General features: G+C 40.3%; 3 protein-coding genes across 6 annotated transcripts; 2 read left to right on the forward strand and 1 right to left on the reverse strand.

Annotated features, from left to right (window-relative positions):
• The first annotated feature begins 281 nt into the window (after window positions 1-281).
• Window positions 282-19,921, forward strand: gpcpd1 (glycerophosphocholine phosphodiesterase 1). 3 transcript variants are annotated; one of them, XM_034162656.1, is made up of 20 exons: window positions 282-580; window positions 1,990-2,079; window positions 2,561-2,651; window positions 2,779-2,863; window positions 7,506-7,581; window positions 8,409-8,450; window positions 8,544-8,667; window positions 8,885-9,119; window positions 9,212-9,374; window positions 10,199-10,328; window positions 11,388-11,442; window positions 11,552-11,644; window positions 11,765-11,842; window positions 12,045-12,084; window positions 12,877-12,935; window positions 13,344-13,409; window positions 13,498-13,634; window positions 14,232-14,367; window positions 14,499-14,659; window positions 18,334-18,532. In XM_034162656.1, the coding sequence occupies exons 2-20, from the start codon at window positions 2,031-2,033 to the stop codon at window positions 18,530-18,532; spliced, it is 2,019 nt and encodes a 672-aa protein (XP_034018547.1). In that variant the 5' UTR covers window positions 282-580; window positions 1,990-2,030. The 3 variants fall into 3 exon arrangements, with proteins under 3 accessions (XP_034018547.1, XP_034018548.1, XP_034018549.1); XM_034162657.1 differs by lacking the exon at window positions 282-580 and having other exon boundaries at window positions 2,031-2,079; window positions 18,334-19,921; XM_034162658.1 differs by lacking the exons at window positions 282-580; window positions 1,990-2,079; window positions 2,561-2,651 and having other exon boundaries at window positions 7,353-7,581; window positions 18,334-19,506.
• A 1,872-nt stretch (window positions 19,922-21,793) lies between these two features.
• Window positions 21,794-27,844, forward strand: napbb (N-ethylmaleimide-sensitive factor attachment protein, beta b). The gene is made up of 11 exons (XM_034162659.1): window positions 21,794-22,000; window positions 23,308-23,387; window positions 23,580-23,696; window positions 25,249-25,295; window positions 25,565-25,642; window positions 25,742-25,797; window positions 26,504-26,588; window positions 26,679-26,783; window positions 26,860-26,928; window positions 27,030-27,080; window positions 27,738-27,844. Exons 1-11 carry the CDS (start codon window positions 21,900-21,902, stop codon window positions 27,837-27,839), a joined length of 891 nt encoding a protein of 296 aa, XP_034018550.1. The 5' UTR covers window positions 21,794-21,899; the 3' UTR covers window positions 27,840-27,844.
• Window positions 27,845-28,349: 505 nt separating this feature from the next.
• On the reverse strand, window positions 28,350-35,481 carry gzf1 (GDNF-inducible zinc finger protein 1). 2 transcript variants are annotated; one of them, XM_034162655.1, is made up of 9 exons: window positions 35,410-35,451; window positions 34,534-34,661; window positions 33,436-34,403; window positions 32,751-32,934; window positions 32,454-32,623; window positions 31,370-31,464; window positions 31,109-31,276; window positions 30,846-31,003; window positions 28,350-30,754 (listed from the first exon to the last, which is right to left on the reverse strand). In XM_034162655.1, the coding sequence occupies exons 3-9, from the start codon at window positions 34,389-34,391 to the stop codon at window positions 30,023-30,025; spliced, it is 2,463 nt and encodes an 820-aa protein (XP_034018546.1). In that variant the 5' UTR covers window positions 34,392-34,403; window positions 34,534-34,661; window positions 35,410-35,451; the 3' UTR covers window positions 28,350-30,022. The 2 variants fall into 2 exon arrangements, with proteins under 2 accessions (XP_034018546.1, XP_034018545.1); XM_034162654.1 differs by lacking the exon at window positions 34,534-34,661 and having other exon boundaries at window positions 35,410-35,481.
• Window positions 35,482-71,711: the final 36,230 nt, after the last annotated feature.

Below are 71,711 nucleotides of genomic sequence, written 5' to 3' on the forward strand. Positions count from 1 at the left end.
TTTATATTTTTAATTTAATCTATGATATTTTTGTATTTTATGATAATACGATGGAGCTTGCTTTTTAGTTTTATTTTGTCACCAGATATCTGTGCATACTAAAAGTTTGAAATAAAGAATATTTATCCTGTGTGATTTGGCACACGTTTTGCGCTGGGTGCCCTTGACAGTCACGAGAAGTTACAAGCTTTTCGCAAATATGTTTAATTTTGAAGCGTTACACCGGAAGTCGCATCTTTATATCGTTTAATTTCACACTCCTTTCTGTTGGTTTCAAAAGCCGGTGAACTTCGGCCAACATTAGTCTGTTTATATCTGTGTTGGCTTCGAAGAAATGTTCTGAGACGTTAAAGCTATTCATCCTTGAGCGTTTTGGTTTTTTTTTTTTTTTTTATAGTATTTTTTGTTTTCTTACCGGTTTTTGATAAAGGGTTATTTTTGATTCCAGGTTAGCGATGCTTAGCAGACGGTATAACGGTGGGGCTTTTGCTTTCACCCCGAGTTTTGCCTCTCATGTGGTTAATATCACGAATTAGTTTGTTTTTTGTTTTCCAGGTTGCCAAAACATCACCAAATTAAGGTAAAATGTAGCAGCTGTTTACCGTTTTTACGTATCTGATTCTACTACTGTAAAACTTTCCTTAGAGCACAAACATGAATTTTAACTACTACTTGTGATAAATGTTTCCAAACGTTATTTAAAAATGCATTATTTGAGCTTCATTACAGGGCCAGTGGACATAAACGGTGTTGCTGTTTGTAAAATTAAACATTAATTAATTGACAGCTGTTTTGATAATCCGTTTGATACTTTTATTATTAGTATTTTAAATTAATCCTCCGATTTCAGCTTCATAAATGTGAATATTTCTGGTTTATTTTGCTAGTTTCTACACAAAACAAGATATTTTAAGGCATCTTGGGGTCTGGAAAACATCGATCTTCCCATTTTGTGGACTTGGCAACTAATCTATTAATTAAAAAAGATGTATTTAAAAATTGTCATTAGTTATAACCATAGACTGTGTAGATTTAGTTATAACCCTAATTTAAATTTGTGTTGTTTTTTTTTTTTACTTTGAAATTAGCTTCGTTATAACAAACCTGGAAAAAATAGCAATCTCATAAAAATGTTAGAATTAGTGATGTTAAAATTACTTAGTATATTTTGAAAAATTAAGATGTATTTTAGTGATACAGAGGGAAATCTCACTATGCTGTACAAGTATAATGGCAAGAAGAATATGTTTACATCAGAAGTTTGCAGATTTATTTATAGAACTCCCCAGATCTTTTTCCTAAAAGCTGCCTATCTTGCCAATATCAAGTTTCTAAAATGTACTGATCTTGAATGAAGAAGTTTACAGGAATATGTCTGTTTTGTGCCGTATGCACACCAAGACAAACATACTTTGTTTCCATTCCTGGAACTGTGTGCCATTTCTGGAAGGGTGCTATGTTTCCAGTGTCATAAGGAGGCTTTGCTCTGGGTATCAGCTACCAACAACCAGCAATCTTGTAGGTTACTTTATCTTCAGTGGTTTCGGGTTAGGGTTGATATAAGGTGTTTGTGTTTCATTTAAATTTTTGTTGAAATACATAAGAACTTTGGAATCTGATCAATATCTCCACTTCTGGCACACCTTTTCACACTCCTTCATGTTTTTCCCTGGATCAAAATTCCGAGTAGAATTTCCAGTGCTAAAAAAAACACCCCCAAAACATTAATAATTAAATAAATGAAACCAATATATAACTGATAAACTAAACAAAATTTAAAAGGTAAAAACGACATATCAGTATTCAGTCAACACCAATGTTTTTTCTTCCATTTAAACTGCACTTCCCTTTCTGGAGCAATTATATTTCTATCCACACCCACAATAAATCAAAGCAGCTCTCATTGTCAAATGTCTGTAGCTGTTTGTCTTTAAGGTTTGTGCTCATTTTAGCTTGAAATGTTCTTATAAGACTGTTGTTGTGTTTCAGCTCGCGTTTGCCACCAAACATTTTCTCTGCTCGTGTCAGCCATGGAGACCACTCAGGTGAATTTGACCATCAGAGGAGAAACCTCTCCAGGTATGAAAAATGCACACACAAACATGGAAAGAGTGACAGGGATTCAGAACTGTGACTTTGTTGTTGGGCTTTTTATTTATTTGGGGTGGGCAGGGTATGATTTAAGAGAACTTTATTCGTCATTCAGAGGCAGTTTGTTGCCACATCTGGCAGGTTGCCATCTTTCATTTGTGCATCAAGGTGAGACTTGGTAAACAAGATCGCCTCACTCAGACCTCAGACCAGTGTGACATTGCGAGCATTTTGTTTCTAATTTGGGCAACCAGGGGTCCAAGTGTCTGAAACCTTCTGTACATGGTACCTTATGTACACAAGGGCTTGATGGATTGCGATGAATCTTACTACTGTAGATCATGTCTTACTTAGACCTTCCACAAGTTCTAGGTTGGGCTCTGCGATGCAGGTTCGGGTAAATATTGCTGTTGTCCTTCCAGTTAATTGTTTGAGTTCCTCAGTAATGGTGTAATTTGAACATTTCTAGGTGAGGTGATTGCAGTTGTTGGTAGCTGTGAAGCTTTAGGCAGCTGGTGCCATCAGAGAGCAGTGGTTTTACGTTCTCTTGGCGATGATGCGTAAGTTGAACATCGTTCTTAAAGGCTGACTAACGAATATGTAACCGGGTACAAGCTTATTTAATTTTTCTTCTGTAGTTTTCCGTATTTAAAAAAAATCTCAGTTCTTGTTTAATTTCCGTTATAGGGCTACGTGGACCATCTCGGTCACTGTACCTAGAGGAGTTGTTACCAAGTATCGCTACTTCAGAGGCTTCTTTCTTGAACCAAAGGTGAGCTGAGAGTCTGCTGTCTGTCCAGCAGTGTCATTTCACAGAGTACAAATGAACAGAACGTGCTTTCATTGGAAAGCTGTACTGGCTGAAAAACACTGTTACGTTTTACTGACCAAAGTGTTTGCTTTTGCTAAAGCTACTGTTACATGTCATTTTTGATTTGGAATATTTGTTCTGCCAACTTTTCACATTTGTTAGTATCTTAGCTCACAGAATTACTGTCAAAAGCAGCACATGTGGCGAGAGTACTGCCAAAATTATGTCCATTTTACTGTATGACAACCTTATGATGTAGCCTCAGGGTCATGTTGTTGAATATGTTATTGGGAAAACTTTATCTCAGAATGTTAGCTTTTTCCAGAACCTTTGCTACACTACCTTTTGTTCACATAATTTTACCAGGGATCCATTTTTCCTTGGGGGGGGGGGGGGAAAGGGCAAAAAATACAGCAAACTCTTATTTTGCTTCACAAGATGTTGTGCAACATCCAGCTCTCTTACATCTACACCTTCTAATGACCTACCAGAGCATAATCGAGGCAAATCAACAACTTGGATTTGACTCATACTCCTTGTAAATTATGTCAGTGTACCTACCAAATGGTGCGCAAAATTTTTGGCTTGTGTCATCTTTACTTTTTGAGATACGGTGCGCCTGGAAAGTATTCACAGCGCTTCACTTTTTCCACATTTTGTTATGTTACAGCCTTACAGATTGGGGAAAAGCACACACCTGTCTTCATATAAGGCCCCGCAGTTGACGGTGCTTGTTAGAGCACAAACCAAGCTTGAAGTCAAAGGAACTGTCTAGGGCTGCACCTAACGGTTATTTTTTTTTTTATCAATTAATTTAATTATTTTTTAATTAGTTGATTAATTTATCAATTATTCTAATTATTTCTAATTACATGATTACTGACAATGAATTTACCCAAAATAAAAAGCAAAAGCATGTCATCTTAATATTTCAAGATTTTGTTCAAACACACATCTATTGAAAAACAAAACCTTTGTTACAAAAGTCACAAGATTAAATATGCAAAAAAAAAAAGCCCAGTCTTCACTGGTAATCTGGTTTAGCAACATAAATCTCTCTAAAGTAAAGTTACAGCAAGGGCTTGCTCAAGTCAAGTAAGAAGACATTGCACAACCTATGGAATTTAAGTAACACAACAGTCAATTCTTATTCTTTTTAAGTAACACACACACACACACCGAAGCACATACACTCTCTCTCATCCTCTCCTTTCTCTCCCTCCCCCTTGGCTGAGCAGCCATCTTGAGTGTGCAGAAATTCAGGTTCTTTTTGTGATAAAAGTCCTCCACACTGCTTTGCCTCACCCCGGAAAAAGACACATGAAGCACATTAGAATAAAGATATATAAAGCAGTTAAAATAAACAGAACATAGAAAATGGCAGAATAACAGCATTATATGACCCATGGTGTAATGTTACGTTAAAAAACAGCACCAGTGAACCACTGAAGGTGGTACTTTTACTATCAGGGCCATTAATGAATATTCAGACTAACTTTACTGCTAACAGAAACACGTTTCATGTGCTGGTAATCCTAACATGCTTTGATTGGGACAAAAAGTAAACAGGACTCGCAGTTGTACTGCTGTAATAAGCCATTTCTGTCTTGCAGAGCCGACATATCACAGCATGGTTGGGTCTTTGGTTGAAACATTCCCACACTTTAGATAAGCGTGGCTGTTTTTTTAAGCCGCAGCTTCTCCTCCATCCATGTTGTTTTTACTGCAAGCAGCCATTTTACTTCCGCACATACTCCCACTATTATGCGACTGCAATGCATCGACACGTCTTACGCGTCGATGTATTTGCGTAATCAATTATGTTGACGAATCATCCCACCCCTACAATTGTCTGTAGACCTCTGAGACACAATTGTCTTGAGACAGAAATCTGAGGAAGGGTACAGAAATGTTTCTGCTGTTTTGAAGGTCCCAATGAGCACAGTGGCCTCCAACATCCTTAAAAGGAAGTTCAGATCCACCAGGGGTCTTCCTAGAGCTGGCTGCTCATCTAAACTGAGCGATTGATGGAGCAGGTGACCAAGAACCCGATAGTCACTCTGTCAGAGCCCCAGAGGAGAACTTTCCAGAAGGACAACCATCTCTGCAGTAATCCACCAATCAGGCCTGTATGGTAGAGTGGCCAGACAGAAGCCACTCCTTAGTAAAAGGCACATGGCAGACCATCTGGAGTTTGCCAAAAGGCACCTGAAGGACTCTCAGACTATGAGAAAAAAAAATTCTCTGGTCTGATGAGGCAAAGATTGAACTCTTTGGTGTGAATACCAGGTGTCATGTTTGGAGGAAACCAGACACCATCCCTACAGTGAAGCATGGTAGTGGCAGCATCATGCTGTGGGGATGTTTTTGAGCAGCACGGACTGGGAGACTAGTCAGGATTGAGAGAAAGATGAATGCAAGAATGTACAGAGACATGCTGGATGAAAACCTGCTCCAGAGCGCTCTTGACTTCAAACTGGGATGACGGCTCATCTTTCAGCAGGACAATGACCCTGAGCACACAGCCAAGATATTAAAGGAGTGGCTTCAGGACAACTCTGTGAATGTCCTTGAGTGGCCCAGCCAGAGCCCAGACCTGAATCCGATTGAACATCTCTGGAGAGATCTGAAAATGGCTGTGCACCGACACTCCCCACCCAACCTGATGGAGCTTGAGAGGTGCTGCAAAGAGGAATGGGCCAAACTGCCCAAAGATAGGTGCACCAGGCTTGTGGCATCATATTCAAGAAGACTTGGGGCTGTAATTCTTGCCAAAGGTGCATCAACAAAGGATTGAGCAAAGGGTGTGAATACTTATGTACACGTGATTTCTTAGTTTTTTATTTTAATAAAAGATGCCAAAATTTCAAAAAAAAAAAAAAAATTTTATGTTGTCATTACGGGGTGTTCTGAGTAGAATATTTGAGGGAGAAAATGAATTTAATCCATTTTGGAATAAGACTGTAACATAACAATGTGGAAAAGTGAAGCACTGTGAATATTTCCTGGATGCGCTATATAGAGGTTTTAAGCGGGAGTAGTGGCCCAAACACATGAGTGTGGCTGAAACATTGCAAAGTTCAATAAGTCATTACTTTTGAACTATGCATGCTTCATGCTGGAATTTTGCAAGTATTGTTCTACACTATAAGATGTATTTAATGTTTGGCCTACAGTTGTATATTTGCCAAGTTGTGAGTTGCTGAAATTGTAATTGTAACCTTTTGCATACTAGTTACAAGTTAATGACATTGTTTACATGAAGTATGAATAAAACCCAAGGTGGTCAGTTGCAAACATATTCTTATACATGCTGATTTTTTTGTTTGTGTGTTTGTTGTTTCAAGAGAACATTCATGTAATTTCCATTACAGTGTCTTGCTTTCCACCGCAGGTGCAAAGTCAGGGACACTCTTCTGATCATTAGTGGTACCTTATTTGAATAACTAGCACCTCAGGCCGTAACATGTATGCATAATTAACAAGACAACAATACTAGTTTGAATTTGTCTGTTCGTGCATTTGTTGCTGGTTGTCTTTGCTGTTGCTTCCATCAAGGCAGGTTTCAAACTTGACTTGGGGCAGGGTTTTGAAGCAAGGCGCTCCATGGCTCCAGCTGGTGCCTCCATTTGTGGCACCCAGCTGCATGGATGCTTCTGTATGTTAGCTGACAAGCATGGGTGCAATAATTCCCAAGTGTAACTGCTGCAAGGCATGATGGGGAAAGGCTGAGGCACCACAAATTGCTAGTCCAACAGTGGCAGCTATGCCATGACTGCATTGTGCAAAACGCATGAATCACATTAATTGTATTACTAAATAATTGGTATTTGCTGCCAAGTTTGAAATCTGTCTGTCCATTGTGGTGATGGGAATGTTATTCCTAGGCTTTGGAAAAACTGAGGGTTGTACCCTGTAAAATGTGATGAGTGCAGTGAATAGATGGAAACCTGGATGAGTCCATCCCCTCCGCTTTGTTTACATGACACTAAAACAATGAGCAATAAATACTATAGTCTTGTAAATATTCAAATTAAAAAAGCATTTATGGAGTCTGATTAAACTTTGGTTAACTTTCATGCACCACATTGATCTGTTGGACATGTCTGGAATTGTTGTTGCAGAGAATAATCTTATCTTCGCATGCATGATGACAATTAGGAGCAAATGTTGGTTGAAGTTATATGTAGCTTGAAATCACTTTAATTTCCAAAGCCTAGGTCTGGTGGCTACCAGGGTTGCTGCTGGTTGTTGAACAAATGCACATATAATATCACTTATCATAAAATACTGTTAGTTCCTCCAGTTTCAGGCTGGCATAGTGTTGGCTACATTTTTAAAAAGTCAGAATGTGTTATTTCCATACTGTTGCTCTAAGGAGAAACTTACTGTGTAAGTAAATAAGTGTTTCCAAGATTTTTTATTTTCTTCATTAACATCCACTTTTCAGATTCAACCCATGGTGGCTGACCACCCCCACTTGGGGACTGGTGAATATACCAGCTCTAATACTTTTCTTTCACTCCAGTCCAAAGTTGGACTGAAACATAGTTCTGTATGTGATCTGAAATCCCTAACACTGTGCTAAACATTGGAATTGCAGAGTGCAGGTGATGGCAGTCAAGTGATAGTCAGTATGTGGGAGACCCATCATCACCTGCGCACGATGAGCCCCACAGGTATAGACCACCAGAAACAGTGTACATTATGATTAGGTTTGTTGAAGTGTGTTCTACCCAAAGCCTCCGTAAGCACTCTTATTTCCCACTTTAGCACTGTATGCAAAATCCCCCATCAGTCCCACACTTAGTTTTTTTGTTTGTTTGTTTTTTTGCTTATCCAATTGAAAAAGAAGTCAGGGATTGTCAATTTTGTCATTACAGGCCAGTTGTACCGGGCATTTTTGCATCTGACTGCAGTATTTCCTCTGCTCATAATTTCTCCCAGGCAGCCTGTAGAGCAACATGTGTTTGCACATACTTTTTTTTTTTTTTTGGGCAAATAATAATGGCGAGCATTCACTATAATATGCCTCACACAGAGGAAACACTGCAGTAGGTGGTGCTTGTTTTTGCTTCCCAAATGCCACTGTCTTTGTTTACTGCTAAGCTTATTCAGTTTGAGCTTCATGGAGAGAGAGAAAAAAAAACACTGCTGTGTCCACGCCCTGCTTGATGTCTTTTTTTTTTTCCCCCTACAATTCCTCACCTATTTATTTTTACTCTCGAATGCCACAAAAGATTTTTGTGTTAAAACTTGCGCCAAAATTTATTTTTTAGTATCTGTATTGTAATCAAGGCTTGAGTCTAAATAACTGAAACATCTTGCTAAAATGACTTTATCATCTTGTTTACACAGAGGCAAAACAGGTTCAGAGCAAACTATTGAATGTTCGGGATCTTGATTCGAAGGATGTCAGATTTTCAGATTTTGTTTTTGCGCTGGATTGATGTGTTCTTCATCTTCACAGCCTGGAATTCTTAACACCTTTTTTGCTTTGTTACAGAACCACACTTGAATATTGACAACGGGCAGTTTGGAATTCACAGTAAGTTGAATTTGGAAGAGTAAAGCTTATATATGCTGTAAAATTCCACATTAAGTGGTCTTTCCTGTTGCATTGTATCCACCCGTTGTGTAGATGGGATGAACTGCGTCGACTCTGGGTGGCTGACGTGCCAGACAGAGATTCGTCTCCGTCTGCACTATTCTAAGATGTCTCCAGTGTCCATCACCAAGAAGAAATTCAAGAAGTCTCGTTTCAGGTATTGGGGACGCATAGGTGGAATTTAACACCAATTAGAGAAAGTTGTAGCTGGAAGTGACATGACACGGCTCAAGTAGCCCATTACTTTAGTACTTGTACCTCAAATTAAAGTGCTGTAAGAGCAGCTGCAACTAAAACATACTTTAATTGAATATACATGATCCTCACTTTGTCTGTAACTCTTTTTTATGTATTGTTTTTAACTTGTTTTACAGGATCAAGCTGACTTTAGAGGGCATTGAGGAGGAAGAAGAAGAGGATGAGCTGAGCCCTTCCACATTACACAAAATGACCACCACCCTGGAGATCAGTATGATCAGTAGCAGCGGTTATAAGTCACGCCACACACAGCCTGAGTGCGGGTACGCCCTAGAGCCCTCACAGTGGACAGAGTACAGCATCCACACCATGGATCCAGACAACCTGGAGCTCACCTTTGAGTTCTTTGAGGTATATCTTTATTGTATTTTTAAAGATAAGAACATCCATCCATTAAAACAAGAAAGAACAAGTGAGACAGATCAAATGGTTGTTCCTTGCAGGAGGATCTGAGCGAGCATATGGTCAATGGTGATGTTCATCCAGGACACATGGGCACTGCCTGCCTCCTCTCCTCCTCTTTTTTGGAAAGCGGCAAGGACACCGGACTCATGACTCTCCCCATAATGGGACGGAATTCCAGACAGACCATTGGGAAAGTCAGGGGTAATGACTTGTGCCCACTTGCTGGTTAAAATGTTAATCATTTATCTGTTGCACACGATTTGATGAAATCACAGATTGTATGTGACGTGTACGCGATAGCATTTTAGGAGGCATCAGGGGGCATTAAGGTTAAGAGCTGTGTGTTTGTTTGGGTTGGGGGTGTGGGGGATTTAGGGATAGTGTGTGTGGGTTGCAGCGGTCACATGTTGCTAGGCAATAGGCCGGTCAAAAGTGGGCATACACATCCACATACTCTATTGACCTCCCAGCTATCTTTTTGTTTTGTCCTTTCTTTCAGTTGTGTCTGGTCAGGGTTTAAACAGTAAATAGAACTGTCTCCACCTCACACATTCTTTATGGAAGTCCATTAGATGAATTATAGTTTTGGGGACTGGGGACTGTATCAGTAGGTCTGTATCAAGTGCAGATTTGTCGTTTGAGTGTCCCTTTAGGTCTCAGCTTGTAATAACATGTATATAACACCATGCAATATGTGCCGTAGTGTAATACAAGTCACGCTGCAGATGTTTTGAACATGTTCAAACTGCTGTGATGCATTCTCATCTCACCAACACATCCAGTTATACCAGTTATTCCATACACGCTGCAGTATTTCTCTGCAATGCTCGGATAATGCTGCTTTGTATCACAACATCGTGGACTTTATGGCCGTGTTTGGGCTGTGGTGCAAGATAGGCATCTTCACGTGCTTACTTAAAACGCACAAGGCAGGGCCGCAAGCAATCTGCAGGGATAGTTGGCCTGGGTTTGCTTGCTGCTTTACATACACAAACAGACTCACTGACCTCGTTATTTTGTTTCAGTGGACTATCTGGTGATTCGACCAATCCAAGGTCTGCAATGTGATATGAGCTCTTCATTCAGCAAATACTGGAAGAAAAGAGGCGCTCTGGACGTGGGACACAGAGGAGCTGGCAGCACACATGCAGCCAAGTGAGTCATACAGCCAGCAAAAAATTAAATATTATAAAAGATAAATGGCTGCTGCAATGGTCACCATGTGAAATTCACTGTGAATTTATTTAGTGGAAATAGCAACATTTTCATGAATGTACTGACATTACTCAATAACTGTTTTGCACATCTTGGTTTCATGATTTAAAATCTTTACAAAAGTGGGGTGTTAATTTTGCACAACGTCATTGTTGGGGGAAAAATAAACAAATCAGTCTATAATATCTGAGAAATTCATTAAAGGGAAGATAATAGGTCACTTGACAGAAAATGAATGAAGAGCGAATGACTTAATCATTTAACAAAGTAGCTGTTGATTCATTTTCTGTCAGCTGACCTGCAAAGTCATTCAGCAGGAAGCAGGATTAAATATTCTGATTAGAGTTTCTCATACGCGGAAAATTATGCTGCTGTTTCTATATTTGCCAGTTTAATGTTTTTGGTTTTCTGACTGTTGACTGGTTCCAGGGTTTTAGAGACCAAATAATTACAATCATCATTTACAGTGCAAATCTTTTTATTCACTTCCAAACCTTTTTAAAGGTCTCTCCTAAACTTCTGTTTTGCATATATACGGTAATAAAAACCAAAAATTGGTCATTAAAATGCACAATTTTTTTTAGACTGGGAACCACAACATATTCTGAAATATAGTATTGAATTTGTTTTGCTTCTGATTTTGGTTGTTTGTTGACCTGTGCCACAGAGGTGATGTTTTCACCAGCATTTGTCTTACTTGTTTGTCAACAGGATAACTCAAAAATTAATGAACAGATTTCTGTTAAATTTTGTGAGCAGGTAGATAATGTAATGTTCTGGTAAATAGTTTTTTTTTTGTTTTTTTTTTATGGTGATTGGGTTTTGCAGGTGATCCAGATGAAATTTGGCATGCAGATGGATAGTGTAAGGGCTTTTATTTTGAATTTGACCCGAAGCTTCTTTGTTGGTTCTGTGATCCAGAAGTAGCTTTAAGTAATATGTGGCCTTGGTGGAGGTATGCGTTCTTGGAGTGGCATCTATTTTATATGTATTTTACAGGCATCACAGAATAAGAGAGAACACGATAGCCTCATTCAAAAGCGCTGCCAACCATGTAAGCTAACCAGATCACCCATGCAACTGTAAATTTTTGTTTGAAGGGTACTTGTATTTCATTTTCCTTTTTTTTTTTTTTTTTTTTTTTTTTTTTTTTATCCACACAGGGTGCTGCCTACGTTGAGTTTGACGTTCACCTCTCCAAGGACAAAGTTCCCATTGTATACCATGATCTGACCTGCTGCATATCAACAAAGAAGGTGAATTATAGCCCTGCTGTTGATGGGCGCATGATTGTGATTTTTAAATAATTGACATGGTTAATAGTTCTTGACAGAAACCTCAAAGAACAACAGTTCTGTTTGTCTCTGCTTTGGTAGAAAAATGACAAGACTTCTCTGGAGCTCATCGAGGTGCCGGTTAAAGATTTGACATTTGATCAGCTGCAGCTTCTGAAGGTAAACTGCAGCACCGGTTAAATTTGAATATGGAGATTATTTCTAGCCCAGTGCCTTTATAGTACACATTTGATGAATTTACACTATAACTAAATAAATACATATTTTTAATTTGTGAGTATATATTCTTTTGTCATTAGCAATAGCACAGTTTTGTCTTAATGTAATCGTTTAATATTGTATAAAATGTTTTCTTGTACAGTTGCTCCATGCCACTGCCATAAAAGAAAATGGACATAAAGGTAAAAACTTTTGGTTTTCTTTTATAGTACTCCGATTCTATCTAATAAGAATGCACATTAACTTATACAAGTATAATAAAGATTTCAGGTTTTGATGCAGACTATAGACTGAGATAGCAGTGAAAGGATGTCAGTTAATCAGTGGACAAGAAAGTTGTTGATTGCTATTTTTTGTCATTTAAATAATTCACTCTCTCACTCATTCATCTTCATCTGCTTATTCAGGATTGTAATTCACCAAATTAAAAGGACATATAATGAGGAACAAGCTCATTAACACACAGTGAACTTTGATGCACCAACTCAATCCAAATCGCAGTTTTGCTTTGCCTGTGTAATATTCTGTAGATGTGTCTGCCACCTGCTGGAAGGTTAGTGGATGCCAGCTTGATGATGGATTAGGAGCAGGTGTAGATGTCAGAGACAGACCGTTTCTGATTAGAAAAGTATTAAATCAGAAAAGTAATGTTACTTTCTGATTTGTTTCGCAGCGGTTACGTTTACAAACTCAAATAACACAATCGCAAGTAGAACACACAAGACCGTGGGAAGGGTTTGGTGTGAATGTAGCTAAAGCAAACACTTCCTCTAGCTCTCTCAACATATGTGTGGTTTTAAAGTTGTGTAGGTTAAAATGAGTTTTTCACTTTCATTCATTGATGTATCATAAAAATAGCGATTATGTTTATCAACTGTGAAAATAATTATTTGCAGACTGTTGGTCATAAAACTGTACACTTTACACGAGTTAAAAGAGAAGATTTTGTGACTTGATTTGTGTTTATTTCTCAGATATTTTGGATGATGAAGAGGAAATCGATGAGCATCAGCCGTTCCCTTCACTCTCACAGGTAAATCACTCCAATCATTGTTACGTGGCTCATTTGATGATCCCGAGTCTGTTTCTTTCAGCTTCGCAAATGTTTCATAAAACATTAAGCCAATGTTTTCTCCAGAAAACCATTTCGGGGGTGTGCAATGTGCCTTTTTCACTCTTTGGTGTACATAAGTGAAGGAGAATGGAAAATATTTAAGCTCCTACTGTGACATGTAGCGATGTAACTAGTCTACCAAGTTAATTTTCAATAGATTTCAAAACATTGGACACTGAAGTTAGGTGAGGTGGTGCGTGTCTTCTAGTAATGCCTGTTAAAACTACTGTGATTTGTTGTACCGGGAAATAGACTGTATGAATATAAAATAACCAATTATTTTTCATATCTCAGTACAATGAATAATCAGCATGGTTGCCTCTGTAGATCTTCCAAGCCGTACCTGAAGAGGTGGGCTTTAACATCGAGCTCAAATGGATCTACCAGATGAAGGTAACAACTCTGCATGAGTGGAACAAAATTGCATCGCAATAATTTGTTTTCACGTCAGTTTGTGGTCATTAATGTGTCGTGTTGACAGGATGGGTCGTGGGACGGCAACCTGTCAACCTACTTCAACATGAACACCTTCCTGGACATCATCCTGTCCTGTGTTCTGCAAAACAGCGGCAAAAGACGTGTCATATTCTCCTCCTTTGACCCTGATATCTGCACCATGTAAGCACAATTAGCTGCTGTGGGTAAAACATGCAGAGCGGTTCTGCAGTACTATTAAGCTGTAGAAAGTGCACACTGCATGAAGGTTGTATTCTAGTGTTGTAAATATTTTGGTTGTTCGCTAAAGGAAAAGCCAGATCTCCACACAGGACCAAAAGCAGCAGCAGCTTTGGCCACTGGCACAAAGCTACATATTTCAGCTTGATATATATTTATTTATTTATTTGGTAAATTTGTGGGGTTTTTTTGGTCTGAGGTCAAGAACCAAACAAATACTAATTTCCAGCAAAATATATCATCCGCCTACTAAACTTTGGGGTGTATATAGGATTGACCTGAACTGTCATCAACCAGTCGGCTAATGATTAGCAAATTCTTACTACTGAGAAAGAGTCACTCTTGGTATACTTATGTTCTCAAGTTGTTAAAGAGTTTTGACAAAAATCCTGTGGTCTTTTTTGCATTTGGTCAGACAGCACATGTTGGTGGTGACAAAACCAAAATGCTGTCAACATTTCTTGTGTTTTTGTCTGAAAAGTGAAATCTTTTCTTTGGCTCTCTGCAACATCTCACAACATGGTAACGTTTATCCTCCAGGGTGCGTCATAAGCAGAACAAGTACCCCATCCTCTTCCTGACTCAGGGAATCTCAGACAAGTACCCCGAGATGATGGACATCCGCTGTCAGACGACCGAAATTGCCATGAGCTTCGCCCAGAGCGAGAACATCCTGGTGAGCAGTAGCCACATAAATATTTAGACAGAGAGCGTGCAGAATTTTGTACAGTATTTTAGAGCTTCCGCAGGGTTTGCTGAAAGAGCAGAAAATGAGACTGTGTTGACTCTTTCCTTTCCTGCCTGTAGGGGATCAGTGCTCATAGTGAAGAACTGCTGCAGAACCTCAACCACATCAGAGCGGCGCAGTCTAAAGGTCTGGTGGTGTTCAGCTGGGGAGACGACAACAACAACCACGACATCAGGCAGAAACTGAGAGAGCACGGAATCGATGGACTCATTTATGACGGGTATTTTACACTCAACACCTCATTTTCTTGTAGACTACAACACGTGAGGTCTGTTACTCTTCTAAGGAATTGCTTAGTGTTTATATGTCATTGGTGTGTGTGTCTGTGCATTAAAAATGATGTAATTGCACATGTATTTTCCTTGAGTCTTGTACTTGACTGCTCTTGAAAGCACCTGTGATGGGAAGGAAAAAATACAGGGACAGAAACTTGCAAAGCTGCAAGAAAAGCTGTCAAGTCAACAGCTGGAACAGATACAAGCTTCTGACAGTCTGGTATCAACTGTCTCTTCTGCACATGTGCACGCATGCACGCACACACACACACACACAAAATGCTGGGAACTAGTTTTCTGTCTGGAGGAGATACTGAAAACATGAGTAAACATGTACTTGCTGAACTTTTCTGCATATTTTACACACATTGTGTGTTTTCTCCAGCAAAAACTATCAAAACCTGTTTTTGCAAGTATGGTTTTTCCAGTTTTCAACCAAGATGTGTCAAAAAATGTCCCAACCCTGCCATCGCCCAATGTCAGTGATCAAGTCAAACACATACGACTCTTTGAGAATTATATAGTTATTTGACACTGCTCAGATTGCAATGCTAAATTGATGGTCAGTTTTTAAATGACTATACCGGCTCAGTTACTTTGTGTGACACACTGAGGGTGTGGGCTTGTGTTTGCATGCAAACGCAGATACAAGCGCGCACCCAGTGTTAAACAGATCTCCAAAACAGTCATAACAGCATGCCCCGTCACATCACGGCACGTTTCCATCAACATGATGTAACAGGGTTTTCTTGATTACATAATACAATATTGGTAGGACTGTTTATCACTTGGTGTAGTTATCAGTCAGAATGATTATTTGTGGAATATTTTGCAAATGCAAGTGAAATTAACAGATGAGATGTGTGAGCGGTGTAATGTCTGAGTCGCCGGTTGGGAGAAAGAGTTCTTTTCCTTTGAAAGTCAGAGTTCATTGCCAGCAAGGAGCTGTTTGTTCTGCCGTCTGTTGTGTTTTTGGAGCACAACATGACCTTTGTATTACCGCTGTTTCAAATTTGGACTGACTAGCAGGAAACAGGCTAAAGGGCATGTGCCCTGCAAACTCCACATGGAGTTGGAGATATTCTTTCACAATTTTCTTTCTTTTTTTAAATACAGACTTTGCAAATGCTTTGACTCAAGTTCTGAATCCCATTAACGTCTCTCTGGACCTCAGCTGTGTTTTTGTTTCGGCTCCTGTTGGTCTGCTTTTTTTTTTTTTTTTTTGTTCTCTCCTCAAACTGCCTGAGATGTGTTGTGTTGTTAATTTGCAGTAGAAACAAAATATTTCTGAGTGTCAATGATGCAAGACTGTTGGCTTTTCAAATGTTCTACTGTCAAGTAGTGGTGGGCGGTACGTCGGTGCCATAGTTATCAGCAGTGTGATCATTTTATTCTGTTATATGGTCCAAGCTGTAGTCACTTTCTTTGCTATTATTCCTTTACTCATTCTTGTTCCAGTTCATGTGTAGTTTATGCCAGTACTGTGAGCCAGTGTAACTATACCTTATGTTGACGTACTTGGCCAGTAAAGCTGATTATGATTCTGATCAACGGTGTGATAATATAGCGCACACGTTGGGCCAAATTTTTGGAAAAAAAAACACAGCTGAATTAATGATGCATAATGCTAAATATCCATTAGTTTTGAGATCAGTAAATACTTTAACACAACCACAGACCTTTTAAAACATATAAAACTGCAAAAATGTTTGACTTTGAAAGAGTAGATTTGAAAATTTAACCAGTCCAGGTAAAATTTTTGCTCAAAAACAAAGACAACAACAACAAAAAAAAGAAATTATGGAAGAGGTCTTTTTAGTGTAAGCCATGATATAATACTGTCACTTCTGTAAAGTGAGAAATACAGCAATATTAATTTTACGTCATATCGCACGTCCCTGCTCTTGAGCATGACCGTTACGTGAGTTTGATGAAAATGATTATTTACTACTTGGATTATACTGAAGATGATTTGATTGGTCAACTGCCCTGTCTATCATTGAGGCTAATTTGCCTCAGAAAACAGGACAGAAGCTAGCACTGTTTCCAAATACTCATAATAGCTTACCATATATTTGGCAAAAAGCAGTCCTTCACAATCTTTAGAGTATCCGTATACTCAGTAGTAGTAGTCGAATGGTTAGTGGATGATGTACTGTCTCCATAGTGTGCATTTCATGAAGCAGCTGGATTCAGGTAACTGAAGAAGATGTCAGCACCTCCTAGGAAAATTCAAAGAAGATATCAGTCTTACATGAAATCAGTCGTGGCTTCCAAGGGGCCGTGGTGTTGCACAGATGTACACCAGAAACCATTTTTAAAGTCTGCCGTTGCAAAATATTTTCGTGACTTGCGTGGACATGCACATATGCATCATCTGTAAACATCTCGGTCAAAAGATAGGTACTGTGGCAGCGGTGTAGTATGTCTGAATTGTGTCCCAACTATTCGCTTACTGTACTATGTATTACAGTATGGTTAAGTCATAGGTTCCTAACTGACATTAGTATTGTGAGTATTCAGATGTAGGGATAAATCTCCTTTTCTATCAAAAATATACAAAATTTCCCCCAATAATGGCTGTCGACAATTCACCAGACCACATTGTTTCATTGTGTGTACAAGCAGGGTGTACATGCCTCATGAACCTGCTGAGGTGAGGTACGTCTTGAGAGTTGCACCGTATAAATGCCACAAATGGACTTGACTTCAGGCCAGGTTTTTTCTGGGGTGTGGTGCAACCACTTTCTGCTTCAACACGATGCAGTGCACCAGAGCTGCGCCTGCATGCAACACACAGATGACATTATACTCAGAAATTTGAATATGATGGCCCTCCTATGCAAAGCTTACTCACCTGATAAGCTACTCAAAGGCGGCACTTAATGGAAATATTTGCTACTTGGTGGCATGTGGTCAAAACCTTTTGCTTTGTCCTGTGATGCTATCCTCGAATATACTAGCACTTCATGACACAGCTTTGGAGTGTGCGAGTGTGGAATCTGAGCATCTCGTGGGTTGCATCAGGGTGCAGGTAAAGTGAGTTCTGGCAGTTTTTTTTGCCAAGGAATGCTGAGGTGGTGCTGCACCCTGTTTGTACACAAAAGGTCTATTCAAAGGTTAGTCTCATGATACAAAATTAACTTGATCAGAATATCTTTAAGGTTTGTTGACACAAAAGGTTTTGAATAACTGGTCTGCCAATCTATCAGGTTGCGTTGTCTCGGAATGTTCCACTCGGAGCAAACTGAGCATGATCCTGGCAGCATTTTGTCCCTGCTTAAGAATTCTGGTTGCATGTTTTTACATGAGTTTGTTTTCTGATTTTAACCCTGCACTCTTTCATTTAGAACAGACAAGAAAACACTTGTCATATTTTGCTTCAAAATAATTTTTTTTTTTATGGTGTTTATTTTTTACGGTGCATCTTCTATACAGAAACATACTAAAATTGCGGGGGGGTTTTTTTGCATGTTACTGCTGCCATGGCCTCCACTGAAGAACGTGGTGGTGTTTGGTTGTAGTTTGCTTGTGCTCACGTTTTGAACGACTTACCGACTTAAAGTCCTTGACCACACACCGGTTTGATTACTAACTCCTCCTCTTCTGCTTCTTATAGTGTCTGTGAGCATGAACCCGAGCAGAAAAACATCTTCCAGGTAGAGGGGCAACACTCCCTGCAGGAGGTCATCACAGAGGAGACCCTGAAGGGCTCCACCTGTTCCTGCTACTCCATCCCCTGCACCATGGTTCCATGTCTGACCTCCAGCGCTCATGCTGGCAGTGCCGAGTCAGATTCTGGCCTCGGCTCCTCATAAACATGTCAGATTTTCTACTTTGTCAAAGATGTACACTCAGGAGGACAAACCAGGAATGTTCTGACCCAACAATGTGTGTTCATAAAATCAAATTATGTAAAGCGCATGGCCACAACAATGTAAACCACTGAACCTGTCTATTCTTTGTTTACAGATTATTCCACATGCACATTCTTTTCCTCCAAAACTGGATATTTAAGATGTTTTCCTTTCTTTCTAAGAGAGGCCTGCATTATTATGAAATAGTGCCAAAGCTTCACAGTGTATAGTATTCCTTTTGCCATTATAGTCACCGTGCTCAAATGTGGTTTCCAGCTGCAATATTATAACCGGATTTGCAATATTCCCCCGCCAGTGCATGTAGCCATAGCCTCAAGTGTTACTGCCCTAAATCTGATGAATGAATTACAGCTCATTCTCTGGTATGAGAACTATAGAAACAAATACGTATGTAGCTCACCTGTCCAGCGCATCCAGCGTTGAGCTCAAAATGCAATATGACATGCAGACAAATGAACACGTATGTTGCCATTAATGAATTCACTTGGTGGAAAAAAAAAATCACTGCTGGACTTGCTGGATAAAAATAATGTCCTTTCAATAACATGGTAATGAAGTTCCTCTTAAATTAAAACTTTAAAGGGGAACTTAACTATTTTGTTCTTTCATTTTATTAATTTATATTTTGGGTTCAATCGATGCAGTACTGATTTTGCATGCAGTTACTATCACAGGCTAAGTGGCTACTTAATGTAATTGTTTGGGGGAATCTAGAAACACTTGCGGTGAACCTCTTGTTGTTGTCAGTGAAGAGGCAAAAATGGCATTAGAAGTGTGGTTGCATGGACAGGATCTCTATGGGGGGAAAATGTGCACGTTTACATCAATGTAAAAAAAAAAAAAAAAAAAAGTGGTTGTATAGTTGGCCACTTTATCCATTTACCCTCTGTTTTGGAGACCTGACTCTACGTGAAGTTACTATAAGTCAATTGCTGATGAAGGCCTTCTTCCTATACAATGAGCCCCCCCATCGGCAATCCACTTGTAATGACTCAATGGAGAGCATCACTACTGGAGGCTAAGGTAAGCGTCTAACTGTATAACAGGACTTTTTTTTTTTTTATTTTGCTTACATTTTGTGTACAGTCACCTCTGTAGGGATCCTTTCTGTGCTGCCTCATCTAATGACATTTTTCTTTGTCAGTGGCAACAAGAATTGTTTTACTGCGGGTGTTTTTAGCTTCGCCTGCAGAGTTATATTATACAGCCAGTTAATCCATGATGCTATTTGTGTTCTAAAGCAATACTGCACCAATTTATTTATTTATTTATTTATTTGTATCTGTTTCCAGTGAGAAGTTGAACCCCAAAAACATTTATAGAGCTCAGGTTGAAAAATGCTGGAGGTCCCCTTTAAAGTACCAAAATACTGCTTTCTGCGCCTTTTAAATCCTACTTCTGTCAGGATTAGGAATACGTAGGCATTTTAAGTTTATTCCATTTTTTTCTGTATGTTTGTTTAAATCTCTCTATCCAGCTGGTTTGGGAGAAAATGCTGATGAATGTTTTATTCATGACATCACTCCTTCCACAGCCTTAAGAGGGGAAAATACGGTCTTTTCCTCATTTGTTTATTGCCAGTACCTCACATATTACCAGTTACAATCAACTTGAACCTTTGTTGTCTGTACAGAATGAATAAACACATTTATGTTTAAATGAGGACACTTTCATTACTGTATGGTGCTTTGCCTGTTTTGCTTCAAGTTACATAAATTTGAAGTAATTATTGAAATGGCGTTTAAAAAAAAAAAATGCGTGGGCTGCATTTTGAATGCAGCCAAAAAAATGTACATGCTGTTGACCATGTTACCACAAATGCATTATGTTACCAAAATTATTGATTGAATTGTGCATGTGTACTGTGTCTTTGTTTAAAAAATTGTCGGGGAATCATGTGTGCAGGGAACACTGACTGCCACTTCAGTTGTAATGATAACGTGAATGAAATCAAATGTCTTATGTTTAAATGGTATTGTAAATAAAATGGTCTTATTTGCATGTTTTGATTTATTTTCTTATTTATGATCTTGGAGATTGTTTGGTATCTCATCAGCTTACCTAGGTTTTTTTTCACCAGTAGCTATGCCCCTTGTTAATGTAGTCCCAGTACTCCTGCACAGAATGCAAAATGAAGGGAAAGAGAAGTGGTTGGGCGAAGGGAAGGTGTTGGGATTGGGCCTTAGTGGACAGTGTGGCAGGTTACCATCGGTCATGTAACCAATAGAAAGGCATGACTTCATATTCGTGTTTAATATTAACCACACATGTATCTTAGTTTCTCTAACCATGCAAAATATCCACTATAAACTGGGCCTAAAGTTTGGCTTTGGCTTACTTTATTTGCCCATGCCTGCCCTCCAATCATTCTTCCAAGTCAAAATGCTGTCATGAGGATAACATGCACATGACAGAAAAATGCCTGCCGGTGTGTTAATTAATGCTTAACAAAGACAAGTAGACATCTACAAAGATTCTCATAAAATGAGCTTGTATTCTTACTCCTTGCGTGTAAATCATTTGAATATGCTTCAGTAATATCTTTTACTACTTTGTTACCGTCTCTGTTTTCCTGTGTTTAAGTCTCATGAGTAAGATACACAAAAGGAACAATCAAGGTAGTTTCAAAAGGTTATGTCATAGAAAATAGTTGTTGCACAACAACATACCATCTATTTCCTGTTTTAAATGCACTGAACCCTGAACAGCTCTATGCTTTGTATTCATAGGTTAAGTGTTTGCTAAAATGATGTCAAAATAAGCACACACACAGGAAAAAACATTATATACTGAGCATTTAGCATACTTAAATGTTTAAAACATGGTTTAATGATGTGTTGAAGAAGTTAGAAAAGTTATTTTAGAGTAATTTTTATTGACCGACTCAATTGAGTTGTTTTACTGCCATCTGCTGTCCATGAAAGAAACGTGCACTATATGTGTGCACCGTAATGATGATATTACAAGTTTGGGGATCGCTGGTCATATTAAAGTATTTTTTATTTTTGTGTAGTCTAAATCTGGTCTAAATGTTTCAAAATGATAAAGGTATTGAATTGCAAATTACAAACGAATTTCTACAAACTAAAGCTTATGACGGGGATGGGAATTGTAGTTTTTGTGGACTCTGATTCCTGCTGCGATTTACTGGTAAAGATACTCAAAATCCCAGCATGCCTCGGTAGTGCTGGTTCACGCCTCCGCTAAATCGTCGCCTGTAATCCTCAGTGTACAGGCGAATCTCTGCGGGCTTGTTTTATTTTATGCACAGAGAGGACAAGTTTTATCTTTTGACTCCCAAACGAAAATGGACAACTCTGGGAAAGAGAAGGAAGCGATTCAGTTAATGGCCGACGCGGACAAGAAAGTCAAGTCTTCTGGCTCTTTTTTGGGAGGAATGTTTGGAGGGTAAGAAAACACTGCACCAAAGAACAAGCTAGCAAAGTTGGCACGCAGCCGCAACACTTAATTCTGGGGAAAATAACCGAAAAAAATAGTAAATAAATCGTTTTAGCTATGAAACAACACACGAGAGAAAATACCTAACATTTACCTTTACGCTAGCGTGATTGTAAACAAAAATACAGCACTTCTGGAACCGTCTTTGGCCTGGAAGCGACTTCTCACTAGCTCATTTTATTTATTTATTTATTTATTTTTGCACCTTGTCTTTCAATAAAGCCAGATTATTTGTTTCTGTTATGTTTCATCTTTTTGTGTGAAATTGTGTGGTCACAGTGTCTTTTAACAAAAACTCCAAGTGTTCAGCTTTATTATTTAAGTACTTTTTCAAGCAAAAAATTCGAATATTTGGGTCCAGCTTCTGTGGTGAACGTTTTTATCCTGAAGAATGAAATTATTTTGAAGTATAAATTCCTCTTTATAAATTTTTAATAAATCATTTATGATTCTTCTGCAAGAGATCATTATTTGTGCCGATGGCAGTCGATGACTTTTCATGTTATCATGATATTCTTTTTTGTTGTTGTTGTTATAAATTAAGCCATTCAATACTGACGCCAAGATGCAATGATCAGGATATGCGATTTATAAGTCATCCCTAGTTGTTAATGTAAATGAAGTGTATACTGGTATGGAAGACTTCCCCGGTGCTGAAAGGTCAACTGGAGCAGATGTGGAAGATAAAGTCCAGTGTGGGCCGAGTGGTATTTGGATGTATAACCCCAGATTGGAAGAGTGGCTCCAGCAGATCCCAGGCACAAGATAACATATCTCTGTCCAGAAGAGTGCAGTCCTTGGAACAGATGAGATATTGCACAGAACGTCTAAACTACCAGGCCTCTGGTAGAGGAGCACGCATATCAAAATGTGATGCCACAATTTAAGCATGTGGTCTTCTCATTTTTCATGTCTGAACTGCAAAAGAATGACTTGAGTTTAAAGAAAACTAATAATTTCCCCGGAGCCTCGTCTGGGATAAGTGCTAGATCATCTGTGGCCTGAAATTCCCTGGTCAGAAACCTTTTGACAGACTTAGCATTTAGACTTCTGAGGCCGACTCAGCTAGGATGTAATCATCTGCAGTGGTTTAACTGCATCAGGAAGGTCCCAATGGTCTACTTCATATCATGCAGTGACAAAATCTGTGACGCCTAATGTTCTTGAGAATGGCAGAAGCTTGCACATTCTCATTAATGCGTACTCGTCTTTTCAGTTTTTGTTCACCTGTTCCCCCTCCCCCTTTCATTATCTAGAGGACATCATAAAGTGGAGGAGGCATGTGATATGTACTGCAGAGCCGCCAATATGTTCAAGATGGTGAAGAACTGGAGTGGTAAGATAATCCCTTACTCAGCTGTTTTAATTGAACAATTATGTGCTGTACTGGACACGCTGCTTTCCTCAAAATAATCACAAAGATGAGCACTTGTTGGTGTTGCCACGAGCAACACCATTGACTTATGTGCCTAAATGAAAGCTGAATATGAATTTTCTGTACTTATGTCCCACTTTCCTTTGTCAACAGCTGCTGGAAATGCATTTTGTAAAGCTGCACGTCTCCATATGCAGCTTCAGAATAAACACGACTCTGCTACCAGTTACATTGATGCAGGAAATGCATTCAAGAAGTCTGATCCGAACGGTAGGACTGCCTGTTGTGCTGCTGGAAACTATGTAACTTCAATGCATGTCTCACCTTCTAGGGGCATGAACGTCTTATCATTTTATTGTGTGTATTTAACCAAAGACTAACTTGCATTCAAGATGTTTACTACTACTGATGGCCATCAAAGCGGGCTGGGGGGGTGATCGTCCCTGTTTTTTCTGTGTGTGGTATCTCAAGCAGGGGACACGCTTCAGATATTTTCTATAAAGTTGGCTCTTTGGTCACGGATGAATTGATTATGTTTCGGTGATAATCTGGATCTGCCCCAGAATTTTTCCTTTATTACTTTAACATCCTTGGCTTATAATGTCACAAAAGTCTCAGAAAATTGAGGCTACTCCTTGATGAGGAATATTTTACGACCAAAACATTTGGTGTCTGTGATTATCTGGAGCAACTTAGTCACATTCATACAACAGATACAATCTACTGAGTTTAAAACAAGGTGCACTCAGTATTGCATACATGGACAAGGGAAGACTGTGGTTCATGGAAAATCTGATGTACTGCTTGGTTTTACAGGGGCTTAAAATGCTCTTATTTTTCTCAGTTGATTCATTTAATAGTTTCCAAAGTACAGCTGTACCGTCTGTCTTGAGTTGTTGCCAGTTCCTTCATGGTGGTTATGTTTTGGCTTGTGTTAATTGTCAAAGTCTAAAAAGGTTGGGTCTGGTCTCCAACAGAAACTATATCTATTTATGGTGGAATTTGGAAATTTAAACTCGAGCTAAATAGAAGACGTTAGCCAGTTTTCATGAAATGTAGTGAACATGCCACGACTGGAATATGTACCATTGCCCTTTGTGTTGCATAACTCTGCGTAAGCAGGGTTTGGTATTAACAATTGATTGTCCAGGATGTGTAGAAAAGGGACAACAGTGGTGCTCTGTTATGTAGTCTGAATCAGACAAGCACAAACCTATACTTGAAAGTGATCTATTTGTTTGTTGTCTCAACATGGTTCTTGACTGCTTTGACAATGCCATTGTACTGCTCAACTTTGCATCTCGGATAATATTGCTAATGTTTCATATTAGCAAACATGACACAACAAAAACATGGAGTAATTATGGCAAGATGAAGCCTTGTTGAAGGGTGAAGCCTGCCAGCCAATAACTTCATCAAAAGCTTTATGACTTAAAGCCTCATTGAACAGCTCATGTGATAGACTACTGACATCTACTGGTCAAATAATATAAATCAGTGTAGGACAAGTTTATTGAACAAGTAGATACCAGTAAAATTATGTGGATGCAAACCAACGTTACAGGCTTTTGTTAAGCAAGATGGTGCATTTTTTTTTTGCTTTAGCTGGATTACACACTGAATATAACCACCTGGTTTGTTTTATAGAAAGAAAGGTACAAAAATTGAAGGGTGTTGTAGTCCTCTGGTATATTTACCTTCCGTCACTGACCTTTTATTTTTCATACTTCTAAAAATAACTTGCAGACTGACTTGTGGTTAATTGAAAGGTTCCGTTTTACTGTCTAACTGTTCCCTCCTCTTCCCTTTATGCTGCCAAAAGAGGCAATCAAGTGCTTAAATGCTGCCATCGATATTTACACAGACATGGTAAGAAGATCATAGAAAGTGTCCCAGTTCTTCTGATCCACAACAGCAGATGTGGTGGGGGGGAAAAAATTCTTTTTTATGGCAGCGAGGTGTGTAGCGGTGCACTACACCTGGTTTTATTGTGAAACTTATATTTAAAAGCACACTGTTATGACTTCGGTGTGAAAGCAAGAGCTGCTGTTTGCCCTCATGCCTTTTCAGTGAGCTTAAAAATATCTTTTGATAAATGCAGATAGATTCTTATCCTCCTTTTCATCTTCCTCCACCAGGGAAGGTTCACCATCGCGGCCAAGCACCACATCAGCATCGCAGAGGTTTACGAGTCCGAGCTGGTGGATATTGAAAAGGTGCATGTAGTCGCATGTTTAATTTACGTGGAGTTAGTGAAATAACGCTACAAGTTATGATCAGTGTGTCTTTTGTTTGTTGGTTGTCCTTTTGTAAAGGCTACTGCACATTATGAACAGGCGGCAGACTACTACAAAGGAGAAGAGTCGACCAGGTATCATTTCATACCACCATAAAATACTGCATTTATTAGATATTTATTTGTGTAGCACTTTCAGGTCAGACAATGGTAAGTGCTTAAGAAAAATAAGCACAGCGATGCAACAAAAGACAAAAATGAAGATTAAGTCTTATCGCCAATATGTGTAATTTAAAGGTGGTGTCCCATTTAATTTTTCTCCATTTTCAGCAGGTTAAATGTAAAGTTTACAGAATAGAGTGAATACAGATTTATTTATTATTCATAAATACTCCTTGAATCAGTGTCAACCTACACAAACATTTTCTTTGACCTTGAATCATTGTCTAGGCCCGCATGGCCCCCAGAAGGGTAAAAAAAAAAAAAAAAAAAAAAAAAGCCATCTCCTGATTTTTCTCAAAAACTATTCAAAGAATTTTTCTGAAATTTTGGACAGACATTCCTTGGGTGACTATCTGGTCGCGGTAAGGTGGACTTTCCAACTGAATGGGAAATCGGCTTTACAGTGAAATGAGAGCAATCAAAATCAGTTTCTGTAATTATGGTTGTATATTAACCTGCAAAATTTCTAAAACGATAAACTTCATGTTTCAACAGTATATGACTTTTCCAACCCCAGCATATTATTGCTTTAAACTACTTCATTAACCTTAAAAATAAAAACAACAAATTACAGAGTTTGACTCTGCTGTGTGGTGACTTTACTATTATTTTAATATAGTTCTGCAAACAAATGTCTGCTGAAGGTGGGGGCTTACTGTGCTCAGCTGGAGCAGTACCAGAAGGCGATTGAGATCTACGAGCAGGTACGTTTCTGGACTTGTTTGTATTCTGTGGATGCTGACGAGGTCATTCTACCATTTTCAGTCCATTTTGTACGGTTTGCATGTTTCCAGGTTGGAGCCAACACCATGGACAACACACTGCTGAAATACAGCGCCAAAGAGTATTTCTTCAAAGCAGCCCTTTGTCACTTCATCGTGGATGAGCTGAACGCGAAGGCGAGTTACTGGTTTTGTGGTTTATACATGATTTCTGATTAGGGAGCTGACATTTTAACATTCCGTGTCTCCACAGATTGCTGTTGAGAAATATGAGGAGATGTTTCCGGCATTTTCAGACTCTCGAGAATGCAAACTGTTGAAGGTATGGCCGTGATGATGCATTTGATGCCTGGGTTTTTCTTGTGTTTTCTTCTCCTTCATGTGTCCAGATTCTCAATCTGGCCTACTTCTTGTTTTTAACAGAAACTTCTCGAGGCACACGAGGAACAGAACAGTGACGCTTTCACAGAGGCAGTAAGTCTTGTATTCCCGTTGAAAGCATTAGAGTTTTAGGAAGAGTCCCAGAACTCACTGTCTTTGATGCATCTATTGTTTATTCAGAAAGGCTGAAGTCATGCGTTTTTCTCCCCAGGAGTGTTTGTGAAACATTTAACACTCGTATTGATTCATAGCTCAAAATGCTAATTAACACCACTAAATCCAGGACACTGTAGCTTCAACCAGTCAAGTCCAATAATGATTAAATATCTGAACACATTTCCTTAAATTTAGCCATATTCTTGGGCATGGGGCTGGAAATTTGACCTTTCACCTTGATGGATCTTAACAAAAATCAAATCTTCCCATCCATAGACCCAGTATAACTGCCAAGTATGATCAAAATCTGCGTTTTAAAATTATATTGCTAAAAGTCATACAAATATAGTTACGAAGAGATGGTGATCCACCTTCAGCAGCATCGCTATCAAGAAAGATCTTTTCCAGCATTATTCTCCAGGTCAGCTTAAACTTCACCAAATTTCCTGAAAATTGGTTTATTGGATAGTTGTCAGAACAGCAATCAAACAAGTACACATCTGTGCAAAAAAGAAAAATCATATCGGTCGCCATTTATGCATTTAAAAACAATAAATAAAAGTTCTCCTGTGTGCCTCTTGCCTCTGCCTGCAGGTAAAGGAGTACGACTCGATCTCTCGCTTGGACCATTGGCACACAACCCTCCTGTTGCGCATTAAAAAAACCATCCAGGGTGACGAAGGGGATCTGAAGTGAAACGCTGCGGGTGGGGGGGATAAATACAGCATGGAAGGACAAATTCATCACGCATGCTTTCATACACGGGGACAAACACATACGTTTTCACATGCCTCACTGTGTATGGCGTCAGGAGTGGATTGTCCGCTGTTGATCCCCCCCCCCCCCCCCCAGTATTACACCACTGCTCATCGTTACACAGCTGGGATGCCTTCGCTTTCCTAACTAGCATATCTTAATCTGGTCAGAATGTATTTCCTGTTGCCTTTGCCTCTGTGTAGAGGATTGCTGCATACTTTCTATGCTGAAATCTGTCCCTGGGGATTATTGCGCCATCAACCATATTTATAACTAAGCATAGCATGTTTTGTACAGTTAGCTATGGCTTTCATCTCCTTTTTTTGCACTAGTCTATTAGAGAGTTATGTATTTAATGTCAGGTTTGTACTCGGGTTGAAAGTGCGTGCATGTAGATATTTATTGTCATCTCGGCCATATATAATGAGAGGCGAGGTAGGAGGGTTTTTTTCTTTGCTCTATGTATCACCAACAGTAAGATGCTTTTCTTGCTGAAGGGTAACGATATGCAACTGTAGTAGACTGTTAAAACATTTATGCCCAATCAGAAAGTTTTTCTGTTTGTAGGAAAGATTTCTTTTTTTTATTGTTTCTTACTTCTGTGTCTGATGTTGAGTTTATAAGTTTATTTTGCCTGTGAAAAATGTCTTTGAAACTCACCAACACAGTTGACTTTCTCCGAGCAGCAAGCTTCGGGGAATTGTGCCTCATAACTCGCTCATTCCGTGTTGCATTACGTTTTGGACTTTCGAACGGCCAGTTGCTTAGCATGTTGTCGTGCGTAGTTTGGTGTCAGCACATTCACAAGTGCGAGTAAGACCAAAGTTTTTACAAAAGGACCTGTCACCCTACGTATCTGGCTTCTTCCAGGTGGAATGATGGAGGACTGTGGGTGGGACCTGTATGCTTGTGTGAATGGACAATAATAAATCTTAAGGAACAAACGGCATTGTTATGGAAGTATCATCCGTTCTTTGAACATGTGATTCCTTCAGAAATCTTTTTACATTAAACTTGAGAGAGCAGCCATCTGTTGGATGGTTGATGGAAATTAGGAGCAGGTGTGACTGAAGTTGCAAATAGTTTGAAATGAGCTTGATGGTTTCTTTCATATGCCAAGTTTCAAATGTGGTGGCCAACGCTGCTTGTACCAAAAGTGAAACAGTACTTTGAGTATGTGCCTTAAAAAAATGCTTCTTTTTTTTTTAACCATTGTAACTAAGGCCCTGTTAGACTCATTGATGGAGATCTTCACCTTTACATTTCAAATTAGGTTCTAATAATATTACATTTATGCATCTAAATGTACATTACTTTCAAGTTTGTATTGTTTCAAGATGTGAAAGGAAAAAAAATATCAGTAATTTAGGGTTGTACAGTATATCATGGTGCTAAATTATGAGCCAACCATGAGTTCAATGGCAAATTTTGTATTTTAAGAACATAAATCTTGGTGGTGAAGGGGCGGATCCAGGAATTATGGCATTATTTTTATTTTTTTGTTTGCTATTTTCTTTAATATTGTGAGATGTGGCATTTTTCCACATATTGGGGGGTGTGATCTGCTTTTTTTCTACAAAATTAAACAACTGAATGAACATCCTCCGAGGACGGTGATTCCATAATTTTTGCCAGGGGTTGTATTATCTCTTGACAATTTCACAAAAATATTCAAAAATGCCCCATACGCTATTTGTTTCTTTCTTGGCCTGTAACCCATCCTCTCCAGTTACATGTAATTTAACACCAGCTTTAAGGGTTACTCACTTTTATTTTCAAATGGATCTGCATTCTTAAATTGCTGTAAATGGGCACTTCAGCCCAATAGTTCAGCTGTGATTGCATCTAAATATATGTTAAGAAGCCCATAAATCATCTCCAAAGATGTAAAATATATATTCACGTGTATAATTTACCACGACCCGGTCCCGGATAAGCGGTTGAAGATGAGTGAGTGAGTGTATAATTTATCCTCGCAAAGCCACATTCCTACGAGTATATTCATATTTACACACAATTACTATAAAGTTACCACCAGGGGGTTGGATCATATGTGATGACCCACTTCCTGGAGATGTCTCATAAAACAGTAGTTGGATTTTGGATGTCCAACATCTAATTTTCTACACAGTATCTTGATTTGAGACCTTATCCTCTGGAATGCCAACATTCATTTCTGTCTTTTGCTGTCCATCACTTGGCTCAGTGACTGTTTGGATTTTTCCACAAATCTCTTGATTGATGATCACTGTCCGAATATTAGGTTTTAGAGTCCCAGTCTCGGAAGCTGGCGCTAAAATAGTTTGTGACGCGGCGGCTTCCAGGACGGATGAAGTCGGGACAGTCTGTGTTTCTGAGGCTGAAGCTAGTGTGTCGTCAGAATTGGGAAGCGAAAGGGCAACAGGTATGGACAGAGAGGTGGAGGAAACTTCAGAGGATAGTGGGATGGGATGAGCCACGGTAACGGGGAGAGTAAAGGGGACAGAGATGGCTGCACCATCCAAGGAAATGATGCTGGTTCCTGTGCCATCTGTGGTTACGATTGGCTGTATCTGTGTCCCAGGTGCCACCTCTGTTTGGATGAGTGTGATCCCTCCTCCCATGGTGCTGTGACTGAGCAGGGTAATGGCTCCGTGACTGGTCCAGTCAGCTGGGACAGCAACTGGCTCAGCTGGCGCCACAATGCCATCAACCTTGAGTGCATTAGCACCGTCGTTACTTCCATCTCCGCTCTTTTCAGCAATAGTATCCTCTTTTGATTTCTTCCCCTTAGTGGGTGTTTTGGGTTTCTTATCCTCCACATTCCCCTCCAGTACCACCAAATAAGTCTTCCATGGGGCGTCTTTGTCATGAATCTGCGGGCAGAAAGAGCTCGTTATTTTCACAGCAGGCTAAAGCATTTCTCCGACATTTCCCGTAAAAGTTAGCCAGTGGAGTACCGCTCACCGACGTGTGCCTGCGAAGTGTGGACAGGTCTGTAAAGGTGCGTTTGCAAAGGGCGCACATGTACGGTTTCTCTCCTGTGTGAATCCGCTGGTGCCTCTGGAGGGCGTTGATCTGAGTGAACTGCTTATTGCAGAATTTACAGATGTAAGGACGCTCACCTGCCGCCAGAGGGGAGCCAAAATTAATCAGAGATGAAGATAACAGCAGCTGGAGTATGATTCCTGGAATAGCAACAGAGCGAAGTGTTGCAATATCTTATCTACCTGTGTGTATTTTTAAATGCTGATGCAGGGTGTTCCTCTGAGCGAATCCTCGCCCGCATTGCTTGCACTCGTACGGCTTGGATCCCGTGTGGATGTTGGAGTGGTTTTGGAGGTATTCTTTTGATGCAAAACTTTTCCCGCAGGCCTCGCACATGAATGGTTTCTCTCCTAGAAATGGCAGTTTGCACAAGCCGATTATAACGCCGCAAAACAGACTTAAAAAAAAAAATGTCTTAGCCGAGAGAGATTTTGCACATTTACCTGTGTGTGATCGCTTATGATAGGACAACATGTGCTTCTGGGTGAAGCGGGCATCGCATTGGTCACAAGCAAAGGGCTTCTCCCCTGTGTGAGTCCTACACGCATATAAATTGACAAACTTAGACATCAGCTAAGGTCTCTCCAATCCTGTTCCTGGAGGTCACCTGCCCACCCACTGCTAATTGGAAAACAAGTTATCTCCTTGAGCAAGGTTGGTGGTCCCAGGTTCATACGGTGAACTGCGTCACTGGTTGCTAAAAATGTAGCATGATTTAAAAACCTGTGGTTTTCATGGAGAAACCGATCAGGGAAGCAACCCAACAAGGAATAACTGGCATGAAGCTCGGGATCCACAATGAGGCAAAAATCCCCAGCGGGCGTTGGTAGCCTGGAGTCCGTTTGTTCAAGAAATCTTAATGGGGATTGTCTTGGATGAAGTTCTTCCGAAGTATAAAAGGTAAGAGTTTGCTACCAAGTAATGTTAAATATAATAGTGGAATTTTGTAACATGCTACCTATCTTAGCTGTAGCTATAAAAGCTAACCTGCAAGTAGTGTTGAGTTTACATGATAAACTCAGTACAAATCAGCAGGCTGTGATTCACGTTGGTCTTTTATCAAACAATACCAATACAATATTAATGTTAGTAGTAGCTTGCTAGCTTTTCTACACGGATTCAGTTTGTCAACATTTTCTCATCTCTAAGCGTACGTTGCATTTCATTGCTCTTATTTGTGGTACTTCTATATCCAACTGCATCCAGAGACACTACTTATTTTAAAGTTACTTATTTCATACTGTATCAAAAAGTAGCCTTTCCTTAAAGATGTGTGAATTATGTAAATCCAGATTTTTCAAATCGCAATTGAGACATCATCATGTTCATGCTAACATCACTGATTAATATGTCCGTTTTGGAAATTGTCACTTAATTTCTAAGATAAAAATGGCATGTCATCAGATTTACAGTACCTGTAAGAAAGTTTTAAGTGGATTTTCTTGACAGTAGTGTTTGCATGGATATGCACAAAGCCTCCAACCCCCTTTTAACGAACACGTGAACACCCATTATCAAGCTCAGTACCTGTGGTGCAGCTTCAGGGCAGAATTCTGGGTAAACCTGGCCCCACAGTCAGTGCACTCAAATGGTTTTGCACCTGTATGTATTCTTTCGTGCAGCACCAGTGCAGTTTTCGAGCTGAGAGCTTTTCCACATTCAGGGCAGATATGCACCACCATGCTGTGTTCATGAACCTGTGCAGCAGCAGGAACACGACAAAACAGCCACGTTAAAAAGCAAGCAAATCGTGCAAGAGAAAGTGATTCTTTAGAACAAATACTTCACAAGTTGATGAGCGCAAACTACTTCATGGAAGCTCACCTGTCGGTGGTGGCGGGTAACATCCTTCTTACGTTTGAAGGTTTTTGTACAAACTTGACAGGCAAAAAGCCTCTCATTACTGTGGACATGCTTTTCGTGGATCTTCAGGTTGCTGCGGTTAGCAAAGGTCTTTTCACACATCTCACAGCGATAGATGATGTCTGTTTTCACCCCGTGGTAAATACTGGTCAGGAAAACATTTTATTTGTTTGCTGTCTAGCGCAGCACATCAGAATCACAACATTGCAGATCTGTAGTTTTAAAATGGTCAAATTCATTATTTTCTCCGGATAGTGATCCGGGAGTTACTTGGCGTCTTAAACACCTCCTTGGAGAGTAGTGACATCTACAGGTCAAATAACATATAGCACTTTATAGCTGTTAGAAGCTGAAGGCCACGAACCACAATTTCTGTGGACAGGACACGACAAGTAACGATAGTCAATACTGGCCAGATGTAAATATAGATGACAGTAAGATTTTTGATATTAAATAAATTTGAATATTTTAATTAAAAATATATGTGGGTAATGAGCCATTGATGTTTGTTTTACTCACTACTGCTGGGCAAGTCCTTGATTCTACTGGACAAGTAAAAATGTTAAACGTTGAAACATGCTACCTTAACCTCATTAGTCCATATAAGTGACATTTTAATTTTATTTATTTAACCATCACATCCTACCTGATGTGTTTCAAGTAGCTTCGCTCATAGTGGAAGGTCCGCGGGCACTCATCGCACACGTATCGGGCAAAAGCTCTTTTTGAAGCCTCGAATTGTCCTGCGTCTTCCTTGTCAGAGTATTCATCCTGCATGTTGTTGTCGTGATCCCAATCATCCGCATCATGGGCCGGGTCTTCCAAAGGAGATTCTTCTCCTTTGGAAGACCGTCTTTCTGGTTGAGTTGCGATTTCTTCACTGTTTGCGTTTTCCTGTGTGTCTTCATCTGTGTGTTGGTCAGCGATATTTGAAGCCTTTCTTTCTCTTTTAGCAGGAAATTTCCTCTTCGGGGCTTTACCGCTGGCCAACTTCACTTTCAGCTGTCTACCTTTGCCCTTTTCAACCCTTTTTGGGACTTTTCCCTTCTGTACTTTTGAATGGACCTCTGTGTCTGAGCTCTGTGAAAAGTGTAATGTGTCTTCAGGCTGCTCCTTGTCTTTGGTCTTCCTTTTCTTTGCTTTATCTGTGCCATCTATGCCATCTTCTCTTGCATGTTTTGTTGCAGGCGTTGCCTTCGGAGGCTCCTGCAGTCCATGAGTGCTCATAGCCTGGCTGCAAACATCCAAAAGATCTACACAGTCAAAAAACTGTGCCATTGCCTGCACATCAGCAATCCTATTTCTGGCAACTTTAACTTTACCAGTGTAGACAAAATCCAAAAACTTGGCAAAATCCTTGGACTGTATATGTGAAAGTAATAATTTGTCTGGAGCAGCCTCATCAGACAGGAGCATCTTCTTGAAGTAGCCGCTGGATGCTGCGAGCATCACCTGGTGAGCACGAAACTCCTGCTTCTCTCCATGGTCGTCGACCTGAAATGTGATGTCAGTCAGCTGTTCTTGGAGCCACAGCTGGTGCAGAGAGGCTAGAATGTTTTTGTGGTGGTCCCTGGAGGAGAGCTGGACTGCTTTGATACCCATAATTCATTGGTGCTGATGAGAGAATCAAAATGAGAGAGTTGTAAGGCTGAACTTCCCAAATTCACATGTGCAGTCACTGAAGCAGAGCTGATGGGTAGTTTTAAAATCCATAAATGTCTGTAAGTGGGTACATGAAACTTACTGGGATTCAATTTTCTGTAGACTATAACTGCATTTACATCTTCACCTTACATTTGCTCTTGTTTTATTTGTGAGTGCGGCCGAAGCAGATGGTCACCCTACTGGGTCTGTTCTGCCTGAGGTTTCTTCCTGTAATGAACAAAAAAAAACACCTTTTCTTTAAACACTGTCACCAATGTGCTTGCTCATGGGACAAGTTGTTTTCTGAATTACTTGATAGTCAGGTCCAAGAACGAGAAATTTAAGTAATGCAGAAATGATTTCAGTGCATTGAATTGGTGACGGTCATTCTTCAACTTTTTAAAAATTTATTTATTCATGTTTACCTTTAACGCTAGTGTTCGATTGTTTCAGTTAAGTTTGGTGACGATTATAGTTGTCAGTGTCAGAAAAGCAATAATTTCAAGTTTACACAGACCATATTGTCAAATTACTAATATTATGGTGAAATATCGAAACACAATTTACAGTGACAAAGAACGGAGAAAATGTGCGCATCCACAAAAACGCGAAGCTGTAATTCAGAGGGGGGAGCAAAAGATTAAAAAAATAAAATACAAAAGGTAAGAGGGCCAGAAATAGTCTGAAATTTGTATTTTATGTAAAAACCTAAAGTTTCCAATCTGCAAACACAACAGTAAAACATTATTTAAATAATAATTATTCGTGCAGCAGCTTGAAATTTTATCAGTGTTCTGTACAAAGCTGCATTGTGTCCAGTTAGCACTGGAAGCTAATGGTAGCAGCACATACACAGTGAGCGACACGCCGGGCCGACATTAATTAACTGACTTGGGCTGGAAAAAAAATAAAAACTGCAAAAAATAAAAACTAGGTCTCAGTGTTCACCTGCACAACACCGAGCAGGTTTTCTTACCGTAAGCTCGCTACAACGACAACCCCGAAAAAGCTCTGCGGCGGACGGTAGGAAACAAGGTTGGTGGTGGACCGACATCCGGTGCTGCAGCGACTGATTTCAGATCAGTTTCATATTTTAACTCCCCGTTGAGAAACCCCGCTTACGCGGGAAAAATCGAGTTCCCGGATCAGTTTGGATTGACTAAACGGGCATAACGCCTGGAAAATCGGCGCCTCCGACATTAGAACTACAGCGCTTTTCACGTTAACTTTTCTGTCATCTGTTGTACTTTTCCAGTATACAATTAAAGCGTGGATGAACTAGCATTTCCGAGATTTTATTTCTGTTTAAAAGGTGTTTTTTTAAAGTCATTTTATTTATTTAACAGTCTAATAGCAGTTAGAAAATGTAATTTTTTTGCCTTGCTTAGACACACAAGTTCCACAATCCTATTTTTTATGTTTTTGAACAAATGGTTTCTGTGAATTTTAATTTTCAAAACCAAATATTAAAAAGAAAATGAAAAGAAGTATGAAATTTCACAACTGAAAGCCCTTGAACATTTAGACATATTTAAAATCACTATTAATTAAAAGCATATTTTTAATTTATTTTTGTTTTAAATGAACCTTTCAAAATAAAACGAGAAAACCCCTGTAGTACCGCACTGCTGCCGCTGAATGGCAGTAAAGAGCGGATGTTTTGAGTGCAAGTTGTGACACTGCAGCAGAGTAACACTTCCTGTGATAGTTATCAAAATAAAATGTAACGACGCCGAAATAAAGAATTAAAAAATAGTAGCTAAGTCTGCGTATATCCACCTGACGTCTCAAGAGAATAAGGCCACAGTGTCATTTTAGTTTGTATATAAAACTTTCTAATTATACCTGTCGGAGACATCACCGGATGTAGGCTCTAAAATGTCGATTAACTTACCTTTCAGTCTAAAATCTGTTTTGGTGTGTATTCTTCACCATTCCCGCAAGGTGGCACTATTTCACACAGACATAATAAAGCCTGCACGTGTACCTTTATTTTGAGCCTTTTCATCTTTGAAACTCTCACCTCATTACAGCGCCCTAAAAAAATATTTTGTCGAGCTGCATAAGACACAATCTTACTTGCATGAAAAAAAATATATATAAAAAACACACGCACACAACATCCTGAATGATTTACCAGCAAAAATCATGCTGCAGAATGCATGCTGTCATTCCAAAGGTGAATGGAAAGCTACTTGAGGATTCACTGGAAAGATGTTCAAGAACAGCCAGGGATTTTTTTTTCTCCCTCTTTCTCTCTCTCTCTTTCCCTCAGAGGAAATCCATATACCTTACATTTGTCTTGATGAATTCTGCAAGCTTAGCTCTGCTGTGTTCCGGTGACTCATGCTGCTGTGTGGTCCAGAGGCTGACCTGCACCGCCGCCTCGGCCTTCGCCTGTCTTTTAATACATTACCTCTCTGCCACATGCAGATCATTTTATAGATTACACATTTAATGCATCTGGTCCTTCATGATTCAGATGTAATGATCTGTAGCTGCATGCTCAAGAGAATCAAAGCTATTTGCACATATATTAATATGTTGGAAATTATTCAGTATCAGAAAAAATTAGACTGGAATTTAATGGAATACTGAATGACGTGCAAATTAATGAGACATGTCGTGGAAATTCATTCTGACTGTGTTTTTGTCATTAAACTTTAAAATAAATTGAAATTAGGAGGAAAAATAATGTGCATGCAATAAATTTTACAAATTATTATTCTTAATGAAGGATGTATGGTGGCTGGGAAGTGAAAACCAAATATGCATGTTAGAAAACATTTCAAAAAGTAAAAAAAAACAAAAAAACATTTGCATGTTAGAAAACAAATTCTGGTACGATAGAAAAACTTTATTGTCCACAATGTGGAAATTTGAATTTGGTTTCACCATAAAAACACGTTATAAAAATACCTTACGTCATCGCAGCAAACAACAATAACAATGTATCTGAATGAAAGTTTGTATATCCTCTATTCAAACCTATAAATAAGTGTAAAACTCACAGTGCACAACATCATCAGAGCAAACAACCATAAAAATATATCTAAATAAAAATTCATGCATCCTACTGAAACTCACAAACCTACACTAAACCCCTGTCACAGATCACGTTGACCTACTGCAAAACTAACAAAAATTTAAAACAAATGTATATGTTAGAAAATACATTGGCGAAAGTCGAAACAATTTTATATGTTAGACAACACACTTGTAAAAGTGAATACAAATTTACATTTAGGGAAAAAATAGATTTAGAAAACACATTTAGAAGTTGAGAAACACATTTACAAAAGTAAAAACAAATTCACGTTAGAATTTGTGAAAGTCAAAACAAATCTACATTTAGGAAAAAAATTAATTTAGAAAACATATTTGCAAGTTGAGAAACACTTTTACAAAAGTGAAAACAGATTTGCATTACATTAAATTTACCACCACCACCACCACCACCACCCCCCCCAAAAAAAAGTTTTTATTTTTGAAAATTTGGTTTCAAAAGTGTTAATTAGCTTTGCACTTCCCAGCCACTGTACATAATTATTCTTATGCAGACACATGAGAAGTACCTGATCTGGTTTAACTCAGATTTTGGGATTTGTGATGTCATCCCTGATTGACTAAAAGTGACATACATATGCCACATGACCGATCGAAGAAAAGGTCAAAGGGTCATTCTGGAAACATGGCGTGTTAATCATGATCTTGCACGACAGTTGGTGTGATGTTTTTAAATGTGCACAGAGAAAATGAGGATGAGAAGGGGGCCGTCCTGCAACAAGATGTGCACCGCCAAACTGTCAGCGAAGGCAATGAGAAGTGCCGTTTTTAGCAAACAAAATATGGCCGATGTCGAGGCCGTGTTTGCTTTGGTAGGAGTCATCTCCTCTCCTCTGCCGAAAATATCAGCGGTGATGTTCCACGGCACACAAACAACATAACAAAAATTTCCACTGTGTGAACCTTCGAAAAAGCAAAACCAAGGCCAGTTTTAATTTGAGGTTACGTAGGAATTTACTGCATGAGTTCGGTGGCGATGCTTGCGTCCAAACTCAGTTTGGAAGTCGTGCAGATAGTCAAATGGGAACACAGTCTGGGTTAAGCTGGTGTCCTGGCTGGACCTCTGCATGGATCCTGAACCCGGGTGACTCATAACGTGAACTGAGGCAGCGATGGCAGAACATTACATGGAAGTGCAGACAGCGGTGGTCCAAGAACATCCGCGGCATTCTCTCTTCACTTGCCCAGATAACCACACAGCCGACGCCAGACCGATCAAACCCCAGTCAGCATCGTGCGGCAAATTCCCCTTCGCCGAATGAACTCGCTTGATAGAAAACATGTTTCATGAATAAGATTATTCATGCTGTTCAGATTGTTTTTCCTCTGCCATAAATCCATTTGTCAATGGCGTGTTCCTGATTGATGTTATGCACATTTGCAGAGCGGTTTTAGTTGTTTTAAAGGACTTGACTCTCCACCCACGCTTGTGTAAGGAGAGTCAAATATTGTACGTGTTTGTGCAGCCCTGTCAAGGCCAAGGCGGCTCTGCCAGGATACACACAGCAGTCCAGACCTGTCTTTGGTAGCCGCTCTGCTCCCTTCCTGATTCCCCTCTCTGCTCCTTTTTTCAGTGGCCGGGTGCCACACCGCATTCGGCCCTTTCCAGAATGCAGCTGGAATCCCTCAAACCTCAAAGTAAGATCAGGATGCAGTGAAGCAATGACTCACAAAGGCTTCCAAGGAATAATCCAGAAATTCTTCTTGTGCCTGATGGCAGATTATGCGGCAGATCTTCACCCTTGTTCACCAGTCGTGCACATGAATTATAATCTACCAGCAGATTGACGTGTATGACACCTCAATGTCTCGACTTGAGAATCCACTTTGATGCATTTAAAGCTACACTGTGCATGATTTAGGGGTGTTTAATATCAGAAATGGAACATAGCATTCATAACCATCTGTTCATTCATGTGTGTATGTAGCTGGCCCCCTCCTGGAGGCCGCCATATTGGTACAGTAGCCCAAAAGGGGAGATACTCATCTTTTGCATTTTGCAGCCAAGAAAAAAAAAAGATTGGTGGTTGCTCCCCTAGATGCTGTCTACTGGTTGTTAGCATGGGCTAACAAGTTTGAGAACCCTCACTTTTGTGAAATGTTGATTCGTACATATTGCTAATCACGAGAGAAAACAGCAGAGCACAATTCACCATCACCAAAGAAGAAAACTGTGAAGGGAAACAAAATCATGACTGGTGATGGCATAATGATGCTTGCAGCCTCACCACTAGATGGCACTAAATCCTACATGCTGCAGCTTTAAATAATTCAAATAATTTGAAAAAAAAAATGGTACTGTATACTTAACCTGTCTGGAGTAGGCAGTTCTCAACAGTGCAAGAAGTGGACGAGCCAAAACATCCATTACAATTGTGAAGAAAGAATACATTTCTAGGATTTGGATTGGACAAATTGGGCATCGTGCAACTTTTTTTCTGTTGCACCAACTGTTTAACAGCTTCACGCTGTGCAAAAACAGAAAAAACAAAATTCTTATTCAGGAGACGTGAAATTTCAGCTACAGTTTACCAGATTGGAAATTCTAGCCTGGAGTTGATCTGTTTTCTCATATTAACCCTCAAGCGACCAAGCTATTTTAGCGACTAATATGGAAGGATAATTATAACATCACATATAGAAGAACCGGCGACTAAAAAATATGCCAGTACTTTAACACAAATCTCATTGAAATCATCAGTCATTCTATCAATCATGAGCTATTTTCATCCTCACTCTGGGCATCAAGAATCAGTCTCAATGCCTGTGCAGCTGTATCTTGCTGTTCTAGGTCTGTTGGCCATGCTTCCTGGCAAAACGATAAAATATAATGATTAAAGTTGGCAAATTACAATATCATCTGAAGCTATAATGTATAAAATCTCATATATCTTCCCGAGGGGTCATAAGTGACCCCACACAAGTTTGGATTATACTTGCCACACGGATCGGCCGATCCTCGCAAAATTCTATGAACAAATGCAGGACAAATATGTTGACAAATTCATGGCAGGAAACCTTTTTTCCGATTAAAATAAAAAAAAAATGGTGCACAAAAATATATGCCCGGGGTCATAAATGACCCCACTCAGTTGCTTGAGGGTTAAAGTCCTTTTCTGCACAACTCCACCGCCAAGTTGTAACAGTTTCTAGAGTCGCGTCCACAGACGTGTATAATGGTAAATGGACTGCATTTATATAGCGCTTTTCCATCTGCATCGGTCGCTCAAAGCGCTTTACAGTGATGCCTCACATTCACACAAACACACTGTCAAGGTGCTGCCATGCACAGTGCTCACTACACACCCGGAGCAATTTGGGGATTAAGGACCTTGTCCAGTCAGACTGGGGTTTGAACAGCCAGATTATTATTTATTTACAGCCGGATTATTCCGAGAACATAGTCAGTCATGTCCAAAAATGCGTGAGTGATGGCTGGACAAACTTTTTCTGAACTTCCTTGACAACGTGTAACTTCACTGATGTGATGCAGAGCGCAGAAAGGAGCGGTGGACACACCGTCCGCCTCCAAATCGGCTCCATTTGACCAAACAAAGATGGTTTTCTTCTCGCGCCCGCTTGGTTCGGAAAATACTTCACTTTCATTGATGAAAAGATATACTGCATTCAGAGATAAAATTACTTTCCAAATGGTCTCTGACTCACCATTTCTATTACCCCCCCCCCCCCCCCCCACCCCGGCCGGTCCTTCTGAATGTTCTCTCTATTGTAACTGTATACAGCACTTTAGCACTTCAGATGGCAGACAAACCAGCTCAAGGGCAGCCGCCCACTCTCACGATGTTCATAAATAGAACAATTTGTCGTGGCTTACCAATCACCTTACCCGCCGAGCCTGTGTGGGTGCTTGTGGACATTTTGCAGCTCGCACCGAAATAGATCAACAGGCAGACTAACTGTGAGAAAGATCACTTTGAACACGACTGCCGAATGACTCACTGTCCCTCTTATAACGTGTCATTTCTGCGGTCTGCCAGAACAGGTGGCATCACCTCCTCACTGTTTCCCAGAATGCCGCACTCTCCGCGACTGTCAGCACATTCCTGGAGAGTTGGATCCCCGGAGTCAACAGTACCCTTGTTTCGTCTCTTTCCCTCACTTCCTTCCTTCTTAATGCCCTGGTGTCCTCTCCTTGGCTTCCGAGGATTGCATCACTTCTCTGCTCGGACCCTGTAAGCACATGTGGCGTGCGCACACAGACGTCTCAAACACGTCCGCCGGGGTATAAAACGACGTTTTCAGTCCTGGTTTCGTGGCTTCAGATGGGATTTTATGGTTGGTTTGAGCAGCGGGTTCTGGAGGCCTTCCAGCTGCCCTCTAACGACTCAGTTTCACTATTTTTTCTCCTCTATCTTTCACTTCAGCTTTCTTTTCTCTTCCCTCCTCCTTTCTTTACCCACTCGCCCTCAAGGTCAGAAATATCCTGTGGTTTGATCCCTTTGGCTCTCTTGCTCCCTCACACACACGCACACACGCTTCACCACACAGGAAACGCATGCTGGGATCAGCAGTCTCTCCCATCCCAGGTTGGCAGGTTATCCGAACATGTCGGAATCATCTCTACTGAACACCTCACCCAAAGAAAAAAAAAAAAAACCTAAAATCTTGAAGCAGCTCTTGGTCCGGAGTTGACGAGGGACCTGTCAGGTTAGCCCCGCCCCTCTGAGTTCACCTATTCTCTGAGTTGTGTAACATGGCATACTGCCAGCGCTTGTGTAACAGCAGGAACCTCGCTGACCTGAAAAAAACACCAGTTCATATCATCACAGAACGCAGGAAAACAAATTCTTGCCCAATAACGTCTTGATCCCAAGTCTCCGGAGCGTGAACGTCAGATATGTCCACACAGATGTTCCTGAAGGTCAGCTTTCACAAAGACAAAATAACATGTTTTGGATTTGACAAGCCTTCTTTTAAAAATTGTTATATGATGATAAAAACTGTTTACAAGTAGAAAATTTAAACATAGGCGCATAAGTGACTCCGACAACCTCGGTCACGGCTGGATTCCGACTGTTACAGGCCCCTGAGTATTTAATTTCAACATTCTTCTAAATAGTTCCTCAAAACATATGGTAGTTTATACATGTTGTCATTGTTGTACCATGTATGAAGATAGAAAGGATGATGGGAGTCTGACATTTGACGCCAATGACCTTCACCTTCACCCAAATGATCGACGTCTGGCTGGCTTTGCCAGGGAAATTCTGGAATCCAATCTCACGTTTGTTCTAAATTGGGTTGAAAATCAAATTGATTGACTTTGACCTTTTGCCAAAATGAATTGTTCAAGGGAAATTTCAGAGTCAACCTTTATTGACGTACCAAGTTTGTGAGAATTCAGCAAAGGGACCCGTGACTCCAACAAGTGATCTTGGCTCCAATGATTGACCTTTGGCAAATTTGACCTTGCTAGGCAATTCCAGAACTCACCTCTATAAGTGAGCCAAGATTGGTGCAAATCAGAGCGGGGGGGACTTAAATTTTGACCTGAATGACCTTGGCCCTAGTGATTGACTTGGTAAATTTGCTTTCGTGGGCATTTCCAAATCACACTTACATATGTCTGACATCGGAGTGGAAGATCAAAATTTTGACCTTTGCCAAAACAAACCCTTTTAGGGCAGTTCTAGGGTTGACTGTCATCCATATATCAAGGTTGATGGAAATCAGCCAAAGGACCTGGACCTGAACAAGCACACAGATAATGCCATCATTTAACTTATCAGTACGACGGTCACAGAGCGTCACATTAACCTTGGTTCTATTAAAAATAACTTTTTGGGGCTCATTATGATTTGAAAAATTATGGACTCAGTTTTCATCAATGTTTGTAAGCAGCATATTTTAAAATCTTATTAAAAGGTTTAATTGGAGTTTTGTGAAAATATCAGCTTGGGTCCAACAAAGGTGCTTTTGATTTTGGGGAGGGTCTAGTAGCAGTTTGGGATGTCAAAATCCAACCCCTCATCTGTGTCGTGACACCTGGATAATGGGTCAAATACAGTGGGGACCTTGTGTGCCCCTTGGCGGTTACAGTAACCATGAAGGCTCAACATGAATCCTGGACATGAGACGACTAACTGGGCTCTGGTGAAACAAGAAGTCCTCGGCGGCAGATCAGGTGGAGGAGGTGATGGCTTGTGAAGGCAGATGAAGGCTGCAGCAGGTCCTCACACCCTGATTGTCTTGGATTTCCCAGCCATTTGACCATGCTAAGATCTGCAATGACATTCCCATGTTAAACCCCCCCATAGGCTTCTCCAGGTCAACTCTGTATATTGATTTTTTCCACGTCCATCATACCAACCGAGAATTGATAAAGAGACGATCTTCCTCGCGAGCGAGGGATTGCCACGAGTAGCAGTTTGAGGCATTTTTCCAACACCTTTGTCAGTTTAAAAAATAAAAAGGTTTATGGCTCTTGATGGGGAAAAAGTGGAATATATCATCTCTTAAGATGTGTAAATTATTGGATATCTGAGCAGGGTGCTCAGTGGGAATAAGGAGTTGGACAACCAGTATGTAGACCTACATTCGATTCCCTGACATACTACCTGTTTGGGACTTATTGGGGCCACGCTTTGTTTTAGGGTTGTTGTATTTTTCTCCATGTACGCGTAAGTTCTTCTCTGCATCTTCACCAGGAGGCCACTTGTTTTTGGAACAGTTTGATCTCGTAGCTGTTTGGAAAGTAAGCTCAATCGAGTTTTTTTTTTTACTTGGTGCTCAGTAACCTTCTCAATATTTGCTGGTTGGCTTCCTCTTGTAGACACAAAGACAGAAGACTGATTGCTTTGCCTCCTAAAAGATGTTCTCCACACTGCATGCGTCCATTTTATCTGGGTGGTCTCCTCATAGCTGGGGAAACCACAGTCTGTCTGCAGACAGAGTGAAACGGCTTGCTGATTGGTTCTAGGCTCTTATTTCAGCTTTATTGCTCTTTGATTTCTGTTGATCCCAGTTAAGTAAAGGGCTTGTTAAAATGAATCACCCAGGGACATACGGTAGCCGCATTTTACTGTGTTGTTTCAAAGTGTCTTGAAGTCGGCGCTTCAACTCCAGCTTTCTGACTCTGTGGTTTGCCGTAAAATCCTGATAATCCCCAGAAGCACAGCTTTGTTTTGAAGAGCAACCATTTTGTTGTCGTTTGAACTCCGCTGTCCTTCCACATCCTTCTGAAAATCTCCAAAAATGGAGAGGAGTGTGAAGAAGCATAGGGAGGAGGTGAAGGATCTGACAGACTGCTGTGGTAATGAAGCCCGTAACTTACAGTGGAACAAATATGAGGGTGTAAGAGATGGAAATTATGTTCCTCACTTAGTGTCGGAGAGCCTGTAACATGATCAGCCCTACTCAAAAAGTCCGATTGGAATCCTGCAGGATTTCGGCAATAGGAATCCTCTAGGGTGACTATCAGAGCTTTTCACACAAAATGCCTTCCAAAAGGAGTTTAACATTGGATGCTGTCTCCCTTCTCAGAAAGTCCTATCAGAACCCTCTTGGAATCCTATAGGAATTTTGGTCAGTGGGAAACCCATGAGATGTCTTTCAGAAATTGGAACGTTTTCCCTCCTATAAGCCTACTTATGGATACTGGCTTCCTGCTCACAAAGTCTTATCAGAACACAATAGGATTTTTGTTGATAGGCAACGTATAGGATGACTATAAGAAACTGGAACATCATTTTAATGATAAGAATCCATCCTATCGGAGCTTAGATTTATGGTGCCTCCCGACTCAAAAAGTCTAAAAGGAATCCTGAAAGAAAATAAAATCTTATATGAGTTAAACCCCTGTAGGATTCCAAAAGGAAGAATACTTACATACAGGAGTTTCCTGAGAAATCTTCTGAGACCACTTTACTATAGAATCCTACTTCAATTCCTGTTGGAGTCTTATAGTATTTTTTAATCCCATAGACAGTAATCCTAGAGGATTTATCCCATTATAGAACAGGATTGTTATTAGTATGGGTTTGTGGTAGGTCCAGTCATTTGGATCAATGGGGCAGCTACCTCAGTGGCATGCAGGGGGAAGACACAACTGGTTACAGATAGTACCAAAAAAGTAGTCAGTTGTTACTGCGGGGGCAGCTTCCCATATTCTAAGAAATCCGTTGCAACCCTGCGCACGACTTGAGACTGGATTTGGATGTTCCAAGAGGTTGCTGCCTGATGGGGCACAACACCTTCTGCCTTTTGCGCAAGGCAGGCATCGCGGCCCGTAAATGTGCTTGCGGAAGAACAACTCGGAGAGCGATCCCGTAGGACTCCTTAACCATTTTGTTTTGCTATAGGATTTTTATCAGACTTTTTGAGTGGGAAGATGGCATCCAAAGCTGCATTCCACTCATTTCATTCCATCCTGGCTGCTTAGGAATCTTTTTGTTGTGGATCTCTGCTGTCGCTTTATAACGCTAAGCTTCTCTGCTGACATTAGTGCACACCTCTTTTCCCATACTGAGCTGTTCCTTGATCTGCCGCCGCAGAAAACATGATCACGATAACGTACACATTCTGTATGCTTTGGAGGTGTTGGATGAGCAGAGTGTGGAGGAGACTGTCAGAGAAGAAGAGAATGATTCATTGTGTTCCTCTGTAATTGAATGATCCCGCATTTGTCGTGGGCACGGTGGTGAGGTCATCTACCACCGTTGGACGTACATGATAGCAGCAGTGGGTGCAGCCATGTTGTTGTCATATCTGTCATCTGATTACAGACTGAAATAAACAAACCTCATTAAGGTTTGGGACATTACTGCAGTTGGGATCACGTTTCACTTACTTGGAAGCACGTGTGTCTGTGTTTGGAAAAGGAGGAACAGAACCAGCATGGGGTCACCTTGACACGACGCTGCATCGCAAATCACTAAATTGGAGGAAAAAAAAAAACACCATGAGCGAAAAACTAAGTACACAATGTGTAATCACAACATCCCATCATTGCTGCCATTTTCCGAGTGCACGGGCACTAAAAGGCAAAGGAGTGGAGGGAACATGGATGGCACACAGTGAGATGGATGGAATGATCCAGCATGGCTCTTGAGAGAAAAACGTCATGTCCCAAGTATTACTTCCTGGGCTGGGAGTTGTCATGGAAACGAAGCAGCCGTTGTCACGGATAGCTTCTTCTCTGTGAGTCACACATCAATTCTGGAAAATTATGAACAAATAAGCACGGTAACAAAGTGATGTACGTGCACAAACTCACTACTGTACCTTAGCATGTTGTCTGTGTGTTCGGATGTTAAATGTTGTGAATGTTGTTTATGTGTTAAACAACACTGTGAGCCCAAGACAAATTTCCCCTGTGGGGACAATAAAGTTTAACCTAACCTAACCTAGCTACACGGCATGCTTGAATAGTTAGCTTAGCAACATAAGCAGGTGTGTTTAAAAAAAAAAATTACTAGCATATCAAATTTCAATCTGCTTCAAGGAGACGCTTTCATTTTATTGGAGAAGTTATGCTTAGCTTTGTAACGTATGCTGTCTGATTGTGTTCCATAGGGTAAGCTAGCATTGGCAGGCTAAGCAGCAAACCAGTTTGAAAGCTTAGAAATTGTGTTAAATCAACCGTTCATTGATCCTGTCAGCTTTAAGGGCCATTATACATTTATCGCAGTTCAACTCTGGCCGGCTAGAAAATCAGTGTGTCGGCTCTTTGTGGATTCTCCAACCATAAAAGAGGCATTAGCATAGTCACACCTCATGCTTATTAGCGCTGCATAATTTTCTTGAAGCAATGCCAAATTTGCTTGAAAACATGAATGTAAGTCTGATGACAAATGTGTGGAAAGATGAGTCTGTGAACCAGAGGACGCTGCAAGATAACAATAAACTTTATCTGTATTGTCTCAGTCCACCCCACTGAGACCTGTAACCTGTATCAGACTGGCATCCTATCCAAAACGAAGTTGGAGACTTGCATTCACTTCATGCTATGGAATTTTGGGGAAAGCAACGGCAATATCCATCTGCCACAGCCAGGAGAAGAGTGGGAATCCCATTGGCCTTCTCCAGCCGTTGGGGTCCTCAACACCGAGGCACCGATATGCTGGATCACAGAGAAACACACCACATGGCCAAAATGTTGTAGCTGTTGCTCCTTCACAATGCAAGTGATACTCCTCATCTTAGTCTCTCTGAGTAACCACTTATTTGGCACAGCCATTCCAGCGATATCCAAGGATCCCCCAAAGCAACCAAATACCAAAGGCATCCAGTTGTCACCTTAAGTCAATGGTTAGTGTCCAGGTTTCACAACCATACAATTAGACAGGAAGCACCAAGACTCCTGCAAAGATATTGGCATCGCCAACCACCTCTGTCCAGCAACTGTGTGACTCCAAGCTCTTTCCAGGTGTCTTTCAGTCTCAATGGCAAGGAGCTGGAGACACGAATGTTCAACACTTTTGCTGCATACAGGTCCACTTCCAAAGGCCGAGTCCAGGAAGTCATAGAAAGTCTGGATCTTAGTCTAGATCCAGGGTGAAGAAGAAGAAAAAAACATAACTCATGTAGCCCCCATTTTTCTGTCTAACACCTTGATATTGTGGGCTGTTCCTCTCATTATGCAACTGATAGATTATGAGCCTTATTGTACCAGATTGGCTGATATGCTCACAGGTTTTCCTGCTTATCTAGACCACCAGATGTTGAAATCTGGGGCTTCACAGAAAGCCAGCAGAGCATCCTCAAGCAATGTGCAAATTTTTGAGTGAAGGCGTCGACCGAATTGTGAAGGGACATCAAACTCTGCATGGAGAAGAAAAGTTTTGATGGGGATTGTGAGAGTTTCCCGCTGTCTACGTTTTCCAAAGTTTCACGCACACAGAACAGAAATCATTCGACCGCGGTCAGGTCAGGTTCCCCAGCTGTTCCATCAAAGCTTTTCCCCTGACACCTCCCATCCGTGCACATCCACACGTGCACCCATGCACGTTCATCTCTTCTGCCAGCTTGATCTGGCTGATTATCTCCGGTCTTTCTCTCCTGCTTCATACTGGCACCAAGTGAATGTTGCTAATCTACTTTCCACCTTCCACGCATGGATTTGTGGATGAGGGATGAAAAAGATGATCAAGAAGATACTGGATGTGTGGATTTGGTGTCTCGAGAGAAAGTCTTTAATCATTACAATCCCTCTCTTGCAACATCTTCCCTCAGTTACACACCCGCTCTCATAGATCATATGATTCCAAAATGAATGTTTCAGTGCATCTCAGTTCATTCTGCTGCTGCTTTCAAATCTTTATGCATTTTTTTAAATTAAATATGTAGCATAAGGACACAGACATTGTGGCAGTTAAGGTCAAATGTAGGATTTAAATGACACAAACACATGATGAGAATGAAGTGATTAGATCATGGTTATCTTTGACGCACTATAATAATTGAAAAAACAACTTTGTTTTGCTTGGGTAACATCCCATATATGCATCTGCCACCCAATGGATGGCTATTAGATGCTGGATGCAGTAAAGATAATGTACAACCTGCTCCACTCACCTGCGTCTGTCTTCAGCATTGGCATCAGCTTACAAATTAAGATAGCAACTGTGGAGAGAGACACGATGCCCACTATGTGGGCAAATATTTGATGAAATATGAAACAGAATGTGGAACGTAAAACCAGAATAATGAATGTATAGAACATCTGGCTGGCCAAAACCTTTTGTTGGTAGTGCAAATTAGTGATAGCTCCCCTCCCCCATGTCTCTCCAGTCCCCTTACCCTGGCTTCCTCCCTGCCACCTTGAAGGCAGTGCGGTTTTTACTGCTGCAGCCTTCAACTCCCCAAGCTCGGCGGCGCAGGCCCCTCCTGCTGCGGCCTTCACCCAATTTGCCTCAATTCGGATGACGGACTGCTTCAAGTTTAGCGCACATAAACAATGTCAGATGTATATGTGTTGTCTTTAATTCTGATGTGTGCCATTATTATGTTCAACTAGTAATAATTGTGGATTAATTGCTGTATTTTGTCTGAGGTAATTGGATTGTAAATGTAATTTTGTTGTTGTTGCACTCATGTAATGACAATGACAATAAATCTCATCTCATCTTCATGATGTTTCAAAATGTTCTACTGGTGCTGAAACATAAAACATAAGTAAAATACCAGCTACAGCCATATTACTATATATCAGGATAGATTTGTCATCGTGATCCTTTTGTCATTTGTTTTTACATATATTGGGTGGGCGTGAGCAGCTGTGTATTTTGTAGCCAACTGCAAGTCAAACATCAGTTAACACCAAACTCGGAGTCTAGGAGGAATGTCACCGGAGACTTGAGCTCAGCGGTGCATAGCCGATGTGTTTCCTGCATAACTGCATCCAACCAGGCAGCCCCTCCCTGGCAGAAGCAGCCTGTGAGTCACTCATCACGTGGAGCATTTGATCCTTCCATAAATGCACATACGAGCACAGTTATCGAGCAGGGGCTTCCCTCACCACCCGTCCATTACATGCATTAAGAGAGTCCCGACACAACTGCAGAAAAGGAAGCCCTTTGTGTTTAAGTTTGCGCATGTGCACGTGTGTTTGATGACGGATGACTCATCCAGTTGGAGACCACCGAGGAAGACTGGCATCCTGGGGATTCACCCTGCAACAAAAAAAGAAAAAAGAAATCTATATATCGACATCCATCTCATATGGACATGCAGCACACACATGCACGCACGTGTGCCAAGAGCCTGCTTAGAGCTGTTTGTGTTTGTCATCCTGCAGAGTGAAGAGAGTCTGCACATGTATAATCAGACTAACACCACAGGGAATGGTTGACTCCATTAATCCAATCCGCCAAGGGAGCGTTCCTCGTTCAGCACCACGTGCCCCCCAAAACCCGTCAGCCTGTTGGAACAGTATGAATTTCAATGTGGAACGTCGACACGAGCATCTCTATGTAGTCACTTCTGTTCTTGTCAGAAATCCCCATTCCTTCAAATGGCAGCGCGCGCTGCAGCACAGGGAAATTAATCAAAGGCATCAGCGAGTACAACAAAGCGAAGAGAACAAATTGTATTCTGGTTTCCCTAAATTTGCATATTGCTTTGTCTTTATAGTCAATAGTGCCACGATCAGCCTACCTGGGCAGCTGTTCTGAAAGCGTTTCTGATAAAGAAGAGGTCTGTGCTCGCCGTTTATTCAGAATAATTTAAGATCAATGAGCGCTTTCATGTCTTTATGATGTAAGCTCACATTGTTAAATCCACCTGGGACATTTACAGAAGTTGTTTGTGCAATCATGCAATAAGTGTGTGCGTGTGTGTGTGTTTAAAGGGGTCGTATTATGCGGAATGGATTTTGTCTACTTTCTACAGTGCACTCTTCAAAGTCCAACAATTCTGTTATTGAACACGCATAGACTACCCGGCCTTTAGCATCATTCCATTCCAAAACATCTCATTTAGAGTTTTAGCCTTATGTGACATATGTCATAGAAGTCCATGTTCAGCAAAATTGAGGGGCCCTATCTTGCAAAACCACACACAGAGCAAGCGCTATCTCGAGTTTTCAGCCAACACAGCCGTCATTTTCTCTTCCTCCATTATGCAAATACAAAACAAAAAGTAAACAGGAGTGTAATCACTTTTACAGAGTCACTGTTTCACCTCAGGGAGCTATGTTGGCTGGATGGGGGAAAAAAAATCACTTGAGCCACCTTGAGCCAGCGATCTAGGATGAAATATCACTTGAGCCACCTTTAGCTAGGGATGTAGGAGGGAACTATCATTTGAGCCACCTTAAACCTGGGATCTACAAATTAAATATCATTTGAGCCACCTTTAGCATGGGGTCTAGAAGGTAAATATCACTTGAGCCTGGGATATAGGATTGAAAAAAAATTACTTGACCCGCTTTGTGCCAGGGATTAAGGAGGGAAATATCACTTGAACCACCTTGAGCATGGGATCTAGGATGTAAAAAAATCACTTGACCCACTTTGAGCCAGGGATCAAGGAGGGAAATATCACTTGAGCCACCTTGAGCATGGGATCTTGGATGTAAAAAAAAAAAAAAAAAAAAATCACTTGACCCACTTTGAGCCAGGGATCTAGGATGGAAGAATCACTTGAGCCACCTTGAGCCAGGGGTCTAGAATGGAAATATCATTTGAGCCAGCTTCAAACAATGTTTGCATCCTTGATCCCTGGCTAAAGGTGTTCAACTGTTATTTCCACAGTAGGTTATTGGGTGAACTTGGTTCAAGTGAACTGGAAGCTAAGTTCACTTTTTGAGTTGTGAACTGTGACCTGCTCATTTTAGACTTGTGTGCAAGTCACACTTTATATGGGCTTCTTTTCTCTTGTCCTCTGTCTTACCCACACCCTCTTTGTGAGGGAGATGGACAGATCAACGGCTACTGAAAAGAGGGTGTGACTACTAGCGTTTCTTTTCCATTTAAAGCAAAGGACAAATAAAGTTGTTGTTGCAGCACTGACTTATTCACTGCAGCACTAAAGAGGTGCTATCCAAAACAAACAAACAAACGCAAAGAGCACGTCCTTCATTTGTGTCCCATTGGTCAGCTTGAGCTGCACAAAGTCTTCTCTTCTTTTTCTTTTCTTAAATTTCCATTTACTTGCATTTCTCATTCATCAAATCGCTCTCTTTCATATCCATCCTTGTCTCCTCCTCGCTCACTAACTCCGAGTTCTCCCACAATATCACAGAGTGCAGCAGCTGTGGCATTTCTTTACTCATTCATTCAAGCGGCTGTTAAATACAGTTCCGCTTTCCAAGTGTTATTCTCTCCTCACTGTTTATTTGAATGCATTACTTATTGTTGCAGTGAATGAGCCTGTCGGCTGGCTGACATCAGGATTTAGGAAAGCGCTTTCATCTACCAAGAATGATATTATTGTGTCACCAAAGTAGCCACTGCTATTAGTTTTCCGTGAGCTACGCTGTCATTGGAAACAAGAACTCATTTTGTCAGTGACATTACAGCAAAGCATGCACAATAAAAATGGAAGCAACTGTATACCAGAGAACAAGGGGTTTCAAACTGGCGGTCCATGGCCTGGAAGTGGCTTCAAAGCCATCGGTTTGTGGCCTGAGACACAATCCTCCTCCTCGGAGGTCAAAGCGGTCCCTTGTGAAGTTTGGGGTTGTTGTGGACATTTTTGTGTCATATTACAATCACAAGCTGCTCTGAGCACTGTTTAAAGCTACAGTGTGTAGGATTTAGGGGCTGTTATTAGGGGCTACACCTGAGTGTTGGATCACACCCAGAGAAATGCCCTAAATGGCCAAAATATCATAGCTGATGCTCCCTCACAATGTCAGTGATACGTCTCATGTAAATCTCTCTTCGTAACCAATTGTTTGACACAAAGGTATTCCAGTGGTACCCAAGGATCATCTAAAGAGACTTAATACCAAAGACATTGAATTGTTGCTTGAGATGATACCATAGAGTGAGATAATATCTGTGCTAATTCCTTATTTTATGTTAGTTATCAAGTGTTTTCTGTGTTATTTGTTTGGAAGTTTCTGAGAAATATGAGTTAAGTTTCACTGCCATCACATGTGCAAGTTCCAGATACAGGGAGACCTCCCCTGTTGGTGAGAGCCAGTAACATTAGAAATGTGAGACTAAACCATGCCCACATTGTGTAAAAAGTGCTGTATGACCTATTTTCTGGGCCTTTTACAAGATGGACACTGTCTGTGTGGGTCCCAGGCCTGGATTCTAACGTGACCTTTAATAAACACAAAATGAGGGAAATAATGGTTTGGTTCTTGGAAAAGGGCAGTAAATTACATAAAGAGCCAGGATAAATTACAATAGCACATTCACAACTAATGAACTGGCCTTCATAGTGCCCAGCTGTGCTCTTAATTTTTGCACATTTTAAATGGCAAATAGGACTTGGATATGCCCCAAAAGCATTTCTATCTTTCGGCTCCCTTCCTTTTGCACCTGCTGTCAAGATAGGGCCCTTAGTGTTTATGTACCGAGAACCTAGAGCAGAAATGTTTATCTGTATAGTCTTGTCAACATCATGTATTTCTTAGAGAATCAGATTTCAGAATCAAGTCAGCGATAGCAATCCTGTAGCCTGAGTGAGACTTCATCTTTTGTCTCGCCACCAGCAGTGTTGGCATGGAAACCCCAGCCGAGTGGGGAGCAGAGTGGTCGATCAGCAAATGGGTCACATGCAGACGAAACAAGCACCCTCAAAGTTCCAGCCGTCTTAGCATCAAGTGCAGTGTTACAAAGTAAAGAAACCCCTGACCTATTTTTACCACCAGATGAAAGAATGAGCCCCTTTCTTGTGCACAACATGTCTATGTTGCAACATGCTAACAGCAAGCCAGCGGCTACATGATTCACCTATTCAGGACTGGACTCTCGCGGGCGTAATATTCAGAAGGGTTACATCTTTAAAAAAAAAAAAAAAAAAGACAATATTGGCTTAAGAAATTTTATTTACTTTTTGGCAGAAGTGGGCACAGTTCAGCTAACAGCTAATTAGCAACACTAACTTTTGTTGACTTTTCAGCCAACTTTGAAAACCATTAGCAAAGCAGTTAGTATCCACTAAATTTAGATCCTCTAACATCCCAGCTAGCATTTTTTTTTTAATCAAGTCTAGTTAAAAACACTTGTAACCTTAAAATCATAAGAGTTTATACACTAATCCAATAAGAAAAATCAGTTCATTGCGCAAAGACAACTTCCATCACCTTGAGGACGTGTTAAAACTAAACCTTTGTGGGAAAATCCATGTTTACGCTACAACATATTAAAATTTCAGTTTTGCGGGTTTTTCTGGGTTTTAGAGCCAAAAAAAGAAACAAATTATAAATTAATATCATAAAGGTTAGCGGTAGCTTCAGCTAAAGGTCTTATCAGTTTAATGTCATCACAGTTAACCTTTCAGTTAGCAGATGCGGTTATCTAAGCTAGCTTTTTCTTTTCTTTTTTCACTGTGCCCACCACTACTTTTTCGGTCAGTTATTATTATTAATATACATATTGTAGGTGGCTGTTGATCCAGAAATTGGAAAAGCAATTTTGTTGCGGATGCAAAGTGCCCGGAGGAACATTTGGTTCATTTGTAAAATGGACTTTTGCATTTTCTGAGGTGGCTTTGGCTTCCTGGTGGTCATGCTGAGACAGACAGCCGGAGGCAGCGGCGGCGTCAGTAGTTATCTTGAGGAGAACCCTGCGCTCTGACTCATTGCCGCTTCAGCACTGAGCAAAGTTAGTGTACAGACAAAATCAACTGAGAGATGGCTTCGGAGAGACAAATTTAGATGATAGCCACGCCCAGCCTCAGTGCGTTCACTGACATTATGCAGTATCAGGCACCACTGGTTGTATAGTCCTGATTTTCACCTGAATTTATTCTCTCTGTACAAGTTTCTACAACAACATTAACCATCCGCTGCTATCGTGGTCACCACTGAGATGAGAGAGTACATTTTGAGCTTCAATTTCTCAGACACACTAAGTTTCTATTGCCAGTATTTTTACTTTTTCTCCCCTGAAGATGACCAGAAACACCTGTTTTCGCCTTTGAACTTCATAAAATCATCTCTTTCTGGAACTCTGTAACCTCAAGTGATGGATGATTTTGAGCATCAGTTTCACAGTGGTCCCAAGATTCTGTTCGCTCCAGTTTATTTATTTTTTCTTAAAAATGACCTGGATTTCGTCTCTTGACCCTTGACCCCGATGAAATGACCCCTCACTGCACTTTAATAAGAGCTCAGCAGTTGAGTATGTGTTCATTTGTGCATATACGAGCAATAAATGTAACAGAATGTGAAGAATCACAGCTGATCAGGTATTTTGATTGAGCATACTGGGAATAAGAGAGGAAAACGCTTCCTCCATCAGATCTATAATCTGAGCACAGTGTGTACTCTGCTCCAAAAAAAACATCCCTTTATGGCCAACAAACTGGTCAAAGATTTAGTGCTACAGGAGTTATGTGTGTCTTGGTCCACTGCCACATCTTGGTGACCTTGCAAAAGCATCCGCAGGACAACATGACGCAATAATATATCGTCTTTTACACCGAAGTCTGCAGCAGCTGACAAAAGGAGCTCAGACTGCAGAGAATAATAATTCCTCTTCCTGACGACATTCAGCAATTGGTAGTAAACAGTGAAGCGAGTGATGCAAAGAGATACAAAGCATGTGCACGCGTTACAGTGTGCCTGACTGGCTGGCTCTCCTACATGGTTTAGGGCTGGCGTTCAGTTACATCATTCTTCAGAGAATGGAAGCTCAGATTACAGGAAAGGCAAACACAGGCCTCTGGGGTGTGTGTGTGTGTGTGTGTGTGTGTGTGTGTGTGTGTGTGTGTGTGTGTGTGTGTGTGTGTGTGTGTGTGTGTGTGTGTGTGTGTGTGTGTGTGTGTGTGTGTGTGGTGTGTGTGTGTGTGTGTGTGTGTGTGTGTGCGTGCGTGCGTGTACGTGTACTGTTTCATTTGTGTTCTCCTTATATAACCAATCAGAATGCCCGACACGATCCTCTCTATGGATGTAGTTTCGTCTGGGTTCAAATTTCATCATTCAACACACAGTTTCAGGCCTGTTGGTATAGTTGAAATTTGGGTGATGCGTTTGTCTTTGAACATTACACTCCTGTGCATCTCGTTGTGATATAACAGAGACGTGGCATACATGCAATTACCGTAATTACAGCATTTTATTTAGTTTAGTAGTAATAAACATGTTTAAAGCAACAGTATGTAGGATTTATTGGTGTTTGTTAGCATAAACTGAATGTAGCATTGGTGCTTATTTCTTAGTGTTTAATTACCTGCAACAATGCGTCAGTGCGTTTCTGTGAGCTTAGATTGAGCCCTACATATGTACACGGAGGTTGCCATGTTGGTATAGTCGCCTAAACAGGATCTACTGTGCTCGTATAGCTTTTTTTTTTCTGGTGGAAAAGCATAGAGAGTGCCCACAAACACTTCATCCCAGAGGTTTCAGTGTTTTCATGGAAAGCTAACGACTGCCTTATGATGTGCAGTGATAAAAAGTACTCACCCTCAGCAAGAACCAATCATCTGTCTGAATGTTTTAGCTCTATTGTGGGAGATTCTGAGTGACAAGTCTGCAAAAATAAACCTCACTGTAGGGACCTTGTGGCATGTTTCTGAAAAGTTCCTGGATTTTCAACACAAAGAGCTCTGAGTGGCCGCACAAAACAAGTAGTCTACTCGGGGGGGCACATTTTCTGTAGGTGGCTACATAAGCATTGTTCTCATTTAGAGAAATTGAAAAATGACCCTGGTACCCAGAAACAAAACATTATAGGAACACCAGGCCTTTCACATTTTGCAGAGAAGACTGAAGAAAAATGAAGAGGAATCACTGGTTGCTGGTGCAGGCAAACAAGTTTGAGGATCATACATATTGCTTTTCACTAGAGAAGGCAATAGAGCGCCATAGAAGCAAAAATGTGAAGGGAAACTTCATTGGGACTATCGACGGCATAATGCATGGAGATACTTAGAGCCGTTTTGGAGGCAAAAGCTGCCTAATTAGCTGGGAGATATATCGCCGATCGGGAGATAAAGTAGGAGTCTGGACAAAGTGCTCCACAGTTCATCGACCAGCTCCCCCTCTTGTCTCTGCCGCTGAGCATCTGAGTTAAATTAGCGTTGTATAATTAACAAAACCAAATGGACTCACAGATGTTCCGAAGCCAACTGAACATCAATAACCACAGGCGAGGTTGTTGAATTCCTCGCCATCTCTCGCGTCATCTCTCAAACTGTCTCCGTGAGTTTCTTCACACCGTGCGGACGAGATGGATTTCACAGTCTGTTTGAAGCTGCGTCTCAGCCGTGCGGATGCATTTGCGCACGCTGCTGTCGATGCTGCCCTTTCTGTCTGAACAGACGGCCTTCCACGTATGACTGTCGCTCTTGCCGCTCACAGTTTTCGGCCATCCACTCTTGAGTAACACTTCGAGATGTTGGACAGATTCCTGCACGCGTGCCCTTTTGTGCCATTCTTAAACTGCCACGACTGCTTTTCAGACACATTTTCATATTTTTGATGTGTTAATCTTGCACTTGATATGCTGGACTTAAATATCAGATAATTCCAAAAAGGCTGGTGGACATTAATTAGAGTTGTATCCCTTTTTATTTAAATGTCAGAATTTGACATTAAGATGAAAATGGTCCCATCTCTCAGTGGTTCAGAATCAACTGCAAATCAAAGCCTGGGTCAGCCTGTTCTTAAAAGAGCACAAAGACACAACTGCAAAATTTTACAGTCAGTATGATTTTGCCAGCAGACACACAACATGCAGATTAAAATCACCTTGCTCCGCCTTCATGGATGGGGTGGGGGAACAGTCTGATGACTGATAGGTACTTATACAGCATCTCGATGATGTTTTTATCCCACATCAGCTGTTAAGCCGGAAGACAGATATAGAATTTCACTCTATCTGTGCATCCATCCTTCATGCATGCACTCACCAGTCTGTGCAAGCATCAGTCACACTTTGTTGTGCATATGATAACTTGAACAAAATGTGTCTAAATTTCACCAAATTTAAACTGGACATTCCCAACATATGTATCTCACATGGGTTTGAATTTGAGGATGATCCAATTTTGTGTGCAGTCTGTAAAGACCTCAAAGCCCCCTTTGCTCCGATCACAGTTTGGTAATGTGGTTGACTCAGCAACACAGCTGCTTGGTTTTATTTCCAGCTATCATGCCAGCAGACAAAATGCATGTTTTTTTTATAGACTCAACAGTAGATTGTCATATTCATAATTTGTTTTCAGCGTATAATACAGAATCATCAAAATATTTAGTAATCTATGCTAAGGTTTATTATAGTCTCAAATGTGAAACTTGCATCGAGGCGCTGATATACTGACTCCAGTTTGCTTGAACTATGCCATCCTACATGATTTCATAACCTTGAAGATTAAAAACAAAGTAGTTTTCTTGTTTTTCTGTCCTTTTACTGTAGCGTGTTGGTGTGACAATCTTTTAAATTTTGGCTGCTACAGCAAGTTTTCCTCCTAATTAGTTTGAGAAACACTGCTTTCCGGGCTTCGGGCTTTATTTGCAGCGAATCAAATCGAGCTCTGATTAATCTGTGGTGCACACGAGTGTGTGCAATATGTGGTGTGTGCGCCCCCCCCTTCCCCGCCCCAGTGAAAGCAGATTCACCCCTGCTTGCTTGGAGGAGATTGTCACTTTTGCTCTTTTCTTTCTTGCTGTTCGTTGCTTTCCGATAATGCAATTCAGCAAGGTGACAATAATGTGGCCCACATGCAAAAATCTGCAGGTTACATGCAAAACAGTCGCTCAGGTCAGGAGAAGATGAGGCCGACAAAACTGCGCTGATGCTCCTGATTGCTGCCTGCATTTCCAATGTTTGTCTTCTGAACGTTTTCTGATTTATTTACGCTTCTTTTACTTGTGCTCTGCTGATCTTTCTGCATTTGCCGCTCTGCAGCAGAGCACCACCAGCTCTGCTGTTCTCTCCACTTTTCCAAGAAGTATCACAAATTTTTCTCCCCAACTCCCTTCCCTCTAGGGTAGGACCAGAATCACAAAAGCATAGTAGAATTGATTGACGGAGTCGTAGAAACACAGTGAGAAAGATCAGCTCTGGCTTTTAGCTCTCGAATGAATAATCTCAGATGAGAGAATTGCAGAGAGAAGGGGGGTGGCAGGGAGGGGAAAAAGCCCCCCTTTTTTGTCAAGCTGAGGTGAGTTGATTGCATTGAAGCGCTCGCTTAGCAACGAGAGACGACACTCAGCCAGGCGACACAATAACATGAAGGTAAACGAATTACCCGCTGATGATCCTGGAGAGTTGCGTAACATCTGGCCTGAGGTAGCACAGCATGAAACACAAAGAAAGCATTAATTAATGCATGCAGCTGTTTGGAACCCATTCTGAAAAGTGCTCATTTGCAGGCTCTTTTGCACAAATGAAATTTGCGCGAGAGCGGCTGCAATAAAAGCACGTAAATACACAAAAATCGAATTGCGACCATCGGAAGTGTCGTGCAAAATTGAACTTGAAACCAAAAGTGCACCCAGAGGGTGCACAGATAGATGACACAAAACCATAATAATGTAGTTTTTAAGGGCTGGTGCACACTCTGCACACCACAATATAAATGTACAAGTAAATATACATATGTCTATAACGGTGTTTTTGAATATGTTTGACATCATCATGTGACTTCATTGTGAAGTCATTCATACAATCAATCACAACATTTTGCTGAGCAATATATGATTTAGATAATCCATCTAGGCTTCTTGGTTGTTAAAATATGAAAAAAGGTTTCCTTGACTTTGACATTTGACCTTTTGACCTCACTACACCAAAATCCAGGAAAAGCTGGTATATTTAATGTTAAACTAGATACTCATTGATCACAAATATCAATATGAGCTTTCCGTCAAATCTGGAGCTACATCCGTAGCTGAGATACTATGGTAAACATGTTTTTTGGCGGGGTTCGGCTTTGTGTCAGGCTCCACACGTTGCAGCATTGACTTCTCGGTGAAACGTATGTCTGCTGCGACGACGCCAGAATGGCATCTGTGCCAGTGGATCTTCTCTCAATGTCAGATGATGTAAATGTATGTAAAGTGTGTACGCAAACCAACCCGGGGTGATGCACACCAGCCATCTGCCGCCGAGACATTCATCACCGTGCGATGATGAAAGAAATCACAGGCGGTCAGAAGCAGTTATTTGTAAGCTTGTCTGCAGATTAGCAGAGCAACTGTGCATTTGCGGTGAAACAATGGAAGACAGAAGTCGAGAGGTAAAGGCTGAGAGCGTGATGTAATACATGAAATATTAGGAGTTTTTTCTTCTTTCTTTGAAAGGATGAGCAGCTTATACAGTACTGTCACTTGTTGGCCGGTGGCCATCCTTTACTGCAATGCAGTATATCAGTACTGCACCGTGCACAGGAATCAAACTCCATGTGATACATTCATTTTTAAATTCTTGCTCCGATTTACTGCCCCAAATATGCAAAGGAGGCGTTTCCTCCTGTGCTTTAATTAGAGGAAAATATGCAAAGCAGAACAAAAGTTAGATCTGAATCATTTTCATATTTACAACAAATCCGAGGTTTATTGATTCATCTCACTTCCCCGTCCTTGTAACACGTTTAAGAGTTGGCTTGTGTTTAATTGCCGCGCTTCCAAGCTGACCTTGAAATAAAGCGTTTTGATAACTGCAGTAATCTGTAGTACAGGAGGACTGCTTCATGAAACAAAGGATGAGGATTCAACTGTGCTGCCCTGTTTTCTTCAATGGGATAATACACGGGTGTCAAACTCGTGGCCCGAGGGCAGGCTGAGGCCTATTAGCCATTATTTTCAGCCTGTGACAGGCTTTAACATCTATCGCTAATTAAAGTCTGTACAGCTGCAGCTTAAAAGAAAGAAAGTAGGGATATGCAACATCATGTCTATATGATTTAATACAAACTGGGAGTGTGCAAAATTATCGCTTTTTCTGTAATTACAGTATGTTTTTTTTTTTTTGCAGACTAGGTTGTGGTTTGGGTGATCGTATTAAACATTTACCAACAAACAGCCTCAATAACCATGGCACCATCACTGTAGCTAACATTGCCAATTTAACAACACCTGCAAATGAATACTAATGGTGCTAACATATAGCATGTATTATAGCTTCAATAGCTGTGGCAGTATCAGTGTAGTTAATGTTGCCAAGCGGTCCACACCTGCTAATTACTGCTAACGTTACTACCATATGCATAAACTAATACTAAAGCTTAATTCAACAGAAATACTGGAGCACAGACATCTTCAATGGTGTGTTAGTCCAATTAACTGACTGCACAGTAAGCCGCATTTGTTAAAATACCCAGAAAGGATAAACACTGAGTCGACAGCTAGCACCTTTTAGCAGAGGCTGCCTGGATCCAGCACACACTAGCTGTCACTCAAAGTGACTACGTCCCTAATTATTCATGATGTTATGGTGTAAAATAGCATGAAATATGGAGCTATGTAAAAGTTTACTTTGTGTACTTTTTTCACGTATGGGGAAACTAGCTGTAGAAACTAAAACAGTTTTTCTGTGTCGAGCTGTGAAGTTGGGAATTTTAACATGATGATCTAAGGGGACTGACTCACTTTTAAAGCCACCCTTAAGTGGCCATTCAAGGGACTGCAGGTTTTGGCACTTCTGCGTTGGCTTAATTTTTCAGCACTCAGGAGAAAATGAGGAGTGGAACATAGTGAGATGAAAGAAGAAACCAAAGAAAACCAAACTAAGGAATCTTATGTTTCAAGCAAATCAGCAATACAGAATACTATTGATTATTATTATCTCATAAATTATTTTTCCCAAAAAAAAAAAAAAAAAAAAAAATCAAGTCTGTTGGTCCCTGATCCACATGATCCTTTTTCTTCTGAAGGAAATGGCAGAAAAGCTGTAGGAGTATATGAAGGACATTACAAATCCTCAGGCACATTTTTCAAATATTACAGGAAAGCAACTCCTACGAATCTCGTATCAATTTACTAATTTATTTTCAGGTTAGAGGGTAATTTGTGTACAGTTCAACTTCAGAAACATATCTGAATTTGCAAAGAAATTTGATTTATGAACAGTATATGATACAAGCTGTTGTAAAATCCGTCTCCGTACATATCAATACCTTTAATCAGCTTTTGACATCTCAACTTGAGCCCACAATCTATAACTGTTCAAATTCTTGCAACTCAGAATGGATTTTTCTGACATTCATTTATTAAGCTCAACTTGCATGAGTGAGTTTTTGTGATGATCGACAGCGTGAACGTGTAATTGTCCTGAGTAAGGAACTGGAGTACCATCCATGTTAATTTGAACTAGCATGGATGTGTTGGCGACATGGGGGAGGGTCCACTAGTCCTAACCTCTAAAAAAGTTCATAAATAAATGTAATACTTTCATATGGCTAACAAACCAGAACCAGATTTGTTCAATTTACAAAAATAAAACATATGATTCTGTTGTCATACCATTAATCACCTTGAATTGTGTTGTTGTCTATAAATCTGTTGAATTGAAAAAAAACAAAACAAAAAAAGGTAATTCACCATAATTAATTTTTTTTTTTTTATGTCACACTTTTGTAAGCCTACCATAAATGAAAAAAACAACTTCAACATGCTCTCTTTAATACTAGAGCTAGGACTAGCAGGCCCTAGGACTAGTGGACCCTAGGACTAGTGGGAAGTTCCCGGCGAAATGCTATGAACTTGTTAACACAAATCATCACTGACTTAGAGGTAAATGTGTTCAGTGTACAGATAACAAATTGAGAAATCTTTGTACATTTATGATGTCTTAATAGTGTGTACAAGAAAAATTACTAGCAACATCACATGATTACACACACATTTTAGATATCGTAAAGTGTAGTTTGACCGGTCACAATGATAACAGTAGATATTGCCCAAGGAGATTGTGACTAATCAAACTTCCTTTACAAAAGAAAGGACACGGAAAGTACATTTGTATTTGCAGATATCTTAAAAGGAATTGCAACCACCACAATTCAAATTTAAAGTATGTTCAAGTTAGGACTGAAGAGTCAAAACTCAAATTTAAGGTATTTACAGTTTCATTATGATGGATAAACAAAAAAAAGACTAACAAACTAAAAAAAAAGTAATACTTTAGTTCTTAATCTTGTGTTGTCAACCAGTCTCGCAAAACATCTTGTTTAAATGTGAAACACACAATTAATTGTAACAATTAGTTAACAGTGTGCTTTTCCCATTTAAACAAACAGCTTTTGTAGGTCTGGTTGACATAACTGGATTAAAGTATTTAATTTCTCAGTGTGTATTTTAAGGGTGTATCCAAAAAGGACAGCTCAGATGCTTTCAACTTTGGGGAATTGACATTGGTATCTGTAATTATAATACTGATTAGATGAAGCTACTTTTGCAATGTATCAAAATTTAAATCTGGATGTATGGAGTAGCACATCTGTACAAGTTAATGGGGTAATTTAACTAGTTGGATAATTATAGATATGTTACGTCTTAATTTCGATGAAACATAAATTAATATTGGACATTTTTAATGGGACTTCTGCCTAATTTGAATTACTTAAATGTGTGTGAACAACATGTATCCAGTCAAAAAGGAATTTGGCTCAACGTGGGATATTTTAGCAACTAGGTCATACTACCCATGACAGTACCCATGACCCATGTGATTGACCTTTGGCTGGAATTGCCATATTTAGTTAAAGTTCTAATTCCTTCACCTTGACCTTTGCCAAAATGAAAACTTTAAGTTATTTTTGGGCTCAACCTTCATTTCTTTGGCATACTGTTTGGTAGAAATGCTTGGCTCCAATAATTGGCCTTTGGCAAATTTGACCTTGTTGGGCAATTCCATACCCTACCTATATATGGGTGCCAAGTCTGGTGCAAATTGGAGTGAAAATCAAGCTTTGACCTTAGACCTTAATGACCTTGACCTGTGCCAAATCTGACCCTTCAAGAGCAATTCTGGTGTCAACATTCAATCATATGCCAAGTTTGAAATCAGCCATAGGGCCTGGGAGAGGTAGGGAAACAAGCAAACCATTTTTTTTTTTCAAATTTTAGAAATGATGTGTGAGTCCGTCAAACTGTAACTTTAAAAATGTATGATTTAAAAACATAAAGACAAAAGACAGGACGATAAGTCATGTAAAAAATGCTTGACGAATTAGTCATTGGGGTCAGAAAAATTAAAGTAAGCAGACATTTTCCTGAAGCATAAACAGACACGTCGCTGCACCAACAGACGTTCACATTGTTGATTAAAGGGAAAAGGAAACACACAGTACCGCGGAATGATGGCAGGAAATGCTGTGGTTGTGTCGATAATAGCCGTAATAAATAAAGCAAGAGATAGCGCTCAGCGAACGTGCACATTGGTTGATGGAAAAACAAAAAACCAGAGGCCAACATGTTAAAGTAACACCCGCTAACCACACAACACACCCACTCCCAAAACCGCACACATTTCCCAATCATACTTACATGGGAATTATACAGAGCCAACTTTTTTTTCATTTGAGCTTAAAGAGCATAATTGTAATTGTATGAAAAAGGTTTTATTATTGATTTTTGATTTAATGGCTTAAAACTGTTTGAGAAAATAAAACTCAGAAATCACAAGATGTTTCCCAGTTTCAGGAAAACCTCGCCAAGGGGTGCGTGGCACGGACTCAGTCCTCATCGCTAACAATCAAGGTGAAGTTGCTCTTTCCGTGCAAAATCCGAGCCAGCAGCAGCATGTTTCTGCCTCACTGCTCTGCCTTGCATCATGTCCTGATCATAACCACGACACGTGGAATAACGCTGGAAGCGGCAGGCGGTCGTCCTTTGGGCTGAGGCGGAAAGTGCACGACTTTGCATCAGAACGCTTTAAAAGCTTGGGTGCATCCAAAATTGCTATAAAACGCTCTGAAACGTGCTGATTCACACGCCAAGCATTTGCTTATTTACTCTGCTGCTATATCTGTAGCTTTTCTTAATGGACTGTAAAATTATCAATTGCCGCCGTTCTATTGGGTCGAGCAAAGAGGCGAAAAAAAAAAGCGGCATCATAGGTCAATCCGCCGCGGATTCAGCCGTGATGAATGGAAGTGCTCTGGCACTCCCCCGTCACTAGGCACGTTTTCCTGCGGCCCTGTCCATTAATCCATTATAAACAGACCTGCTAGCATCTACAGAGAGACACGTGAGGCATGTGAGACACCACAGACCCGTTCTTCCTGTCTTCCAGTAAGCATCCGCTAATATAGCATGACCTGGTTGACAGGAAACCACGTGACATTGCAGTCTAAAGACAGGCAGACTTATTGAGCTGCAACAAAGTCTGGCGTACACATAAGCGTTAGAAATCATTTGTAATTATAGCTGAATAGCTCAGCAACATAAACCGTCATCAGCGTATTAAAAAATTGAACAGCTGATGGTGGTGGAGCGTTCCTTTTGAGGCATCTATAATGGCGTCACATGTAATGTGTCTCCAGCGTAGTGTTTCCACTGTAATGTGATCCATTTCAGTGAGCATTGGTGGTATGTGTTAGCATGGATGTTGCTAATAAATCACTGAAGAAAAAGCAGTGAACTTGAGAGAACTCTTAACTGCGTAATCTGCAGTGAATGTGAGCTTTGTTCCGCAAATAAATGAAGGGAAATATTTGGACATTTGTCATCGCCATACACACAATCAACATAGCAACAGGAAAGTAGCGATTAGCATCAAACCTGCTAGCAGAGACAGCTTTTGATATCTTAAACTGTGTTTTAGTTTGTTGAAAATAGAATTCTAATATATGTATGTATATGCTGTAAATTCTAATTAAAATAACAGGTAATGTGTTTCCAATGTAGTTTTTCCACTGTAATGTGGGCTGGTTCTACAAGCATTGGCAGTATGTGTTAGCATGCCTATTGCTAATAAAGAAAAAAAATGGAGTGAACTGAAAACACTCACAACCAAGAAAGTCGTGACAAATGTGAGCTTTGTTCCACATTTGACTTAAAATGACATTTTTCATCACTCTGTACACGATGAACATAGAAAAAGGACAGTAGCCATTAGCATTAAGCCTGTTAGCAAAGAGATGCTGTGATAGCTTAAACTCTATTTTAACAATAGTTCTGCATATACTGTAAATTCTAATCAAAATTACATTTGAACAGACAAAACTCCTTTCCAGATATCCAGTATCTTCAGTTGCTTAAGTTCTTTTATGAATCAAAACACTGTGATCTGACATTATTCACTTGTGTGTGTTTATGTTTCAATGCCAGAAGGGGCAAATGAAGTAGAATGGTAATTGGTTTGTGATGTAATAAGGCCCCATTTAGCAGTTCTCCTTTGGATATAGAATTCAGAAAAATATTTCAAAGTGCAGGTGTTGCAGAGGAATTTGAAACGTTTTTGGACAGTGTTTTGACTTTGCCATCACTCATTTGCAGTACTGACAAAAAGTTTTTGTGTCATCCCCAGTCAAGCATTCTATCAATTTCTTGAATTCTAATTTCATGTTGTCTATTTTGGCCTGTATTTACCAACATAGGAAGCACTTGCCATGGTTGTTAGCTTATCTTGTTAGCTAATGCTGAATTAAAGGCAGGTGCCAGTGGGCGGAGTGCATCTTCCAGCGTACAATGTGCCAAATGTTCTGCAGGTGGCAGACAAACTACATGTCAGATCACCCACAATTGATACTAACTGTACACAATCCAACCAGCAGATGGCAGCCATGTCTATGGGATATTATATAGGCAAAATAATTTTTTTTTCTTTCATCTCTTTTTCTTATGTGCTTTTAATTTGATGACTTACAAGATGACCATATTTATTGATTCTGAGTTATGTTTTACACAATACTGACCAGGATAGATTAACCCACCTAATTCAGTCACTCACTCACCCACTCATCTACATTTTTGCTATGCCATTACCAGCGCAAGGAAGACCAGTTCTGACACCACTTAAGAGCTCACACCATTAGTCTCTCTGACCCGTATCAAAGCCAATTAATGTGAATTTATAATACTTTTACCAGGCATTATGCGGTAAAGAAAATCCTGTCTTAATCTTGCTGCAATATCACTTTTGATGTTTGAGCCAAGAGCTCTCAGCTAAAGCTCGGTGCACTTTCAAGTTGCTTGTTGTGCAAACGCATCGGAGGATTCACGAGTGTCACATGATGGGTCTGTGCACGAAAGCTGGAGCGCTGCAGGGGCATGAATGAATATATTCATTCTCTTTCAAATCCCTGACTCTGTGCTGCTGTGAGCCACCATGTGCTCTCTGATGCTTTATCCTGCCCTGTGCTCTCTCCAGCCACCAGCCACATCTTCTTTGCACAAACATTAGGTAGGCTGGGGGGGGGGAAGAAGATTGCATTGTGATGATTCTGGCTGCAAATGCCCCGAGGCCCCAGCGGTCATATGAACAGCAGCAGACATGCTGCACTCGCCACAATCACATATAAACATACACCTGTGCGCACACACACACACACACACACACACACACACACACTCAAACTTGCACAGAGTGGAAGCTGCAATGGAAACTATGAGTCATGAGCACTCCTTTGCCATTCTGGACCTAAATCATTGTGGCATTGAGTCACTACAGGGCTTCCTGTGCGTGTCTCCTACATGTGCGATCGCAGACAAGCACAAGCGCGATCTTCAGTCTGGACTTTGTATAATTAAAGATGCGTGTGGTTTTGCTTTGTGCGCAGTTTTTTGTCTTATTTGCTGTGTTTCCTTTCATATACAGAATGTGCCTGTGTGTGATTGTATGTGCACAGAATGTGTGCATTCTTTGTGTGTGTGCACATCCAGAGCTGAAAGAAAGGATTAGTCAAGCAATACATTAGTCGAGAGAAAATAATAGTCATCATTTAGGAGTGGTGCAGATTTGTCCTTTCTCTCTTTTGAGATGAACTGGTTTTGACTTGTTTGAAACTGTTGCACACCAAGGATGTCGAAATTCTATTAAACCCTTACAAAAAAATATATTAATCAGTCGTACAAACAGATTTATCATTGGTTTTAAATAGGAAAAAATGGTTCAGTGGCTTAAACTGGCTTTAAAAACGTGTCTGAAATTGTTATGCAGGTTGTGGTGGCCACCAGGACCATGTGATCAATAAGGCTTCATTAATCGCATGCAAACTAAAGATCAATCATGTTTTCTGGAGTGTAAGTCACACCTTTCTTCTGTATTTAATTTGTGTGTTTGTTTGTTTTTTGTACATTGTTGCAGTGTATTTTTTTTATTATTGGCATTCATTTTTTTTACTGTTTGATCTTATTTTGTATAGTGATTTGATTTCTGGCAAAATCCTATATAAATATTTATTGTAAATATTATTAATAATAATGAACATGATTTTTTCTGTATATAAGTTGCAACGGAGAAAAAGTTGCAGGACCTCCCAAACTATTTGAAAAAATAGTTAAAAAAAATTATTCTCTGGAAAATACAGTAATTTATACAATACTGAACCTAACCCATTCCTAATTACAGTCAGGAGAATTTTCAGGATTTTTTCTGACATCTGGATTTTTTAGAGCCATCTGGATGAAGTATTCTTGACTTTTTTCTGATAGCTACTTCAATGCCAAAATAAGACTTAAAATGGATCTAATTTTGCCTAAAACTCAGGAGCTCCTACAGCGAACCTCAGACCCTCAGCTGACTTTTAGGATGTCTCATGCATGTATTTAAAGTATAACTACAAATTATTACAATAACAGATCCCAGTATGGCTCAAAATAGGAGGTTCACTGCTCCTCATCTGTATCTATTAGAATCAAACATTTCAGAGTTGAATAAGCAGTAGTTTTTGTGGGGTTACTAATAAAAGTTTTGTTAATCCACTGTAACACATCCTAAAAAATGCTTTGCTCCTGCTGGAGAGCCAGGTTCTAGCAATGAAGAGGCATCTTTACACACTCTACTCCTTCACTGGTCATGATCTTTCATACGCTTGTCTCTGTAGTCCAGATATAGAATTTTGTGACGTATGTCACGGGAATCCAAAACAAGCTGTTTCCTGACATTATTTTGCTTGTAGTATGTTCAAACAGCAAACTGTTGGATTTAGTGAAGGTTTAACATAAAAAAGCTCAGCTGTAAAAGGAAGATTTAAAAAAATTACAATAATAAAAATCTACACAACATGACACCTTTAAGCTGCTTAAAATTGGTTTTAACCCCGACTTGAAGTGCTCTTCTTCATACACCTCTAGACCACTGATAAAATTGTTTAAACTGGCTCTTTACAAACTAACTTTGAGACAAAGTGGTCCAAACCTGACAAGAATCTACAGAATATGTGTTTGTTCATTAAAATAAATAATTTGGAAACGTTTCCATTATCGAAGCAAGTGCTCGTTGCACTGGTAGACTTAAACATGAAACATGAGAGGAAACCCCTTTTATCAGAAGCATGGAAACTTTCGATACTGTATCTTCTGCTTGTAGCATGTGGGATGAGGAAAAAGGCGGTCTTGTACTCTTTAGACTTCAACCCAAACGCGTCTCGTATGGCAGCTTGTCTCACACATCGGGGCTGTGGGCAGCCGAGGACACTACAAATAGCAGCATATGGGGGAATTTTCATTTCTCTCTCATTACCAGATCACACGGCGTGCTGTTGTCTCATACTCACTCCTCAAATATGCTGAATCTTTCAGCAACTTTTGCTTGAAATGTGTTAACACTTCTGTTCAGTCCCAGAGCCTCAGTGCAGTCTGATAGCGTGTGAGCGGACTGAGGTGTCAACGCGGCTCTGGTCAACAATTGTGCATTTTCCATAGAGATAATGATGGCTTTTAACATTCCTCTTGCACCAGCAAGATTGCAGACATGCACGCAGGCACACGCATGCACTTGGAAGACAGTGCACTGAGTCAAAGTGGAACTTTAGCCATAATCGATAGAACCCTAACTAACCCCTAATCTAACCTCAGGTTTGCGTGAAAGATTTATGTTTAAAGCCACAGTATGTAGGATTTAAGGTCATCTAGTGGTGAGGTTGAATTCAGGTCAACGGAAGTGCACATGTATTGTATCTGCTAAAATAACACCACAGAGTATTTCCTGTATTGCTTTATTTAAAGCTGCAGGGTGTAAGATTTTGTGTCCCCTGGTGGTGAGGTTGCAGATTGCACTATGCCATCATATGCGATTGCTATTGTTTCCCTTCATGTTTTCACTTCTTTGGCAATGGGAATTCGTCTCTTGTGATGCGTTTCATCCTACATTTCACAAAAATGAACAATCTCAGTGTTCAAATATTCAGTGTTTTTGGGGATCGGATCGACTTTGAGCCAAATTTTTTCCATATTATATTATATCACAGGATACTTCCAAAACCACATTTGTCTTCTTTTAACAGAGGCTAGGTACAGTAGTGTTCAGAATAATAGTAGTGCTATGTGACTAAAAAGATTAATCCAGGTTTTGAGTATATTTTTTATTGTTACATGGGAAACAAGGTACCAGTAGATTCAGTAGAGTCTCACAAATCCAACAAGACCAAGCATTCATGATACGCACACTCTTAAGGCTATGAAATCAGGCTATTAGTAAAAAAAAAAAAGTAGAAAAGGGGTGTTCACAATAATAGTAGTGTGACCCCTATTTAAGGATGAAGCCAGCACCTGTTGAACATGCTTTTCTCTTTGAAAGCCTGAGGAAAATGGGACGTTCAAGACATTGTTCAGAAGAACAGCGTAGTTTGATTAAAAAGTTGATTGGAGAGGGGAAAACTTATACACAGGTGCAAAAAAATATAGGCTGTTCATCTACAATGATCCCCAATGCTTTAAAATGGACAAAAAAAAACAGACACATGGAAGAAAACGGAAAACAACCATCAAAATGGATGAATAACCAGAATGGCAAAGGCTCACCCATTGAGCAGCTCCAGGATGATCAAAGACAGTCTGGAGTTACCTGTAAGTGCTGTGACAGGTAGAAGACACCTGTGTGAAGCTAATTTATTTACAAGAATCCCCCACAAAGTCCCTGTGTTAAATAAGACGTGCAGAAGAGGTTACATTTTGCCAAAGAACACATCGACTGGCCTAAAGAGAAATGGAGGAATATTTTGTGTACTGATGAGAGTAAAACTGTTCTTTTTGGGTCCAAGGGCCGCAGACAGTTTGTGAGATGACCCCCAAACTCTGATTTCAAGCCACCGTTCACAGTGAAGACAGTGAAGCATGGTGGTGCAAGCATCATGATATGGGCATGTTTCTCCTACTATGGTGTTGGGCCTATATATCGCATACCAGGTATCATGGATCAATTTGGATATGTCAGAATACTTGAAGAGGTCATGTTGCCTTATGCTGAAGAGGACATGCCCTTGAAATGGGTGTTTCAACAAGACAATGACCCCAAGCACACTAGTAAACGAGCAAAGTCTTGGTTCCAAACCAACAAAATTAATGCCTCGCAGATGTGAAGAAATCATGAAAAACTGTGGTTATACAACTAAAGACTAGTTTAGATGATTCACAGGATTGCTAAAAAAGCAGTTTGAACATAATAGTTTTGAGTTTGTAGTGTCAATAGCAGATGCTACTATTATTGTGAACACCCCCTTTTCTACTTTTTTCTACTAATA

This window comes from Thalassophryne amazonica, chromosome 21 (genome assembly GCF_902500255.1).
Source record: "Thalassophryne amazonica chromosome 21, fThaAma1.1, whole genome shotgun sequence".
Taxonomy (NCBI): domain Eukaryota; kingdom Metazoa; phylum Chordata; class Actinopteri; order Batrachoidiformes; family Batrachoididae; genus Thalassophryne; species Thalassophryne amazonica.

Coding starts and splice junctions, on each gene's coding strand:
- napbb (XM_034162659.1), top strand. CDS start 21,900: ATGGACAACTCTGGGAAAGAGAAGGAAGCGATTCAGTTAATGGCCGAC. Junction 23,697..25,248: donor CAAGAAGTCTGATCCGAACG/GTAGGACTGCCT, acceptor TGCTGCCAAAAG/AGGCAATCAAGTGCTTAAAT. Junction 25,798..26,503: donor AAAGGAGAAGAGTCGACCAG/GTATCATTTCAT, acceptor ATTTTAATATAG/TTCTGCAAACAAATGTCTGC.
- gzf1 (XM_034162654.1), bottom strand. CDS start 34,391: ATGGGTATCAAAGCAGTCCAGCTCTCCTCCAGGGACCACCACAAAAAC. Junction 32,935..33,435: donor AGCTACTTGAAACACATCAG/GTAGGATGTGAT, acceptor TTTCCTGACCAG/TATTTACCACGGGGTGAAAA. Junction 31,277..31,369: donor TCATAAGCGATCACACACAG/GTAAATGTGCAA, acceptor TGCCATTTCTAG/GAGAGAAACCATTCATGTGC.
- gpcpd1 (XM_034162656.1), top strand. CDS start 2,031: ATGGAGACCACTCAGGTGAATTTGACCATCAGAGGAGAAACCTCTCCA. Junction 10,329..11,387: donor GGCAGCACACATGCAGCCAA/GTGAGTCATACA, acceptor TGTATTTTACAG/GCATCACAGAATAAGAGAGA. Junction 11,843..12,044: donor ATCAGCTGCAGCTTCTGAAG/GTAAACTGCAGC, acceptor TTTCTTGTACAG/TTGCTCCATGCCACTGCCAT.